The 72,089-nt window shown below is 36.6% G+C and overlaps 2 protein-coding genes across 3 annotated transcripts; one reads left to right on the forward strand and one right to left on the reverse strand.

Moving 5' to 3' along the window:
* Positions 1-27,459: 27,459 nt before the first annotated feature.
* LOC122593399 lies at positions 27,460-33,446 on the reverse strand. Of its 2 annotated transcripts, none has more exons than XM_043765804.1 (3): positions 33,322-33,446; positions 31,909-32,426; positions 27,460-28,652 (listed from the first exon to the last, which is right to left on the reverse strand). In XM_043765804.1, the coding sequence occupies exons 1-3, from the start codon at positions 33,398-33,400 to the stop codon at positions 27,834-27,836; spliced, it is 1,416 nt and encodes a 471-aa protein (XP_043621739.1). In that variant the 5' UTR covers positions 33,401-33,446; the 3' UTR covers positions 27,460-27,833. The 2 variants fall into 2 exon arrangements, with proteins under 2 accessions (XP_043621739.1, XP_043621738.1); XM_043765803.1 differs by having other exon boundaries at positions 31,909-32,429.
* A 7,455-nt stretch (positions 33,447-40,901) lies between these two features.
* Positions 40,902-42,029, forward strand: LOC122591490. The gene has a single exon (XM_043763755.1). The coding sequence runs from the start codon at positions 40,902-40,904 to the stop codon at positions 42,027-42,029; it is 1,128 nt and encodes a 375-aa protein (XP_043619690.1).
* Positions 42,030-72,089: the final 30,060 nt, after the last annotated feature.

Raw genomic sequence — 72,089 nt, forward strand, 5'->3', positions numbered from 1 at the left:
GTATGTAAAAAATGGATCAAAGGCTTATGATTTTTAAGGAGTTGAGGGTATTTATAGTCTAGATCTACAATTAAACTAATTGACACTCCTAGTCCCCCAACCTTAGAAATCATTTCACCATGTCTTAACAACAACAATGTCCACTAACTTAAATTACAATTTATCACTATTTTTGGATTTCTAACATAAAGTCCTTGGATATATTTGTATATAGTCATAAGTCAATATTAAGTAAATCCTTGTATGTATATTATATGCCCATATCAATTTAATGTTATATATATCTAATTAAATTAGTTTATATATATATATCCAATATAATTTCAATATTATAAAATTTTGAGATTTGATTTTTAATTATTGATCAATTAATTAAAATATATTTTTTATTCATTTAAAACTTTAATTTTCACTAAACTACCAAAATAATATTCAAACCCTAATCCTTATCAATAAGTCATCGTTGACCAAGTTTGACCGAACAAAAAAAAAACTAGATCTAACACCAAAATACAACCCAAATCCAATTTTTGAACCAAAAGCATTTTCCGGCCGGTTTGACCGACGTTGACCGGCAGTTTGACTGGAGGTTGACCGAATCAAAATCACTAACAAACCTAGATCTAACCAAAAACAACCAAAACAATTCGAAATTATCTATCATCCATGGATTAAAAAATATATATATATTCCGGTTTGTTATTCATAAGCACAAGAACCGAAAAATCAATTTACAACCTCGAATCCAACCAAGAACAAAGATTTCGGACCAACATCTCCGATTTATGAGTTTTTCGGACTATGTTTTCGGATCCATGGTTACACATAAACATAAATACCCGAAAAGTATATACACAATGTGAAAAGATTCCGGATTTCAAGAGATTTTGGCATTTACATCTCGGATCTAGTTTTCGGGTCTTATACATCTCGGATTAAATGATTTCGGATCACAACAAGCTTATATACTCAAACCGAAATATATATATATGCATTTTCAGATTTATATCTATATATAAATACAAGATTTTCGGGTATGTTTATACAACCGAATATATATATATATAAAGTATAAAATAAAAGAAAAGTTTCCGGATCCATATCTATATTTTCTTATAGAATGTTGATTAGAAGATAATCAAAGATAAAATTCTCGGATATATATATATATAGCCGACATGTATATAGATGTGTAAACGAAAAATCTTAATTTTTTTGAAGAAGAACAACCGAATCAAGCATTGATTTATGCCATTCTTACCACAATCTAAACAAAAATGCAGAAGAACATGAAGATTGATGATGGTTTGTGGTGGTATGATTTTGGCCGATCGGTTTTTGAGAGGAAAAGGGGGAGGGGGGCGGCTGTGAGAGGAAAGAAAGAGAGAGAGAAGAGTGTGTGAGTGAAAGGGAGAAAATGAGGGGAGGGGAGTTAGGGTTAGGGTTTTGTTTAGTCTATTTCCCTAGTTTGACCGAAATTTGACCCTCTTTGACTCCACTAAAGCTCGTTTGACTCGACCATTCTAGAAGACTCGTGACCCGTTAATTCATATCATCGACATAGTTAGATGTAACTTTTCAATAGCTTTCTAAAGGATATAAGCATGTCTATTTTTACTTATTAAATCTTTAATTGATTTAATTTTAAGTATTTTACTTAATTTGGCATTTCCACAAGACAACTAGTATTCCTCTGATTCTCGAGTCCACGTACAATTTTTCTAAAGTCTAAGTGCTCACAAAGTCCGAAATAAACACAAATCCATTTATTTCATGATAAAATCTTAAAGTCTAACGACGTACATAACGAAACAAACTAAAAAAAATGACTAGAAAAGTATTTCGGAAAGTACGGTCAGATGACGGTTGTCACAGACATACGCAATTATCTACAAGTATTACTTAACAAGATCTTATGAGAATGAAAAGGGCATGAGTATTATTTAACAAGATCTTATGAGTATTATTTTATTTCTTAATAAAGGCACACCCAACAACCTTCTTTTTTAGATCGATCTCAATTTTTCTACATTCTCAAATCTCATATATTTCATCTAGTTTGTCAATTAATTTTAAAAAAAGATACATCCAACAAACTTATTTTATAAATCGGTTAATATACAATCATCTACAGTTAAACTTATATAAAATTCATCAACGAGGGTTCCTTCGGTACATGAATGGGTCTAGATATGGGTTTCTTGTGTTTAGTTCAATATGTTTGTCGGTACATTTATCTCGTGAAAATGATAACAAGGGTGGGCATGAGCCGACTCATTTGGCCGGAATTAGGTAGCCGGAGAAGATGATAGTTGTTGCCGGAATTACAGTGGGTGTAAGTATATGTTTTATCTTTTGATGGTGGGCAACAAGTTTGTTGCCAGACTGGATTAATATAAATGTGTGTTTTGCTTAATGTATGATATATATTGAATGAGTTTTATGAAAAGATAGATATGAGTATTTGTAAAATGGCAATATGTATAAACAAAAACAAATATGTCAGAAGCACTAATTACAACTTATGTCCAACAAAAACAAATAACAGTGTGTAAAAAAAAACAATATAGAAATTGGACCACCCTAGTTTTAAATAAAGGTGGTGTACATAAAGCATGAGCCAAATTTGTACCATCTCTTTCTATCAAGTAGTTGATATTGTTTCTATCTATATGCATATTCTTGGTAGCTTTTGTGGACTTGTGGGTACACACTAATACACTATACCATATACATGTGTATTGTGGACTGTATAAAGCATGATCTTTTATCTATCAAGTAGTTGATCTTGTTTCTATCTATATGTATATTCTTGGTATCTTTCAAGGACAAAACTGTATATTTTACTTCTTATTTATCCAAAGAAAAACACCCACAAATAATAAACAAGACAAATGAAAAATGGAAAGTTTCATGAACCCACCATCTTAGTGGTCTAGTGTGGACCACCATTTATGGAGAACAATTACAAACTAGTAAAATCATGAAACATTGATATAGATGATGGTTAACCCTTTTTGTCAGACTTTAACCAACCTCAACTCAACTCTCTCTCTCACACACACACACATAGTGTGTTTTCACATTATTAATTATGGTACCAGAATTAATACATCTTCATCACTCTATTGTTTACCAATTTATGTGGGGTTTTTGGTGCTTTTTGTTTGGCCAATGTCTTGTCTCCATCATACAAACTATAAAACAAATCAATTAGCTTTTCCATCTATGTTTCTTTCTTTATTTAAAATCTTTCATATTCACATAGCTTCCCAATTCTACTTTTCTTGATAGATCTTTAGTAATATTAGAATGGATTCAATGATTAAGAAAATTAAAGGGGTTACTTTTGATTCTTATGAAGTTGTGGGATATGAGGATAGGAGGACAAGATTTAAGCATCAACCACTTCTTCAAGGTTACTTTGAGTTGGAAAAGGTAATGATCCTAATAAAGTTTTTGTAGATGTAGATTCGTTGTGACAATCGCAACATAGATTTGATTATTGTTTATGTTTTAGGAACCATTTTTGTAATCATTTAAATAAGAACTTGTGTTGATATTTAATGATTACGTTTGAACTTCAATATTATATCTGTTTGTGTTTTGTATTGTGTTTGTGTGTTATATATTGTTTTGCAGGTACAAGAACATAGAATCAAGGTTTATATGTGTCGTAGAATACTTGAACAATGATTGGATGTTATGTACGAGCCAAACGAAGCCAAACAAAGAGTCAAAGGCACGTCCCTCGTCCTGACGTCATCAGCATGAAGGATTACCCTCGTGCTGCCGTCAGCACGAGGTGGATTGGCTAATTGTTATTTCGGGCCTAATTACACGATTAAGGCCGAAGCCCACACAACCCAATATCAACTAGTATAAATACAAGACCTAATCTACGGAATTAGGTTAATCTTGGTTAATCATTTTAAAGATATTCACGAAATTACGCATCAAGGTTATATGTTCCTTCGTGTGATCTCCTACACGAACCACAAGCCTTGTGCATCTCCTTGGGTTGGTTAATTGCTTATTAATCAACAAAAGGCAATAGCAATCTAGTTATCTCAAGAAGATTCCGTACTCTTGACATAACGAATCACATCTTATTACGATCCACGCAACAATAGGGCACCTTACAAGTGGTATCAGAGCCCTAAGGTTGATTACCAGAAGGTTTAAGATCATTTGATTCGCTATTGATTGCAAAATCAATTCAAAATTCGTGTTTTTAGTCAAGTTCGTGCTCTTCTTCGCGTGACTTTTTGCTTACGTCATCATGAGGTAGTGTATGCTAAGTGCTTACGTCATCTGTCTTCGTGTCACGTGCTACTCGTGTGACTTCGTTTCTTACTTCGTGTCACATGCTACTCGTGTGACTTCGTGTCTATCTTCGTGTCACGTGCACTTCGTGGCCTTGCCTAAAGATAGTGTACATTTGTTCAAAAAGTACACTACTTCAAAGGATTTATGGGACGCTCTTGAAAGATATTGTGAGGGCGATGTAACCTTGAATAAGAATTGTATCAAACTCCTGAAGCACCCATATGAAGACTTTAATGGACTGAAAGGAGAATCTCTTGTCGTACTTTGAGGTTGTTTATCCTCAAACTGAGCTAGTTGATAAGTTTTTGGACTCCTTGCCTAAGACATGGACTGATTATGTTCATCAACTTCAAGATGATCAGGAATACAGTACATGGGACTTTAAAAAGGTAGTTTCCAAGCTAAAGAACAGAGACATGAAGAGAAGAATTAAAGATACTCACTCGGATTTCACACAAGATCCATCTCTGTATCATGCTAAATCTGTTCATTTAGCAAGTTCTAGCTCGGGAAACAATGCATTTCTAAGTGGTGCAGAAGCTACACCAATAGTAGATGCTGAAGGTATTGCTGGATATGTTGCTTATGACAATACACATTCGAATGTCAAGAGCAGTGTACAATCTATTCATTCTATGCCAATGAGTATGAGTTCTGCAGAAGGAAGAATGAGTGTTTACTCAGCCTTTTGTAATGCTCATGAAGCATTTATCGGAGGAAAGATTACTAATCTTGCAGTAATTGATGAGGATTACAATCAAATAGATCCTGATGATTTGGAAGAAACGGATCTACAATGGCAGCTAGCTATGCTCACTATTAAGGTCAGAAGATTCACTCAGAGAACTGGGAGACCTATAAGTAATGGCACTAAAGGCTTTGACAAATGCAAGGTGAAATGTTATAACTGCGATGGATTTGGTCATTTTGCAAGAGAGTGTCAACGACCTAAGAGGATTGATAATACCGTTGCTGGTCGTCAAAATTACAATCAAGGAGGTATTACTCCGAATAATCATAAGACGCAAGCAATGATTACATATCCGGCTACTCCACAACAGCCAGTTTCGTCACCATTTTCGGAGTCAAAGACTGTTGTTGTTCAGAATCTAGATGGTACTTATCAATGGGATACACAATCTAATGATACCTCGAATCATGCCTACATGGTAGAATTATTTGATGAGGTAGCTGCAACAATTGATTATGTTGTATACTCAAGTGAAGAAAGTGTATCTGAGATAGTTCAGAAGAATGTATGTAATGCTGAGACCGTAAGATCTGAGAGTGAACAAATGACAGCAGTGAAAGCATTTGAATTAGGTCAGATTTATGCTATATACTCTTGTTCTTTATCTTCTATAATTGACCTTTGTAAAATGGTGTCAGATTTAAAACTTGAAATATTGAAATTGAAAGAAAATTTAACTAGTTTAACTGCTGAAAATGTTATTCTTAAGAATGAAAGTAACATGACTAAAGATTTTGATTTGCTTCTACAAAAAGATCACCAACAAACTGAATTAGGTTTTAATCCAGATGAAGTAGTATACTATACATTGAAGGACTGTGATACAGTTTTCTATGATAAAGAAGTATCTATAAATAGGATTGAACCTAAATCAAAAATTGATAAAGTTTGGTGTGTGGAAAATAAAGAAGAATGGTTAGCTGAACAAATTCCATATAATGATAGACATTATGCTCCTTTTAAATCAGTAAAAACTATGGAAGAAGCAATACAGACGTTTGATACCATAAATGAAATGAAGGAGTATGGTCAAGAATCCTAAGATATAGCTATTGTCGTGAGAAAGGCCATATAGACGTTTGATACCATAAATGAAATGAAGGAGTAAAAACTATGGAAGAAGCAATACAGACGTTTGATACCAATCCCTGAAATAGAAAATGGTCAATCTAGAAAACAAGTAAAGAAGTGTTATACTTGTCGTGAGAAAGGCCATATAGCTATTGAATGCCCAAATAGGAAGGTCAAGAATCCTAAGAATGACAGTCAAGTCAAGTCAAAGGATATTAGTGATATTCTTAATACTAAGGGGAAGGGTAAACTAGTTGAACAAGTAGCTTCATCAAAATTGATGAATGCATATAAAAGGGATTATTATGAGGAGTATGCAAAAAGACATCCTGATAATAAAATGCACAGAATTATGTTAAGTTACTTAGAAATGTGTCATATGGAGAGTCTACTATTACAGATCAAAGGATTAATGTCAATAGACCTAAGACTCCAAAACGACAGGGACCTTTACAGAATACTACTTCTAATAGTGTAAGTCCAAGTCGTTCTCGTACACCTCAAAGGAGTAATTCACCTAGGAAGATGGCTCAACAAAATCAATCTCCTCCTTCTAGAATTAATAGTTCGTCTAAATTCTATGATCGATTAGGGAGTCAACCTAGATTTGGTACTCACTCACCAAGGAATTCACCTCCCAAGACTCGTTTCACTTCACCTAAGAAACAGTCTGTGACACCATCTTCATCCAAGGCTCCATTACAGAGCGATGGATATTGGACCGAATTGATCATTAGAGATGAATTCGGAAAACCTAAACCTCAAAAGGTTTAGGTTCCCTTCAGAAACTAACCATCTTATTGTCTGATGTGCAGGGAGAACCAAAGAAGCCTATCAGTCTTTGGTATGTTGACAGTGGATGCCCTCGGCACATGACAGGGGACAAGAATGTTTTGTCCAATTATGAAAATGTAAATGGTTCATATGTTAGTTTCGCATCAAACATTTAACAATAACTTGTTTGATTTGGTGGATTCGACAAAAGAAATGTTGGGTTTTAATCTTAATATCATGAACAAAATCACAGGTAATATGTGAATATACTTTCTATTAGATCGTAACTTGCAATATTTGTTTATACGAAATTACATACGTTTGACCCTTATATATATAAACCGAACAGACGCTATGAAGAGTTATGTTGTTTCACTAAAACGATGCATAGACTTGGTAACCGACGGAAACTGCCGATAACCGACACCCCTTGATGAATCAGTGTGTCCCTTTATTTATTTACATACTACATACTAAATATTCTAATCTTGACATATTTAAACCAAAGTTTTGGTTTAACAACCAACACTCCCCCTTAAACTAAACTTTGGTTTAAGTTAGGTCTTCAACTTGCTTGCATCTTGCTTTTCAGAGCAGGGTAGGATCTTCATCGGAGCAATAAACGAGATGTGACACTTTATTCTTATCTTTCTCCTTCCATTTGGTACATTCGTATGCAAGGTGACCGAATTCACCACAATCATAACATCTCGTTTTATTCTTGCCTTGTTCTCCTTGCTTCGTATCTCTTCCTTGTCCCTTTCCTATTTTGTTAAAGTTTCTCCCTCTTCCTTGATTGCTTGAACTTGCCATCAAAAGTTTGTCTTAATAATTTTCTTCATGTTCATCTTGACTTTTGAGTCGTTCTTCAAAAGCAATTAGTCTTCCAACGACTTCTTCAAACAACATTTTGTCTAAGTCTTGACATTGTTCAATAGACGCCACGATAGGTAGAAACTTCTTCGGAACAGAGTTAAGTAGTTTCCTGACGAGCACCTTATCTTTCAAAGTTTCACCAAGGCCTTTAAACTTGGCTTTTATACTACTTAACTTTCCTCCAGAGTCTCTTACTTTTTCATTCGCCTTCATCCTTAGCGTCTCTAGTTCGCTCCTCAAGGTTTGCAGTCGTGCCTTTTGAACTAGATCCGCACCAAGATATTTGACTTTGATCGAATCCCATACTTCCTTTGCACTTTCGTATTGCGCAACTTGCATTAAGACATCTTGTGGCAATGTTTGAAAGACCATTGCCTTTGTTATATTTTCTTTCTTCTCGTCCGCATTATCTTTGGTATCGATTATTTCAAACAAACCATGAGCCTTTAAGATTGTTTCCATCATGATTGCCCATGTTGTGTAGTTTGTTTCAGTCAGTTTCGGGCATTGAAGTGCTATGTTCTGCTCTTGGTCAGTTTCGGGCATTGAAGTGCTATGTTCTGCTCTCGAGTTAGTGTGGATGATTCGCCCGTTGTCATGCTTGTTGCTTTCTTACTTGTTTTCTTTCTTACGTGTGATTGTACGATCGGTTCTTACTTGCTTTGAAACTCGAAAGTTTCTCTTACTTTGATCAAAGTTCGTCTTTCTTACTTACTGTGAAACACTAAAGTGTCTCTTTGACCAAAAATGATCTTTCTTACTTACTTTGCAACACTAGCGTTTTTCTAACGTACTTTGAAATTGCTAGAGTTTGCACTTACTTACTTATTTTGAAACACTAACGTTTCTCTTACTTACTTACTTAGGAAACACTAGAGTTTTCTTACTTACTTTGAAACGCGAAGGTTTCGTTACATAATAGGTTCCTAAAAAATGATAGGTTTCTTCTTACTGTGAACCACAAGGATTCGGTCTTACTTCTTACTTTGTGAACCACGAGGGTTCGGTCTTACTTCTAGTTTTGTATATTCCTAATTTAAAGGAGTGTTTTCTTAGCTTAAATAAAAATTATGCAATAACTTTAATTTTATGTTCTTACTTTGTAACTCCAATCAATTGGAAATTTACTAATCCTAAAATTAAATAACTTAATTCAAGATTTCGTTTTAAATCTTTCAACTTTATAAATTTCTAATCTAATAATGAAATATATAAAGTGAAAGAGAAAAGGACTTATTCAGATTTGATTGTGTCTTCTGTTGGTAAAGAGATAAATGGTGTCCCACTTGTTGACTTTTGCTTACAATCACATACAATTGGTAAAGCCAAAATCGATCATTCCTTATCTTCTTTCTTTCCGATATTTTTCTTTAAAAGAGCAATACCACCAAGTCTCCTGTTTCTTGCTTCCAATCGGTCAAAAACACAATAACGGTTAAGCCCCTTTCTTCGGATTGCAATAGAGTTGAAGATGATTCAATCACTGTCAATTTTCTTTCTATTCTTCCATAGGAGAGAGAAGGGTTTGCCTGAACTACTCCACCTGGCTCAGGCTGAACTCCTGGCTAAAATGAGTCTTGGTTCTACCCACCGGCAAGAATTTTTCGAAACAGTTTAAAGGAACGGGTGAAGTCGCGGGATCCGCAAAGCCGAGGACCTAGGTGGGAGGAACTGACTTGACTGGTTAAATTTCTGGTACTTAGTCATTCGACTGACAAAGAGAGGAGACCAACGGAGAGAAGAGGTTTAGCCCTTTCCCCTTTATACCCTTTTGATTATAGGCTTAAAGCACCACAAAAAACGGTTGTCCTTTCTGGAAAACACCAAATCGATTTAGGGTATTTCGATCCCCTCTTTTCTGAGATCGGCGGTTGTTTCTTTCCGGTGGTGTCTGTTTGAAATATACGGCGGTAGTGGTTTTATAAGAATGAATCACACCCCTCTTTCTTTCATCTTGTGGTTGTTTCTTCCCTTGAATCGAGCCTGATGCTCTCATACCAATTGTTGGGTTTTAATCTTACTATGATGAACAAAATCACAGGTTATATATGAATATACTTTCTATTAGATCGTAACTTGCAATATTTGTTCATACGAAATTACATACGTTCGACCCCTATATATATAAACTGAACAGACACTATGAAGAGTTGTGTTGTTTCACTAAAACGATGCCTAGACTTGGTAACCGATAGAAACTGCCGATAACTGACACCCCTTGATGAATCAGTGTGTCTCTTCCTTTTTAGATGTGTCTCTTGCTTGTGTCTATTGCCAGGAGTTACACCCTTTATTTCTTTACATACTACATATTAAATATTCTAATCTTGACATATTTAAACCAAAGTTTTGGTTTAACAATCAACAAGAAACCACTGTTAAAAACCGGGTGCTTACATTTGATCTGAACTTGATATCAGTAAGCTTTCAAAGATTTTGTTACACTCAGATAAATGACTTGATGCTTAATCATTACGATAGAAAGTGCCAAAATGATCAGGTCGGGTGGGTTGAGTAACAGATTAACACGTTTTGGCTAACAGGTTAATTATCTTCAAGAATCTTTGAATAAATCGCAACACTTTATGACCTGATAATCTAAGTTCTTTGAAGAAATTATGTCAATATCAGTTAATTCCTAATTCAACCTTATGAAAAAAACGATTTTCTGCTTTAAAAATACTTTGGGTGACCGATTTGACCCACTCACATTTAAACCATCTTGTTGATTCTCTTCATTAGAGATAAACCGTATATAACCTGAATCGCCTCATTCATTATGGAATAGGTTGAAATTTGATGCCTCAAGTCTTGATAATTCCCCCCCCCCCCCTTGTGATAGAGAGAGGTAGAAGAAGAGTTACAAACGAGCTACGAGCCAACAAATTTGGTTAAAAGTGTCATGGATGAAAAACTCAACGAATTGAAGTTGTCAATGTTTAGGAATATCCTCGGAGATGCATCAAAGGGTCAAGCAAGGAAAAGGAAGATCCCATTGTATTACGAGTATGAAGGTTTAGGTCAATCTGGATGATGTGTATGATATAAGAAACAATGAAATATTAAATAAACAGATGGAAATGTGGATGTAAATTATGGACACCCATACACGCAAACATAGATCTTGAGGGATCAAAAGCATGAACAAATCGCATAACTAAATTAGAAATATTCAGTTTTTTTATAGTCATAACATTAATAAAATGTTACATATCAAATATAGTTTAGCCGTGATTGAATAAATGTAATAGTTAGAGGACTAGAATGGTACATTCCAATAGTCACTTAGAGTTAGTTACCGGTCGTTACTATCACTTAGTATATATGTAACTCTGATGAATGAAAATAGGCGGATATTGATTGATGATATATTCATTTCTTCTCTTAATTATATTTCTTCTCTAACAAGTGGTATCAAAGCCACCGTTCTCTTGCGCGCTTCCGATTCCGATTATCTTCTCCGGTCAAACTCTGTTTTCCGTGCGACTGAATTTCGTGAAATTCCAATCAAGTTCTTGCAGCAGTGAGCAGTCATTGATTTTTTCTTCTCTTAAAATATACAAATCGATGGCCGCGACCAGGAATCAACAAATGGATTGGTGCCCAAGATTTAACGGCGATGATATTGAAGGTTGGAAATACAAATGTGAGCAATTCTTTTTGATTGATGAAACACCTGAAAATCGTAAGGTGAGGTATGCTGTTCTAAAATTTGATGGAAAGGCATTACATTGGTATCATCTTTACCAGCAGAACAATGGGAAGGAATTGATTGATATGACATGGGATGACTTTTCAAGATCAACATTATTGTATTTTGGATGTAGGTTAAAGATGACAGGTACAACCTAAGAAGCTGAACTTTCGTTCTTGAATAATGATGTTTAAAATGTAGTGGGTTGTGTTGATAAAACTGTAATGGAATATGGAAATGTTGTTAATGCACATACGGTGTTTGATGAAATGCCTGAAAGAGGTAGTAATGGAATTCAGGTTCAAATAAGTAACAAATTTGGAATTGGGAATGCTATAAATGCAATACATGAAAGATATGGGTATGTTTCGACATGAAGATGGGTTTGAAAAAGAAAACGTGAAAGTAATAAAGGATATCATTGATGATGATGATGATGATGATAAGAATTCTAAGAATGGAATAGTTATAACAAACAGAGACGATGTAACTACATTAAAAGATATTACAAAAGATAAGGAACTTGTTGTGATTAACACTAGGGAAAAATGGTTCTTAAGTTTTCTATCGATAGTCTTTAGTTCTTTTGATTGGAGGGTTGATTTTGTGAGGAATAGTAATGAAGTACAAGCGAATTTTGTATCGAGTTTCGTTGTGATGAGTTTGTCTACGAAGTGTCTAATAGATGAATTTGTTGAGATTGTTAAGAATGAGGTTAATGATGTTAAAGAGGATGTATGTCTCATGAATGAATCTGTTATTAAACTAAAATTGGGGGTTGTTCATGAAATTAAAATAAATTATGAGTATAAAAATGTTCAAGCTTCTAGTAAAGTTTTGCACCATGATCTAAGGAATGGGTTGAAAGAAATTGAACAGGTTGATATGAGAACATATGTGATTGAGGTAGGTGTTAGTAGGCTTAAACTTGATGGCCTGCAAGAATTAGGAACAGCTACGAGTTGGATAATTAAGCTGATGAAAACTGCTTTAGTTCCTATATATGCATTGTTTATTAATGTTTTAATATATGGATGTAATACAAAGATAGCAGATTTAACTAGTTCGACCGTAGAAGGAGCTATTGATGGTCATTTTACACGACGGGTTAAAAGTATTAGATTGTTGAAATATGTTGATAAGAGTAATAATGAGTTGGCAACTTCCTTCACATTAAATATGTTATTTGATTTAGCTAGATGTTGGATTTTAGTAAAAATCAATTGGTTGGTCTCACGAACTTTAAGGAAAAAAAAAAGCAAAGTTGAGGCAACAAGGCATGAATTGCCAGCAGGGTGGTCGTACTTGTGTATCTGAAGAGATCTCACATACATTTACTGGCACAGATGTGTCAGCAAGACGATGTTCACAACAGAAGCAATATAAGTTGGAAACCGACTGTGACTTAGAATTTAATATGTCAAAAAACAGAGTTTATGCATTTCATGCTGATCCATGTACTAGGCGAAAGCATAAAAATGCTTCATATCAGCAATATGTAGTCTACAGTGGAAAGTTGAGGAAAGGTTTAAGGAAGTGTAAGGTGGTCACTGCATTAGATGCCAGTTTTGTCAAGGTCAACTTGAAGTTTGACAACTGTCATTTACTTCTTGGAAAGCTAGAAGAGGTCCTTTACTATTATAACAGGTGCTTGAAGTTTGATAGGAGAGTTGCTATTGAAGCTGTCGATGGCCTGCAAAAGTCAAAAGTCATTGTGGGTCAAAGTATGTTGCTTAATATAAAGGGAATGGTCCTTATTGTTTTAGGAAAGCATAAAGTGGTGGTTCTAAGATGTGAGGAAACTTTGAAGTTGGTTGGAAAGCATGTGACAACAGGATATGGGACTTGCTGTATACATCTCGTCTTTATTTGGATAGGCTTGACATAGCTTTGGAATTAATTCAGAAACATGAGCAACTGAGAGCTAGTGCAGAGAAATTTGTTCATTTGGCTGTTACTTTACATGCCTTGTTACTCTCTAAGAATGCAAGAAATGAAGCCCTTTTGATGTTGAGAAAAAGTTTGAAAGGAAAGTCTTGGAAAAGTGGAATGGGGATGGAAAATGCTATAATTTTGGGATTCCTTGTCATATTGCCACAGTGTACCAAACCTCGTCAGAAGAATTCAGAGTACTACAAGTACAAGCTCATGTTGGCAAAACAAGGAGAAAGTGGGATTGCTCTTCTAGCTGAAGATGACAAATGGCTTCATCTCACTGATGATGAGACTGATGAACTTGCAGCAAATGTGTGCTTCATGACGAAGATCAAGAAGTCAAAGGAACTCAATGATGAAGCTGCAGATTCTACTGAAGAGGATGATGAGGTAATCACAATTCCCAAGAAACTCTTAGGTTTTTACATGGATAAAAGTGAAGCAGCTATTCAAGAAGGTAAAAAGAAAAGCAAAGAGATTTCAAAAATAAACGACTTGAAAGAAAAAGACCAAATTCTACTCAATTTTCAAGTTAAGTTTGATCTTCTTCAAAAAGAATTTGACAATTAGAAATCTGAAAAAGCTGCAGTCACTTTTACTCCAAATTCCAAGCTTCATCTTGAGAAACAAGAACTTGAAACCAAAGTTCTTGAATTAAACAAGATCATGAAACAATTGGAAGTTGAGAAGACAAATGAGATGCTTCGGGCAAATGCTTTGGTTGAGGACATAGATTCATTAAATGTTAAATTGAATGAGTCTACCCCTGGGTTGAAAGAAATGGAAGATCAAATTTCTAACCTAAAATATGATTGTTGTATAAAAGATTCTCTTTATCAACAACTTGAAAAAAAAAAATGAGGAACTCAAAACTGAAATAGATTTTTATCAAGAAAAGTTGTACAAGATAAATCGAACTTATCAACAAATCTATTTGAATAGGCCAAGAAATTCAAAAACTCATTTCAACTCAAGGTTAGGTTATGTCAATCCAGAACATTTGCTCAAAGCATAAAAAGAGGTTCCTTCACTTTATAAAGAACCTCATATGAAAAATGGGATGACTGGTCAGTTTGTGAGACCAAGTCATGGTAATGTTGAGGCAGATGATTTTATAAAGAAAGGAGCAAATGTTTACTTCAATTATGAATTAATTGATGAGTCATTTGATTTTTTAACTCGACCTGTGTGTCAAAGCAATAAAGAAAATCATGAGGTAGAGGTTCCTGAAATACTTGAGTGTTTTAGGGAAAAACCTTTGGATGATTCAACTTCATTTCCAAAACCTGAAATTGTCAGACCTTATATACCACAAAGTGTTTTGGAAAAAGAAATTGATGATTTAAAAACGTCTCTTGATGAAAAACATGCACTCATAGAAAATCTGAAGGCTCAAACTCATTGTGGTAACAAAAGAAACCCATCCAAGACAAATACCTTAATTTGTGACCAACCAGGGTGCTTTGTATGTGAAATCATGAATGAACCTGAGCAAACCAATTTTGAAAACAGTAAAACTTCAAACCAGTCTACTTGTTCAATCTGTGAAATTTTGAATGCATCTGTACAAACTGATCTTGAAGTTGTGCATGTTTTTGTTCAAACTGATTTTGCTCAAGATGAATATGATGATGTTTCTATTGATCCAACTGATATGTATTTTGATACATCAATTCTTAAGTTTTTAGAAGACACTCAAACTTACTTTAATGAATTTAATGATGCAATCAAAATGTTTGAAAAGAAAAAGGATCAACGAATAAAAGTGGTTAAGGAACTAAATAAAGTCAAAGTGGAACTAAATTTGACAAAATTGAAACTTCGATCATTTTTGGACAAAGAAAAAGCATCACAATCATTTAAGCAAAGTTCATGTCTGACAAATGTGTCTGAATCGAGTGTGAAATTGGAAACATAATCTCAGCTATTCAATGATTTTATGAATGGAAATCATAAATTTAATCCTGACTTTGAAAAAATCTTTGAGAAAAAGGAAAACAAACCTGAATTTATTGCGATAAAGAATCCAAAATCATACTCTTCAGCACATACCCAACAAGGTAAGAAGACAAGACCAAAAGCCACAAAAGCTTTTCATAAAGTGAAGACCACTGGTGACTCAAAACCTACTAAAATTAAAACTGAAACTAACTCACCAAAAGAAGTGAAATCTCGCAAGAGTTCCTAGGAAGTCTCAGACGACCTCTAAGTCTACTTTGAAGGTAGTTAGAGACACAACCTCAGGGATTACTAAATATAAAGATCAGTAAGGTTGGTTGTCACCTAATGATATTAAGAAAGGTCAAATGAGTAATGAAACCATCAAGAAGAAACCTGGGAAGAACTTAAAGACAAATTTGTTTTCTAATTTAAAGAATGTTCATGTTTCAGGTGACATGTGCTTAACTAGTAGCAGTAAATGGATTCCTAAAGATAGATTTTTACATGCTTCTAGAAAAATCAAGCTTGATGGCATTTCAACTCAAATCAAACAAGTGTGGATTGTTCATAGATCAAAATCAATAGATAGTGCTAATACATCTAGAACTACTCCCACTTGTATCAAAACTTGTGTTTAATCTGTTTGTGTTTGTAATTCGTATGTCAACTTTAAACAATTATGTGTGTTTACTTGTTATCTTTGAATAAATTCATGTTTGAGTGCTCACCCGCAAGGACCCATTATATGTGGGGACCTTAACATAATAACTTGTTTTTGCAGGAATATCTGATTTGTGTATGGTATGTTGACTCGGAATGTTCTCGTCACATGACTGGAAACAAGTCATTACTCACTAATTTTGTTGAGAAATTTATGGGAATGGTCAGATTTGGAAATGATCATATTGCCCCTATTCTTGGTTATGGGGACATTGTCAAAAATGGAATTACTATCAAGAGAGTTTCCTATGTTGAAGGATTAGGTCACAATCTTTTTAGTGTTGGACAATTCTGTGACAATGATCTTCAAGTACTTTTCAAAAGATACGAATGCAAAGTTCAAACCGCAGACAGGGTAGATATTCTCAATGGAACAAGGGACAATAATTTGTTCATCATTGATCTGAATAATGTTTCAAATCTAGATTCTGACATTTACCTTCTCTCAAAAGCCTTTGCACAAAATTCTTGGTTATGGCATCGTCGTTTGTCTCATCTTAACTTTCAAACTATCAATGCTTTAGTGGACTAATAGCTTGTTGAAGGTCTTCCTAATTACAAGTATGAATTTGAACATGTTTGTCCGGCTTGTGCTATTGGTAAGATGAAGAAGGCATCTCACAAACCAATGAAACATCTGAGTACCGAAGGTCCTATGCATCTTTTGCATATGGATTTGTATGGACCAATGAAAGTTAAAAGCATTCATGGAAAGAGATATATTCTTGTGATTGTTGATGATTTTTCTCGTTACACTTGGGTTTTCTTTCTTCATGCCAAAAGTGATGCTCCAAAAGAAATCATTGATTTCATCAAACAAACCCAAGTCAATCTTCAATCCTCAGTTCGAATTGTTCGTTCCGATAATGGCACAGAATTCAAGAATTCAACAATTGATTCTTTATTTAAATCATTAGGCATTACTCATCAATTCTCTGCCACAAGAACACCTCAACAAAATGGAGTAGTTGAATGTCAAAATCGAACTCTTGTTGAAGCAGCTAGAACAATGCTTGCCTATTCAAAGCTGCCTCCAAATCTTTGGGCTGAAGCTGTAGCTACTGCTTGTTTTACTCAGAACAGGTCCATTATCAACAAGAGATTTGACAAAACTCCATATGAGGTGATCAACAAAAGAAAACCCAATGTGAACTTCTTACACATTTTTGGATGTGTTTGTTATGTTCCCAATGATTGAGACAATTTGGGTAAATTTGAACCAAAAGGTGATGAGGCATACTTTATTGGTTACTCAAGAGAATCGATTGCATATCGTGTCTACAATCGTCGGACAAAGAATATAGTTGAGAGTATGAATGTTAGATTTGATGAACTCTCTGGTATGGTTCTTGAACAAAACAGTTCAAGATCCGAACTTAATCGACCACAAGCTTCCGCAACAATAACCGCTTCAAATGTCAAATCTCAATTCAGTACTCCGACCACAGAGGATTTGGATACTTTGTTTGAAGCATTTTACCATGATCATCCAAGAATGTATGAACCCGGTTTAGATACAAATACAGTTTCCAGTACCATGAACACTTCTTCAGCACCAAATGGAGACGATGAGTCATCACCATCACTCAATTCAAATATATCTTCTCCATCATTTGATTCTCCTCTTCATACTGCCACTTCTGAGTTGCAAGGTCCACATACTCATATTTCTCAAGTGACAAATCCTGCTACTAATCCTGAAGTTTATAACACTGAAGACTTTGTTGAACCTCTGGCAACTTCATTTGAGCAAGTAACTGCACAACATATGCCGACGTTCATTGATACTGAAGAATTAAATGATCGACAAGACCCTTTTGAGTATAGTTGAGCCAAAAACAGTGAATGAAGCACTCGGTAGTCCAGATTGGGTGAAAGCTATGCAGGAAGAACTCAATCAATTTGAGAGGCTTCAAGTGTGGAGATTGGTTCCGAATCCTAACAAGAACAAACAACCAATCAAAGCAAAGTGGATCTTCAAGAACAAAAAGGATGAAAACGGAGTTGTTGTACGAAATAAAGCACGTTTGGTTGCAAAGGGATATTGTCAACAAGATGGCATAGATTATGATGAGACGTTTGCACCAGTTGCGCGAATTGAAGCAATACGTATGTTTCTTGCCTATGCTGCCTACAAGAACTTTACTGTATATCAAATGGATGTCAAAAAAGCATTTTTGAACGGAGTTCTCAAGGAAGAAGTTTATGTTGAACAACCGGAAGGTTTTGTGTACTCTGCACATCCGGATTATGACTACAGGTTAAATAAGGCATTGTATGGTCTGAAACAAGCTCCTCGTGCATGGTATGACGCTCTCACTGCTTTTCTCTTGAAATCTGGATTCAACAAAGGTTCAATTGATACTACTGTGTTCATTAAAAGACAAGGTAGTGTCATTATTTTAATCCAGATTTATGTTGATGATATAATTTTTGGGTCGACTAACCCTAATTACTGCAAGAATTTTTCTGCATTGATGATTAGCAAATTTGAAATGAGTATGATGGGTGAATTAAACTTTTTCCTTAGTCTTCAAGTCAAACAGTTGTCCAATGGTACATTTATTTGTCAAAATAAGTATATACTTGACATGTTGAAAAAGTTTGATATGATAAATTGTCAACCAATTGGAACACCCATGGAGATTCGAACAAAAATTCATGCAGATTTAAATGGTAAATCTTTTGATCAAAAGAAATATCGCAGTATGATAGGGTTACTCATGTATTTGACTGTCAGTCGCCCGTATATTATGTTTTCCACATGTATGTGTTCAAGGTACCAGGCCAATCCCAAAGAAAGTCATTTTCAGGCCGTCAAACGTATTTTCCGTTACCTTAAAGGCACAATGAACCTTGGTTTGTGGTATCCAAAGGATACTGGCTTTCAATTAGTTGCATACTCGGATGCTGACCATGCAGGTTGTAAGTTGGATAGAAAGAGCACTTCGGGAAGTGTAAAGTTTTTAGGGGATAGGTTGGTAAGTTGGTCTTCAAAGAAGCAGAATTGTGTATTGACATCGACTGCAGAAGCTGAATATGTTGCTGCAGCTAGCTGTTGCTCACAAGTTCTTTGGATGAAGACACAATTAACTGACTATGGATTTCAGTTTGAGAGAATTCCTATCTACTGTGACTCAAAGAGTGCCATTGCTATATCCTGTAATCCAGTACAGCATACTAAAACCAAACACATAGATGTTCGGTACCATTTTATTAAAGATCATGTTGAGAAAGGTAACATCGAACTCTATTTTGTCCCCACTGACTACCAGTTGGCAGACCTTTTTACTAAACCACTAGATGAACAAAGGTTCAATTTTCTAAAAACCAAACTTGGAATGCTTGATTTACAAACTTAATTGCTTTCTTGCTGTGTATTCTATGTTCATTTTCAGTTTCAAACATTGATGTGTTTTACTTGTTGTTACATGCAATGTTTGGGGGGGGGGGGGGGGGGGGAAGGTAGAATGCATGATTTTAGGGGGAATTTGTAAATTACTTTTTCACTTATATGCTTAATTCTAGGGGGAGTATGCAAATACATGCAAATATTTTTGTTATTTGTTATGTTGTGTTTATATTTTACTTCTATTTGTGTGTTTGTTCTAAAATTGGAAAACCAAATACAATAATAGAAAAGATAAAAAGACAAAGATTTTTTTTGTTATGTTTTCATTTTATTTTATGTTATTTATTTTATTTTATTTTTATATATAAAAGTTTTTTTAAGCCCAATTTTTTTGTTGTTGTTTAATACCTAAAAAGATCTTAAGCCCAAATTATTTTGCCAAGCCCACAAGTTTTTGAAAGCCCATCAGGCACAATCTGGGTAGACACGCGGGTCAACCCACGCCCATGACCCGAACTTGACGATTAAAAGGAAAAAGAAATGGGTGGGGCTCATTTATTTCCTTTCAAATTTAAATCATTTTGTTTTGTTTGTCTCTCTCAAAAAGCCGATCACTTCATCAAAAGATCATATTTTTGTATATTTGTTTTGGATTATATCTTAAGTGGATTGTGATCTCAGTGTGTTTCTAAGTGCATTTCATCTCTTTTCATCATCAGATCATCGTGTGATAGAGGTAGAAATTCTTTTTTCTTATTTGAATACCAACTGTTTGATTAAATGCCAATATGAACGGATCATGTTTGTTATGATTTTTGTGATGTTTTGTTGTATTGTTTGATGAACTTAGACGCATGTTTAGGCTTTGTAAGTGTTGTTTATCCTTTTAACATGTCCTCTTTCTCATTAGATTAAAATTTCTGGGTTGGATTTGAAGGTTTGGGTAAATTCTGGAAATTAGTTTGAATTTGTTCTAAGTGCCGAAGTTTTAGCTCGGCATCCTTAACAAGTGTCAACGATCATCTTCATACCTTCATAATTTCTGGGCTTGTAAATATCCATCTTTTATAAAGGACGTTGAGATGTTTGCTCGGCAAACAAGTGTTTTCATAAATCTCTTACGAGTGTTTTCAACTATATGCAGAGCTCTTTACTCGGCATACTTTAAAAGTGTTTCACCTGACCCTCAAACATTCACAAGGGATAAATAACATGATCATGATTGCCATTTGCTGAGGTGTTTGCCCGACAAACCATTGATTTCTCAGAACACATTCAAAGGATTTCAAATGTGTGCAGAGCTTTGAACTCGACTACTTCCAGTTTTTCATGAAAATTTTTCCAAAATACCAAAGTTCTCATTTGCAGAGCATTTTGCTCAGAACATCAATATAATCTTTTTCAAAATACCTTATTTGCAGAACTTTATACTTGAATTTCTTCATGTAATTTCCTTGAAATAATTTTCTCATGTTTTTCTTGAATAAAGCAGTTTGCAGAGCTCTAAGCTCGGCAAACAATACATTTTACATGAAATATTTCTTAAGTCCTTTGAACCATTTGCAGAGCAATGAGCTCGGCAAACCACAATTTCCTTGAAAAATTTTCTAAGTCATATTTTTCAAATTATACTATTTGCAGAGCATTTTGCTTGGCAAACAGTTAAAGTCTCTCAAAATAGACTTGCAATCAATTTTTCCTTGAAATGATCCTTTATCAATTGGCAACATTCTTGTTGTTTAATCAAAGGATTTTTCATAGATTCAAAATGAAGTCTAATCTATTTGTTCTATATGTTGAGGTATTGGCTCGGCATATCATAGACTTCATTTACATTCACACTGGAATGCATATCTTCTGCCTGCCGAAGTTTTTGCTCGGCAAATCTTACAAGTTGCCCAAAATCTGTTCCAAAACCATTTTCCATACTTGTAATGTTACTGGGAAAAATTTTTCTTATGCTATCTGCGCAGGAAGCTCGACAAACACATAAATTTGTCAATTTTTATTTCTTGTCTAAAAGTTCTTGTCTTTGTCAACTTTATTATGTCTTGATAAATGTGAATGTGTTATATGTGGGTCCATTTATAGTTTTCATGAGTATTAGGGTAAGAAGCAAGGTATTGAACGCCTTTGTGTACTACCTTTGTTATCTTATCTTTAAATACTTATGTGATTCTATAAATTGTAATGTTTTCTTATATATATTAGGGTGAGAAGCAAGGTATTGAACGCCTTTGTGTACTACCGTTGTTTTCTCATACTTAATATATGTACGAAACATTGTGTTTGTGAAAATAATGTGTCTAAGTTGTTCTAATGTGTATATTTCTTTATGTGGTGTCTAAAGTTGTTTTTCTAGTCAAATGTTGGTCAATTTGTTTCTCTTTTCATGTTTTTCTTAAAAAAAAAATTATAAAAAGATGACTATGTTTGAAGAAGGTGCCTCAATGAAGATGCAAGCTAATCAAGCTTTACATATACCAATTGCATCCAAATTCCCAATCATCACTGAGATTCTTAATCATCATCCATTGAACATAGCTCTCACTAATGGTGCTATAGTTCCAGAGAAATATGTCTTCGATTTGTGGGAATCTATCGAGTACATAAAAGCTGATAAGAGAAAGAAATTAGAAGACTTCTTTCAATATACTCTGGAATCAGAAGGAAAATTCTACTTGTGCAAGTTCAACTTGGAACAATTCAGAGCTATATTGGGCTTCCCTGAATATGAAGAATATGAAGAACTGCCTTCAGTAGAAGAAATGTTAACTGCAGTTCAATCACTAGGATATGAAGGAGAGTTGTCTTCATTGAGAGACTTTAAAAGGATGAATGTGGCTACATTGTGGCACACAATGTACAATGTACTGAGTACTTGCTTGATGCCATCTCAGAAAGGAATTGATGCAATGACAAGACATTCTCTGTCACTTTACTATGCTGTCACTCATAATGTACAATGTGACTATGCAAAGATAATCTGGAAGAAACTGGCTCAAGTAGTGAAAGCTAAAGATGGGCAAGAAAGAAAGTACATTTCGTACATCAGATTCTTCACTCTAATAATTGAAGATGTTCTTAATTCCACCGATATCATTCCCAAATTAGATGACAGCTTCAAATGTGTCATTGTGATGTACAAGTCAAATCTAAGAGGCACAGGGAGTGATGTTGCTAAACCATTTCCTATTCCACCATTTTTGATAAATCTTGTTCCGGCTAACAGTCCCCATCTTAGGACGTATAGAGAGTGGTTAGACACAGTTACGGGGTCTGAAAGCCGACAGACTCCTACCCAAACTGTGCATAAGTCACCAAGTAAGGGTCCTAGGATCTTAAAAAGAAAAAGAGGGGATAGAGGAGAGAGGGGACTGTTAAGCCACAAAGGAGAAAAGTAAAAAGAGTATCATTTGAATCTCCCAATATCTCATCTTCTCAAACAACACCACCACCATCATAATTAACACCATCAATTTCAACAACACCTTCTACACCACGTCCTTGTTTTTCTTCCCCGATTCCACCAATTCTTTCTCCACCGCAATTATCCACAATACTTGAAACAACATCAAACATTCCTGCTCCCATTCCTGGGAGAAGATTAAAGATGCAAGCTAGAAGGATTAAATCCAAATCTGGTTTGTTAAAAATTACCAAGAAGAAGCACAAGAAGAAACATTCTGCTTCATCTTCTAGCTTGCAGGGAGCGGAGTCGGGTACAGTTGCTATTGATCAATCTTTTGGTACCTTGACGGATTTTGATGATGACCATATCACACAAACCATTGAAAGTGTGATATCGGATGTTATTTCTGAGGATCAGGGCACTGTAGATGAAGTTGTGCCGGAGGAACAAGGAAGGAATGATGGAGGAGTTGAAAATACTGGAGAGGTTGAGAGGTCTGGGCCAGGACAAAGGCGTAAAGAAAACGTTTGCCCTCCAATAGATGAAACAAATGAGTTTAGCCGGGATGACAACCCTAGGGTAGAAGTCGAGAGCTCCCCACTCTCCTAACCATTCTGACTCCTCACAACAGGAGTTAGTCTCACAAAGGCACGGGGAACAACCACGATCACCACACTCTCCTCATTTCGAGGATGAGAGTGTTGAAATCAGAGAGGACCAGCCTGACCTCTCGCCTTCAGTTCATGCACTTGAGTCTAGATCTCCTAGGGACACGGACCTGCAAGCTCAGTTTAGTACTGATGCCGGAACAAGAGGAGAGGGACCCACTTTGTGTGACCCTCTAGGACAACTTGGAGGTCCTGCCTTAGCTAACACTATGCCAGCTTTAGCCGCAGGCAACAGTTCTCAAACCGAGACTGAGAGACAGTATGAACGCCAAGGTGACACTGTTGTTTCTCAGGATCAACCTGAGACTGTATTAACGGGCATTCTCAGTAACCCTGGTGGTGTGAGTGGTGTTACCTAACAACAAGTCCCGGACATTAATTTATCACAGTCTAGGACACAACTTGATTCTGGTTGTGAAGCCAATGAATCTGAAACTGCTGGTGAGGGTTTACCCCAAGGATCTGTAGGAAATCCTGAAACAGCTTCAGCTGGTTTAGGTCACACCACAAATGTGCCAACAACCTCCGGGTTGGTTCCACCATCATTACAAACACCAACACCAAGTCAAACAACACAAACACCCCAACAAACTTCATCAACTTCTAACCAACAAGACAAAGACAACACATGAAATCATTTATTACAAATCTTGAGGTCTGAAGGTGATAGCATTAACATGATTGATAGGGGAGTGTTGAATACTTTGGAGTTGAGGGATAGAGAACTTGAGCATGCACGACAAGTCCATGCTTTGAAAGAGCAAGTACAAACTCAGAAGGCTAAATATGATGCAAAACTTGCTGCTTTCGAGCTAAGATTGATTGCTCTTGACTTTTGCTGACCGGCCTCGGTTTCTACAAGACGGGATGATCCTGATTCAGATGATCACCCCAAGGAGGAGAACCAAGGAGATGGTCAAGCCAATATTGCTAATACTTCGGCAAAAGTAGAAGGAACTAGTGGTGATGTATAGATGGGGGAAAGAAATGAAGGTGGGAATGAAGAAGGAATTGAAGATCAGGCTGAATTAGATATATCAGCCGAAATGTGGACAGAGCTTGGTTTGAATGTTGAAGAAGTTGAGAATTCTGAATATAGGGATGAAATAAGGAAAAGATTAGAAGATGTGTTTGGAATGGGAGAGATTGAAGGAGAAGAGGAAGAAGAGATTATTGATGAAGATATTGTTGATGAAGCTTTAATTGAATTTGCTGAAGGAGAGGCAGACGCAGAAGCAATCAAAGACAAATTGTGTTGAGTGTTCTGGAATTTGTTGAGACTGAAAGATCTACTGATGAACCAGTGTTTGAAGAATTCGATGATCTTGATTATTTTACAACTGGTCCTTCAGGTAGAAATGAAGCTGAAGAGTCAACAATTCCATCTGTGTCAACTCTGAAGCAATATTCTTTCAATGATTTTGAAGGGTTTGATGAGCTGAGAAAAACCCCTGAAGCCGTTTCTCAAGATTTCAAGAAGTCAACTTTTAAGCAAGTGTTAAGAGAAGCGATCATTTATGAAGAAGAACCACTTCCCGACTACTTCCCTACAGAACTAACCGAAGAACAATGGAACTTTGTAAATACGGGGTACTTCCTCAGAGATCAAGCTAGAATGGTTGCACTTGGCATTAAGCCAAAGCAAGCTGCAATCAAGTCAAGATTTTTGGAGGAAAGAGCATTTCCAATCTTCTGCGGAGCTACTAAGGTTGTCAAAGTAGGAAGACTGGAATTTGATGCTATGTAAAAGTTTAAGGATCCAAAACAAGTTGAAGAATACAGATCTCTCCTTAAACTTGCTGATAGCTACAATCCAAACATTCTTGAAGATCAGAGGAAGTTCAGGATCGTGGTGATGATCAGAGTGATCTTGATTAGAAAAACTCACATCTCTATACCTTGTTTTCATGTCAAGAGAGAAAATGGCTTGATATATAGATTCAATGAAGCTCACTTCAAACTTTTGCCGGTTGATGACATAATTTTCCTCTACAACCACTATGTGAATGCCATTCAAAGATATCGTGAAGATCTTATTGCCTTTGATGCAGTGAAGAGATACATGTCCAACGTTATTCAATATGCATCATTGAAAGATTTTCAGATTGGGTTTGAGTTGGTTAAGAGGAAGATTAATGTTCCATATCCAGATCAAAGTCTTTACACAGAAGATATAGAAAGGTTGAATATTGGTCATGTTCCCGAGAAACCAACACTTGGAGTAATTTTTCTTAATAGCAGAAAAAAGAAGATCTTTGTTAAAATGTGCGACCTTGCTTCTTACTCTGATGGAACCCTGGAATTCTGTAAGAATGTGCTGTTATGTTTATCTAAAGATGAAGAGTCTGATCAAAAGAAAGCTCTGCTTGATAAGGTAATCAGCAAGATTGATAAGAGACTGGGTTTCAGAGAGAGTATTAGAATGATAAGGTAGGCAAAGAATGTTAAGAAGTCTAAGTATGTTGAGAGAAGAAGGGGGGGGTGTAGATCAAGTATGAACCTAGTAATATGTTGGGACCACATAACATTCCTCCTAGAGACTATGAAGCAAACATGGTGGTCCCCGAAGATAAACCTGAAGGTGACAACTGGTTTTGGCATCCAAACGAAAACAGACCAAATACTCGAGCCTAAAGACTATTGACTCTCGGATACATTTTGACAAATCACTACTAAGGGGGAGATTGTTAGAAATATAATTTCTAGTAGTTGATTTGTATGTTATAATACTTTGTATTTGTTTGTATTTCTCATAAGTATGGAAGGGAGACTAGTGTAAATTGTATAGAAGTATATAAACCCCCTCCATAGCTTAGAAATTGTAACCTTAACAAATTTTCATGCAATCCAATCTTTCCACACACACACTTTTCTCTCTCGGCATTAACACACACTTACACACACACGAACTCCATTAACACACACTAAAACACATACATAAGCTCAATTACATACATTACAGTGAGTATTATAGATATGGCACGACGGTGTCATAGTCTATATGCAATAGACCTTTGTGCATTGCCCTCCTTCGTGTGTATAAATGTATGCAAGATTATTCACTAAGCTTTGCTTACTTTTAGTTGTTTACCCTTTTTATAGGTTGTCCCGGTTATGGAAACAAAGCCAAGTAATATAAAGATTGAAGTTGAATTGTAAAGCTAAGCATATCATATTCATGGTAAAATGGGATTGTGGCTAGAACCTTATAGTGGCTCTCTTGATCTTGGCTCGTGATATGTCATTTTGTTAAAGTTATTTTTATGTAAAGTGTTGAAGTCAAGAAGTTCTTAGTTATTTATAATGGGTCATTTTGTATAGTAATGTAGTAATTATGGTTAGATGTATTTTGAAAAATTATTATCGGTAACGGGTTTTGACGACGAATTTACGAACGGGTCATGCCGAAATTTATAATTTTTGTGCGTTGTCTTTTATAACGAGTTTTGCTAAATGTATTTGTCGATATTTATAATTGAGTACATTCTTTAAAAAAAAAAATTTTTTATAAAATGTTCGAGTCGAGACTGGTCTTTTCACTTATATCTTTTTCGTTGATGTACTCGATGCGTAGGATCTCAAAGCCATTATTCAAGAATTAAAAGAACCCTTTGCTATATTCAGCTAATTGCTCATCTATTTCAGTGATTTATTTATTTATTGATGGATTCTTTTCATCGTTTGATCGATTTTATAGACAGAAATTTAGGGTTTTTTTTAGGGTAAAAAAATTAGGGTAAAAAAACGATTACTTATTTTAGGGCATTTCACGAATCGTCTTCTAGGATTCTTCGCAGTCCATGAAGTGAAAATTTTCCTCTTTAATCCACAACTACAGTATATGTATCGAACACTTGGATTTAGAGAAGAAGAAGATGAAGTGGAAGTCATGGTGGTGGCGGGTGGAAATGTAGGAGGAAAATTTTGGGGGGAAAATTAGGGTTAATGCGTGACCATTTATTATGGAATTACTAGTAAAAAAAGGTGGAGTAACTAGTAAGCGTAACCTAGAAGCTGGTGGCTTACATGGTTTTGACAAATTTAACAAGTTTCTTACATACAATAGACAATTGTATAGTACACTACATAACATAGACAAAATGACATAGTTTCTTACACTTTGGTGCCATAATCCCTCAAAATATCCACCAGAGTCTAGAGTCAACTTAATCATGATAGTATACTAATTTCAAGGATTACCAAAACCTAAACCTGAATGGCGACAAGGAAAGGACATTGACACCATATAGGCACAAAATTCTGCTTCACAACATCTCCACTGTACAACGTGCTACCAACTGATCAGATATTCAGATATTTGCATCTTCAGCAACATTCTCCTTGTCATCCATAACGGTTTCAGCTTCCCCTGCAGTAACATTTTCCATCCCATACTGGACCGTTTCAACCACTTCTACAATCATCGGCTTGTTTACTCCTCTCTCAGACTTCTCATCAGTAACATCTTCTAAAACCACTGCATTTTCTGTTTCAGTTTCAGCTTTGGTTCTATCCTCAAACGCAACCATATTTTCAACCACTGCCTTTTTCATGTCCATCTCAGAGTTTTCTTCAGCGTTAGAGAACTTTTCACTTGCAGGAGCTTCAGAATTGACTTTACCATTTCGATAAACTTTAGCAAGATTTGTTAAATGCTTCTTACCTTTCTTATGGATGTTCATTATTTTCTCAGAGACGGCTCCTGCCTGACACATCTCACACCAAAACGGGTATTTATCTCTCTTGATTTCTCTTTTCTTCTTACTTTCACTCTTAGTATCATTAGGGGCACCCGTACCAAATGCTTTTTTCGTTACTGATTTCTTCACATTGGCAGTTGTTAAAGCAAGTTTCCAAGGATTTACTACACGTTTCTTGGGTGTAACTCCAAGACCGAAGTTAGCACCAGTTTTCTTAGCTATAAAATCTGCCTCTTTTACCTTGTGTTTTTTTCCTTGAAGATGATCATTTAAAGCATGCGCGCTTGTGGTACTGACCTGGCAAATTACACAGCTCCACATCTTCACTTTCTTCTTAGAACTATCTGCACGAGGGTTGCTTGAACATTCTGCAGTTGGTGATGTCAACTTTTGTTTTGTTCCAGACAGAATTTCACCATAGGGCTTGCCCTAAAGTTATGTATTAATTTGAGAAAACATAAAAAGATTCATGAAAATATGTCGTAACTTTCAAAATCCAGAAATTCTAACAATATGTACATCAGTAAATGGGCAACAAAGTTATAGCAAACATAAGGTCAACATATAGAAAGTTAGAAACCGGCGGGCAATAAGTTTAGCAGTTTTTGCTACCTCCTTAACTATAGGTCCTAATCAATTAGCTTCTTTTGGAATCTTTCTTTACAGTTTCATGAAACTTCTCTTTCCACCCTCTTAATGTTTTCATAGATAAAATCTCAAGTTCATTTATTCTTGTTGTCTACTTGTAATAACTGATAGGATATAAATAGACTGTCATATTCTAAATATCAGTACTTTGACAATATGCACATAATATTTTTTGGCCAGTTTATTTAAACTTATGAATTTCCAAACACTGGTTCTCTTACTATTGCGCAGTGGCATATCAAAACACCATTTTCTTAAGTCATGTATGGTTACAGCTGATTATCTAAGTTTGATTATTCAATATATTTCATTAGGCACATCCAAGCACCCCCTATACTTTCTCGATTTAAAGTATCCAAACTATTTGCATCACTACATGAATTGCCAACTGGCAGATCTAGAGCTTACAAAGGTTGCAATATGTATAAGTTCATTATGTCATGTATATTAGTAAAAATAAAATAAAATGGAGAGTCTTACATGTCAACAAGTAGCAACACATTAAGGGAACACATTTTGATGAATATGCATCCAAGATGGATGCACAAAACAAAAAACGTGATTTTTTCGACGGTGAGAACACTTAAAAACATCATTTTGATGCATTAGAAGTCCATAAAACTAACATAGTGCATAACTAATTATCATTATTTAAGTGTTTAACAACACATTGATCCGTCAAAATTGAAAAAATCATATTTTTTGTTGGATGCATCACTTTGATGAATATGTGTGTGTATATATATATATATATATCGATGCCATTCTTTTTGGGAATTTCCCATCACAAGTACACTATTTCTATCTTTGATAAAGATTCAATCCAAGATGACCACTATCACAAGTACGCATTACAAAATGCTATTAGCATCGGCTATGGTTCACAAGATTTTTGTGCCATAATTAATTAGGGTATTTCAGATGTATGACTGACATTTAACCATTTCCAGTAACTTATGTGTACTAAAAGATTTACTTTGGGGCTAGGAGAGTGTCATAGTTAGCTCAAGCATAGATCCAGCTACGTATTTTCATAGCTTACTAATGAAAAATGTAAGTGCAGGAAAGTGGCAAAATATTTGTTACCACCAATATTACTTGACAGGAAGAATACTCTTAGATTGGGATGATGTTCCCTTTATATTTGTGTACAAGAAATTGGTGCTCATTGTATTAAAGCTGCAACTAAACATTGATCATAAGAAAAATGACAGACCAAAAACATAGCTTACAATCTCAATCAAAATAAAGAATCAGCTGGACACAAAAAAAAAAAAAAAAAGGCGAGTGTAGTGTTAGCAAAATTGTGAAGAAAATTTGTGATATGCAAATCAGCTACTGTGATGTACAAATCACCTCAGTTTTCATAATGATTGAAATAATTTTATGTCCTACCTTAAAAATTGTAGTTTGCTAGCATTTGTACCTAATACTTATGTATATTCTATAAACAAATATAATAGTCATCAATAATCTTTTTAGCCAAGCATGAAAAGGGATCGTAGGCAAGATAAATAGAAAATATGCTAGACAAGAACCTGTGTGTATATTTGCATATTAAAAATACCCAATAAACACAAATTTGGTAAATAGATGTACAGTAGATCAATTTGGGATATTTCTTGTGATGGTAAACCTACTTGAAGTTGAAAGGGAATTTACAAGTAAGAGACAAAATCAGAACACATTGTCTTAGCAGATTAGGTAATGGAAGGAATACCTTTATGTGGCATGACAATCGGTGCCATAACAGCCCTTTGAGTAAGTATGTGACTAATAGGATGTTGAATAATGCTAAATTTGGCCAAAAGACCAAAGTGGCCGACATAACTGAAGATCTCAATTGGAATTGGCTTGATAGTCAGGGCATTACTGCGAAAGAACCTACAACTGTTGAAGTTCCTAGAGTAGAGGAACAGCCTGAAGATAAAGTAGTGTGGATTAATTGTAAAGGAGATGATGTTAAAATTTCTATAAGCAGGCTCTGGAAGGATACAAGGAATGTTGGAAACAGGGTGCATTGGTCTAAATTGGTTTGGTTTAGCCAATGCATACCCAGTCATGCATTTACACTATGGTTAGCATTAAAAGACTGACTGGCTACTCAAGATAGACTAGTGAAACGGTATCCTATTATAAAGCAATATAAGTATGTTTTTTTCAGCAATCAAAATGACTCTATACAGCATCTGTTTTTTGAATGTGCATACTCTGATTGGATCTGGAAGACGATAAAGAGGAAGGCAAATGGTGAAGTGATTCCAACAGGTTCGGATGCTATTAGTAGGTGATTTACTGATTCTAAATGTCCAACTCTGTTTGGAATATTGTACAAACAAGCTCTTTAGCAGCTAGTGTGTATTGGATTTGGAAGGAGAGGAATGGCAGAGTGTTTAACAAAGATAGGATTTCAATGGAGAAATTAAGGGATTAAAAGTTTGGAAACCATAAAGATAAGAGTAGTCAAAATGAGATTTAAAAACTGCAGGGCTTATGAAAAAAGACATGGGATTTGGTTTAGTTATGGACTGTGGTGGTGATACTTCATGTGCAGGATTGTCGTTTTGAGCTAGATTAAGGTGCAAGCTTGTTGTATTTTGAAGTGTTAAAGGATATGTATGTCATTCTATTATACAAGTGCTCGAGCTGTTGTTGTTTATTATTGAGTCATTTATGTATAGGTTGTCTGAATTGTGTATAAATAGTATGTCAGAGATGTATATGGTGTTTGAATGTTTGTATAGTATAGGTAGTAGGTTTATTTGGTTTATATAAATGATGGACATACCATAATACATACAAATTGGAGAATTGTAATTTGTTGTGTCGTGATCTATTAAAATAAATGAGTCACCGACCTCTTTGATTAAAATCAAACACTAACTACTTGCACCTCTACATACAAAATTATAAGCATTTCATAAATCATGCAATAATTCCCGGAAGTATATTAAGACAACTACTATGCGAGACAGATAACAAAATATGCAGTAATTATCCATGGATGCAAGTACACACTCAGAAGTCAGATACTAACCAGAACGATATTGTCCTTCTTGTTATCCTCAGGGGGTACAAATATCTCTTTAGTCTCAAGTGAATCATCATGTCGTTGAAATGGGACAACCGTAACTCCCGTAGGAGTTTCTTTAATTTTAAGTGAATCCCCACAGGGCTGAAATGGGGTAACTGACGAGCCCCGACTTTCACAGCCGAGCTTTTCGTCGATGGACAAGAAAATTCTCTCCTCCAAATGAATCGGTTGTGGATTCAAACTTCTCTGCTCAAACAGGTTAATGTGGCTTGGCGGCAGTGATAACCGCATCATTGCTGAAACTCTTCCTTCACTACTCCTCATAGCCATGTGTCGCTCCATAATCATCTCATTTCGCACCTCAATCTCCAAAATGCGTCTGCGCTCTATTTCCTCTGCAATAATCTCCCCTCTAATCCTTTCCTTCACGATCTCCCTCAGTATTGCCTCTCTCATTTCTAAACCTCCTTGATACATATCTACTCCTGCCCGACCTCCACCAATATTTTCGTTTGGATAGCCTGCTGCAACTCATAAAATTAAAAAAATCACACGTTCGTGCAAAAAATGAAACTTTCATTATGCAAAAAACTTTAACAAGAACAAACAAAAAAGTGCACACCTTTAACAAGTTTGTATATAATATGTGTATCAGTATATGTACTTGTACATGTATGTAAGGATGAATTACTGACATTTAAGCGATAGTGCAATACGAGTTTTGTGCATTGCATACAAAACTTAAGTCGCAAACATCTTTTTGTGATGCGCATTGCGAGGTCATAGGTTGTGATATGTTGTAGAATGTGATAGCCAAATGCCTTGGCCGGATGGGCTCCACCCTCGGATTTAAAAATTCGTCAAAAGTATATCGAATGACATCTCTAATGAAAAAGCATGAAATTTTAAGAACACCCATATAATTTTTATAATTTATCGATTTACAATTTTTCAGATAAAAAATTTTAAATGAATTAGAGAAATTTATAGAGCAGAAAAATGACTAGTTGAGATTTGAGTGTGAGAAAAAAAATGAGTAATTAAGATTTATTCTAAGGATATTATCAATAAGTGACAGCGGTATTTTGGGGTTTTTACTTGTGTAAAGTTGAAAAAATGGAGCAAAGAAATGCTTTATAATGTAGTAGACATAGAGATAGTATATAGATGATACAAAGGCCTAAAATCCGTAAGCCTCTACACATGCCTAATCAATTCAACTCAACTATCCACAAATGGATTCCACTATTTCTATTTTCTAATTTTCACATTAAATCTTAACATGTGTCTTAACTCCTTCAACCATAGCCATATGTATCACTTTTGTTATGTTATATATCTATATGTGTATATGTACATTTTTAAAGTGAAAAACCATAAACAAATAAATAAAAATGAAAGGAAAAAAACAACCACCTCGAATAATGGGGTGTAGTGTGAAGAAACTAGTATAGGAAGAATGATGATGATGATGGCGTTGTGTATCTCTATCCATTCTTATGCTTCAGCTTCAGTCAGTCACACTGTGAAGAGTGACGCATATACACACATATATATATAGAGAGATATATACATAGAGATTTGAGTTTGATGACTCGGATATAATGTTGTATATACTGTGGGGTAGGTTTGGATTGGTGCGACTGGCTACCACGCGTGTGTTTTCAGCGATTGTTAACTTACATTCGTGGGACCTTTGGTCAGATTCAATAAGGAAATTTAAAGACCAGTTTCGTCTGTTTCAATGTTCCGCAAGTTGAGAGGGTGTTTGTTATAAGTAAAATGATTAATCATTTTAATGAAATAGTTTAATAATTTTTTTAACAATTTAATGATCATATATCCGGAAAAGTGTAAGAAAGAGAATAAATGTATACCACATATTATTTTTATAATGTTTTAGTAATAATTTTAGGCTAATTTTTTAAAAAATTTATTATTTTTTTATTATAATGAAAAGGAGAGGATGGGAAATGTTCACAAGAGCCACTAATTAAGCTATTTCATTAAAGTGAATATTTTTAATGAATATTTTAAGATGATGACATGCCAAGAGTCAAGATTAAATGAATATTTTTGAATTTTGACATTTGATTTTCATTTAAAAGTCAAAATTATTTTAACATGATCAGTATCATGTTAGGATAACTTTAAGGAATCTCTTCCCTGTAATGAAATGGAAAGGCCAGGAAAAGAAAAAATAAAAGTAAAAGTAAAAGTTTTTTTTTTTTGGTGTCATGTAGGCGGTAAGTCGACCAGTATTTTAGTAATCCTACCTATCTGTAGGGTAACTTGAGAGAATCCCTCCCTATCTGTAGTGTTGACTATGACAGTCAACAGTGCCATTTTGTCTTTATTTGACTTTTAGCAACGACGTCGCTACTTACAGTCGAGTATGGACAAAGTACACTGTTGGCTGTCATAATCAACAGTGCCATTGTTTTTACTCGACTATTGGCAACGACGTCGCTGCTAATATTCGAGTAAGGACAAAACGATAGTGTACTTTTACGTTATATACAATTCGGCATTCTTTCATTTATAAATTCTACTTTCATTCTATCGCTCTCATTCCTCTCGCTTTCCTTCGCTTCTTCATACGATCATCAAGTATGTACATACTTTTAATATAGATATTTACGTATAGTAGGTATATATATGTTTATTAATATTATTGATATTTACATATATGTACATATGTTTCAGATGGATTATTTCGAGAAAATGTGGGGAGATTTTGGTGATAAAAATTGTGATTTTCAGTTAGAAGAGCCTGATGATGAATTTGAGACCCCAGAGGTTTCTCCTCAATTTGACTATGACGCTAACGATTTCTACACCGAGGAGGTACAATAAAATGATGCCATTAACGTTTAAATGGAAAATAAAGTTTAATAATGAATTTTCTTTGTTTCGGACACACTTTACTATTTCAGGTATTCGATTCACACCAAGAACTGTTCAACTGGGCCCATAAAATGGCACAAGAGCTTGGTTATGTCTTAATCAAATAACGATCAAATTCCAACTCAGCTAGTGAAGTCAGAAAATCTTTTTGGGAAAAGAGATAGTAGGTCAACTGGGGCCATTAAAAAGGTCACTAAAATTTGACCGCCCCTTTAATTTGGAAGGCCGTTTGACAAGGGATAATGGTTGGACGGTTAACATTATAGACGAGAGACATAATTCAATTTACGCGTATGCACGAAGGATGAGTGAAGCTGAATTTTTTTTTGTGGAAACGGTGGCTCACGGTACACAACCCCGTCATATTGTAACACAGTTGAAAACAGAATTTCCAGGAAACTTGACCCGCGCAGAAGACATTTACAATTATCTAAAAATGAGACAGAAGATGGTGGCCGAGAAACATGGGGACACTCCAATGCATCTTACATATATAAAATATACATATTTTTTATTTATTTATTTACTATGATAAGGTATTTGAAACAACCTATGTACGCCATTTTGTTCAATCGCCGCAGGTTATGTTTCATTTGCTACATGAATATAAATACTTGTATTATTTCACCACAAATAATGTATCTCGTCGGTACGACATCCTTTGATTTATGGCGTGCATTTCCATGGATTATCTAAATAGAAACCACGTACAAACCAACTTATACTACATGTCATTGGTCGAGATTGTCGGTGTGACTTCAACAAACTGCCAGCATAGCATACACATTTATCACAAATGAACAAGAGGCTAATTACAGATGAGTGTTAGAGTGTTTGAAGTCGACCCTAGGTGAAGGGTTTTTCGTACGTGTCGTACTCATCGACAAGGGATTCGACCCTCATGAAAGCATGCAAAACTGTTATGCTGGAAGTAAAGCATTTACTTTGTAGAATCCACATATGGAGGAACATCGATAAACATTGTGAGCCTAAATGTAGGCGTTTTCACGGATGGTGGAAAAAACTCATTGAATCATGCACACTAGCAGAGTACACCGAAATTGAAGAAATTTTAAAATTATAGATGGAAGAAGATTTAGAGAGTATGTGAAGTTTACATAAACCCTTTTATTCGACCGAACCACACATATCCACACATCCTAACCCACTGTTAATTTTGCAGAGGTTTATAAGTACCTATAAAAGGAGTGGCTTTCCCTGTACAAGGAACTGTTTGTGTCTTTTTGGGTCGATCAACATCTCAACTACCGTAACTACACTCAGACTTTAGGCTAAGCATCCACTCCTGAAGTCCGAGTTGTGGTGGAGATGTAGATTACACAAAATCATTGAATGTGTTAATTTTATCCTCATCGGTCAAGTTACTAAAATCAAAGGATAGTTGGAACAGAGCAGGATATATAGAGCTGGTAAACACAACAATTTATGTTTGAAGGACCTGCTTTGTGTCGTATATGTGACAACTCTGGATATTATGGTTGAAGAGTTTGATAGATTAAGAAAAATAAGATGGGTAAAGACTGAAGAAAGTGCGGGTGTAAGGTTCGGGTTAGTTATGGGCTACCATATGTTTGCCAAATAGATTCATACATGCATTACAGTAAGTATATCTAAATATAATTATTTGATAATTTTTTTAAATGCGAAAACTTATATATACTTTTAAAAAATGTAGACAGACGTGTTGAGGTGGATAAGATAGATAACTTTTGGAAAAAAAAAAGCTAGATTTAACACCGTCAACGTGCCTACCAGACAATGATCATCTAAAAGACTCCGACGATGACGATTATATCGATAATTTAGTAGAGAATATTTTATACTTACTTTTATCTATATTTTTTTGACTTATGTTTATAATTTTTTTTTTCGGAACTTGTTTTATATATTTATATCTGTTTTTATACTTTTTTATACTTATTTTGAAGTTTTATTAAAACTTATTTTTTATACTTATATACTCTACTTTTATACTTTTACACTTTTTCTTATATTTTTTTATGTTCTTTTTTTATACTTAATTTTGATACTCATTTATGAATTTTTTTTACATAATCTTTAATCTTTATATTTTTATTAAATTTATTCTTAAAATATTAAGGATGTTTGACAATACTAACAATTACTGTATATTTTTATAATATTTTTTTGCTTATTTTTATACTTAAAGTATTTTTATCTATATTTTCTTACACTTATCTTTTGTACATTTTTAATAATTTTTATTTATCAATTTTCTATATAATCTTTCATCTAACAATACAAATATTTAGGGATGAGCAAAAACTCCCATATCTTGATCCCGTCCCAGTACCGTCCCGATCCTGGTACTGAAAAGTGGTACCGAATCCCGAACGGGATCGGGACCGGTACCAACTTTTTAGAGTTTTAAAGATTGGTACTATTCGGTATCGGGACCTGGAAAATCCCCTGAATCCCACTTAGTCCCGATAAGTCCCGTATTGAAATTTCTACAAGATTGGCTAGGTATCCTTTTCTAATGTGTTGGGCCAATAAGCACTAGAATACTGGAAGTTAACCCATGAGTTTCATGTAGAAGTAAATTTATATCTTAACTCACTGAAATTAATATGCTCTACACATAACTTGATAGCAGTACCTTTATTCTCTAACCCTAATTCTTCTCGGTTCTTCACCTCACTATTATGTTAATGAAAAATGTTTAAGGGTAAAGTTACTCTTAAATTAAAAGGGGTTTAACCTTATAGGATAAAATGATAATGAATAATTATGTGGGTGAAAATTGATGATTTTATACTTGTTGGCGGTTCCTTAATGGTGTGAAGGATTAGCCTCATGCCACCAAGCGTTTTTATGTAAGTGTTTGTGTGTGTAAGAATGCATTAGGGTTTTGGTGTATCCCATGAGGAGGTATTTTTAGACCTCTCACGAAGGATCCAGAAGTTGGGCCTAACGGGAACGTTAGGAAGTAGCCGTTACCGTTAGGCAACTATTGTAACAAACTCTGACTTAGAGGTACAAGTACGGGTAATTCGTGCTGGTGCACGTTCTATTTCGTACTATTTGTCTGTGAGGTGTGCGTATGGTCCGGATCCTATCAGGGTACGCTCCAAATCTTGTCACTAGTACTAATAGTCCGGAGCGTTCACAGGATTAACAATGGTACATCATCAAGCCCCCCAGCCCAGCATTATGCTCTTTCATGATGGTGGGGTAAAGCCAGATGTATTTCAAAAAATTACAATCATTTTTTCTATGTTTAGATTAAGATGGGAATTACAATTCGGAGCCTCTTGTGTATTATTATACACTCATTCCCCCCAAAAATGAAAGAAAAAACAAAGAGGTTAAATGAAATTATGAAGTAAACTATAAGACACTAGGGTGAGATGAAAGGTTTTTGTTTTATGCTCATTATGGTTCTGTTAGTGGGTTCCATGTGTTTTATTCAAAATTGTCGTGATAAATGCCTCCTTTGAGAGCTAGTGGGATACACGTGGTGCTCTTCTGACATTGTGTCAGTTCCAATGTCCCATTATGAGATACTGTAGCGTCTCCCTTTTTCCTATAAATACCCCTTTCTTTCTATCATTTCTCACTTTTTTTCTTTTCGAAAATTTCTTCTACTCTCTCTTTATTTCAATCCGTAGCTTCCGTGTCCTCTATAGGTCTTCGTCTTCCTCTTTTTTTGTGAGCCTTCGCAGGTGGGTAATTTATGTGTAAACTTTTGCAATGTTACGAGAGATGACTTAGTACAATTTTTAGACCAATATAGATTTCCCGTAGGCTATCATTACACCCTTCCCCGCCTCTCTGATAATGTGAGGATGGTTCCGGTGGGTAAAGTGACATTGTACATGGCTATGTTTGAGATATCGAATGTTTGCTTGCCATTTACTACTTTTTTCCTTGAGGTTCTTAAACATTTTAAGTGTCATATCTCTCAATTGACCCCCTTCAGAGCCCTTAGAATAACTATGTTCGAAGCTGTATGTCGCGCACACAATACGGAGCCTACGGTGGGCGACTTTCATAAGTTCTACTGTTTAGGAGCTGATGGGGATTGGTCAGAAAAGACCCGGTTCCATGCTTACGGAGTGTATTTACAGCATAACCGCTTCCATTAAAAGCTGGAAGAAAAGGTTCTTTTATGCCGACGCCTCCATTGTACCCGCTGCATATCCATCTCTACTAAACATGAAGGGCCATGCTCGTGGCACCCTTGCGGACAATAAAACCGAGATTGAATTTAACCGAGAATTGATAGAGAAACTTTGTCGTTTGCCGGAGGCTGTCTTATATTTGGCGAAACTCAGCGAAGTATGTGATGGTGTACCCATCCTGTGACACAAAGAGCCTGCCTCTCGAAAGATTAACAGAATACCCTGCGGAGCAAAGGAACGCCAGATATCACATAACGCAATAAAGGAAGGAACTAATTATCCATAAATAAGGGGATTTGATTCCCTCCTCAAAAGCAGATAATTAAGGAAAAAGTTGAAGCCGATCGAAGACCTAGGAAACCCTAGAGAAAGTCTACTTTTGGCGCCAAACATTTCCCGCTCGAATTATCTGCTATAAATAGGAGCTCATAAGACCTTCAAGAGATAACACAACACGTTCACATACATTATTACAAATAATCTTGTTCAATTTGCATAAAGAGGCTAGAACCCTACCTTCGGGGAATCACCAATAAACAATCCAAGCACACCAATCACCCCATCTTCATCCTAACCCCGGTTCGGTGTACAAACATTAGGCGCCATCCGTGGGACCCGGCATTCAGATCCCTCAAACTCTCAATCCTGTTTTTTATGACGAACCGATATTTAGGAGAAATGGCCGACATTCCTAACTCCTAACAAAACACACAAGCCATTGGAAATGCCCCTGCCGGAAACACCCCGCTTGGACCAGATTCAACAACTGCAGCACCGCGTCATGATGATCAACAGGCCGATCGTCAGGGAGACCAGAACCCCGACCTGTCGACACAACCAGGGGGAGACCATGGGATGTTCTCGTTAGGATCCCCTCAAAGAAGCCTGCCTCTATTCAACCCGGATTATGTCCTCCGAAATTATGATCACATTCAAAGAACAATGAGGCATTTAAGGAGGATCGGGGCCCTAGGCAGCACCAGCAGAGTGCTAGATTTCGACGAAGCAACAGAGGAGGAGTACGACCCAGTGACGCCACTTAGGAGACTCCCCCAAGGTGGGGTCCGAAACCCTTATGGCTTCGAGATCAACAGTGAAGGCCTCCGGACACAAACTCTTTCGGATCGGAGGTCGCTCCAAATCAATGAAATTCCCAGGAACGAAACGCCTTTGTCCCCTAGGGATTCTCAGGGACGAACAAGTTCCGGAGCCCCTCGGGCTAATGATCTAAGGAGTGATGCCATTCGAGAACCCGAAAGGTATCCGAATAGTCGAAGCTTTTTGTATGAAGGAGACGCCCGTAGGTACGATGCTCATGCACACAGGCCTGAGCCCTCGGGCGACTATGCCAAGGAAGCTACATCCCAATGGCCACGGAGGACCCCCACAGCGTAGAAAGACGTGCCACCGACCCTGGGCCACATGATTTACCGAGACAAAGGGCGCAGGTCATCCAGAACCCGCTAGAGTTACAGACGGTGGGATGCAACATCGAAGACTCTCCGTTCGTAGCATGGATACAAAGCTATCCCCTCCCGAAGGACTTAAAGTATCCCTCTCACCTAGGGACATACGATGGGAAGAGCGACCCCGACGATTTCTTGGAGGCATTCGATGGGGTATCGGAAGTGAAGGTCTGGAACGCCCCAGTTGCGTGCCGAGCCTTCAAACACCTTTTCAAAGGAGACGCTAGGGAATGGCTGAAGAGTGTAGCGAAGGGATCCATCACCAGTTTCGATGACCTCAAAGAAAAATTCCGGGCGCGCTTCAGCCAACAAAAGAAGCACAAGAAGCTCCATGTGGCTGCCCACGGGATAATGCAGGGGGACACAGAAGGAAGCAGGACATTTTTAGATCAATTTAATCATGAAACTGAAGACATAATGGACTTACCTGAGTCCCAGAGGATCTCAGCACTGCTACATGGCCTTTGGAGCTCAGGAGATAATGGTCGAATTCTTATACAGAGATCTCCCAAATACCTATGAAGCGGTCCAAAAAAGGGCTTATGTGTACCTAGATGCCAGGGACACCGCCTCGAAAGGGAACGCCAACCCTTCACCGGACAAAGAATCCCCTGCGGGACGAAAAGGCAAATGGGGGAACGAGAAAGATTACAAGACCTCCCGGTATAACCCTTATTACAAAGAAGAAAAGGGGCAAGTCAAGATTAATCTTCCGGAAATGTATAAGAGTCCAAGGGAGATACTGCTTACTGAATCCGTCGCGAAGGCCTTCCCAACGCCACCCAGACTAAGTGGGAGAGATAGAAGGGAACCTGAGAAATATTGTGAGTTCCACAGGGACAATGGACACGACACTAACAACTGCTGGCAACTCCGAAGGGCCATCGAAGAAGCAATTAACGAAGGAAAGCTGTCACACTTGGTCAAAACCGTACGACAGCAGCAAAAGAAAGAAGAAGACCCGGAGGAAAAGAAAAAAGGACCCGAAAAAACTATTTATACGGTCGTCAAAAAGAAAACAAGGGAAGAACGTCCGTTCCCGAAGACATATAGGGGAAACACGACATACATCACATTTCCTTCTATCTGCAACACCCGGGCCTTTCGTGACCCACTTACCATCACAGCGATGCTCGAAATTTCAAAAGTGAAAGGAATATGTGTAGACACGGGAAGTGAATGTGATGTTGTTTACGAAAAAGCCTTTTGGAAGCTAAACCATGTGTCACGAATGAACTTTAAAAGGACTAATGCTCTGGTCCAGGGATATTCAGGAGGAACCGAGAAGCCCATCGAAAAGCTAACAGCGAAAGTGACCATCGGGAAAGGGCGTTGTGAACGCACAGAAAAAATATCGTTCCTCGTGGTACAGGGAGACTCACCCTTTGAAGCAATATTAGGAAGACCTGCAATTCAGAAATTTGAAATGATCCCCTCCGTAATGCACGGAATGATTAAATACCAGACGAACGGAGGAATTGGAACTTTGATGACAAAGGAAAGAAAAAGGACCGTAGAAGGACATGACGGGCCACACTGGCTATCATGGAGCGAAGGACCTTACCTTGGACGATTGAACGCGTAATATCTATCTCGCAAAAGTTACTTTATCTTTTTAATTTTTCATTTTGAAAATGCCTAAAGGCTACGGTATGTAACCTTCCCTTTATTTAATAAAGGCTTGCTTCCTTTTTTCCACAAAATAAAATGAGTGCCGAAAGCACCCTAAATGGGGACGCCCATATCACTTGAATATTCCGGAAATTTTTTTTTAAGAGGACAGGAATTCATAAGAATTCAGGATAGTCCCAAATATCTACACCACCACTGGGTATATATCCATAAACAAACATGCTAAATATTCGTAGATATTCATAACACAAAAAAGCTAAATAAATGGCAAACCTGCAAAGCCAAAAAAGGCTTTAAAGCACCTACAAGCAAAAAACAGGAAACAAGACAATAACAAAGCTACATATTGACGGCTATAAATATTTACATAGTCAGTTTGGAATCGTTTCCCAAACCTGCAAAATATCCACCTGCATCATATAGCAGAATATCCACAACCACACAAACAAAGAAAAGTAAATTGTCCAGACAGCACTACAAGCTGCGAAAAGTAATAAAGATGTTCAAATGGCACAGACGCCAATCCAAGGCACACAGGCCTGCAAATACTTCATTATGGGTCAGCCTCAGTATCTGGAACGATGGTGTCGGGAACAATCTTCAACAAGTCATCCACAGCAGCGGTTGGATCAGCGACAACCTTGGCCAGGTAAGGAAAGACGGCGTCCTTCCACTTCTGGTCCACAAGGTCCACTTAGTGAGTAGCATCAGCAACATAGCCCTGCACCTAACATCGCACTTCCCCTCCACCGCAAATTCATCCAACACGGTGGCTCTCTCCTCAGCCCTCCCTGCGGACGTCAACTCACCCAACAACTGCCTTACCTCGTCAGAATACAGCAATGATTTGCAAACATGGGGAATGACCTCTGTTACAAGCCTGGCCTTTTCCTCCTTTAGCATATTCAACTCATCACGAAGGGCCCTACAAGTGCTCTGTTCCACAACCAACTCCTGATTAACCTTCTCAACAGCTTCACCACGAACAAGATTCCCAACTTTCAGATCATTCATTTTCTGTTTCAAATCTTGCACAATATCAGAGGACTCCACAGACGTGACAAACCGAGCTTCCTTCGCCTTTATATCATCAATGGTAGCCAACATAGACTGCACCTCAAGACTCTTCTACCTGAGATCCAGGGACATCCTTGTAAAACTCTTGGCAGCAACAGAATCCAAGTATGAGCGCAATTGGCGATCCTTCTTGAAAACCTTCAGAAAAGTCTCATTATCCATGGAATCAATCTTCTTCACATCCTCGACATTCATATCCTCACCTTCCATCTAACCAAACATACCTTGGGAACCTACAAGAAAGGAAAGCACTCAGATAACAAAAAAAAAAGAAAAAAAAAAAAGAAAGAAGAAGCAAACAACAGAATACCTGTTTTTGAATAAGAAGGCTTTCGGAATTCAGCAGCCTTCACATCCTCTCCAACCTTCCTCCTCTTCACACGACTGGCAATAGTGTTGGGTATAGAGCTTTCGCCTTTCTTCTTCCTCTTATCTGTAGCAGAGACCTCTACAACCTCAAGGTCCAAAACATTGGCACTAGAGCCAGAAGGGTTCACAGAACTAGAAATCTCAGGAACATCGTTTTGGACACCAGTAGATTCAGCATTTTGGGATGGATTATCAGCAACATTACTTCTTTGTCCTCCAGAAGGTACCACAGTTACTTCCTTCACTCCCTTTTTCACAAACTTTCTGAACGTCATCTCTGCAAAACTAATAGACAACATAAAAACAAGCAAAACATATCTCCTCAGGAAACACAAGACAATGAGCCTTACCATCAATATCTACACCACCAGGAAGAAAATCAATCACTTTCGCTTTATATAAAACAACATCAAGATATGCAACAACCCTTATAGGATTAGAGCGGGTATATCGACAAAAATCATCAACAACAAACTCAGGAACAGGGTGCTCATATTTTTGATGAATATGTAGCAAATTCTTATCCACCACAGAATCAAAACTAGGGGGAAAAAAAGAAGACTTCATAAAAACAAAATCGCTTTTCCAATCACGAATGTCTAAACCTCCTCTCAAAAAACAACCATACTTGTTACGATTTCCAACAGTAACCCAGTCACCATATGGACAAGTCTGCACGAAATGCCTAAGAAGATCAAATGACGGCTCCCCACCGTAAGCCCTACACATAACCTCAAAAGCTACTATCCTCGACAAACCTAACGGGGTGTCAGTTGAGATATGCACCTCAAAATAGTCCAATATTTCCAAGAGAAAAGATGAAAAAGGATACCTAACATTCCCTTCAGACATCGACTTTATATAAAAACCAACATAACCCTCTGGTGAGGTTAAAACAGTCTCGCCGTCAGTCAGAATTCTAAAAGATGCTATCCTACCAGGAAAGTACTTTATCTACAAATTTCTCTAATCTCGACCGAATGACGGTCGATTCGTTGATCTCGATACCAGATTTTGCCATCGGAAAAACAAGAATGAAAACAAACTTAGAAGGGGGAAAGAAGAGCGTACCTAAGCAAAAGAAATCAGAGGATAATTGCGCCAGAAACCCTAAGAGAGAGAGAGAGATATTTTTGACGGTTGAAATAATGAAGAAAAAGGGGAAAATCAAATTTGTATATATACCCGAGAGCCGTTAAATTAGGGCACCTTGAGATACGAGCCAACCTACCAAGATTAATTAACCCTTCAAATCAATTTAAGATCAAAAATATAGGATAGGAATTTACAGAAAAACCCCCTGAAGGAATAAGAACGACAAGAAAAGCCCAAGACCACTAGTCTTTTGCAAAACTAATCCCTTTGGGCTGGGGGGTTTGATGGTGTACTCATCCTGTGACACAAAGAGCCTGCCTCTCGAAAGATTAACAGAATACCCTGCGGAGCGAAGGAACGCCAGATATCACATAACGCAATAAAGGAAGGAACTAATTATCCATAAATAAGGGGATTCGATTCCCTCCTCAAAAGCAGATAATTAAGGAAAAAGTTGAAGCCGATCGAAGACCTAGGAAACCCTAGAGAAAGTCTACTTTTGGCGCCAAACATTTCCCGCTCGAATTATCTCCTATAAATAGGAGCTCATAAGACCTTCAAGAGATAACACAACACGTTCACATACATACTTACAAAAATCTTGTTCAATTGGCGTAAAGAGGCTAGAACCCTACCTTCGGGGAATCGCCAATAAAAAATCCAAGCACACCTATCACCCCATCTTCATCCTAACCCCGGTTCAGTGTACAAACAATATGGTTATATCATCTAGCTGCTCCTAGGCTTGTTACTAATAAGGGGAAGGGTACGGGCCTTCCGACCCTTCCTATTAAGCTTTTGCATTACTTATGTTATTATCATGTATTACTTTATTTGTTTGTATTTATTGCCATCTTAGGTATTACTTTGATGGTTATACTCATTTACTTGTTATATATGCTTTTATTAAGTTATGGACTTCTTGGCGTACATGGGGAGTGATTTGGAGGATATTGATGTTGTCCCGAATCTTCTAGAGGGTAGATCTGTTCCAACAGTTGCGCAGGTGTCACATGACAAGGATGTCACAGTCTTGCAAGATACTCCGGAGATTATTGCTCGTCGCAAGGATATTGAGGAAGATTATGCTAGGCAATTTTTGGTGAACAAAAATACTGATAAGGAAGGAGTGGCGACCGGTGAAGCTTCTGGGAAAAAGATTGGTAAGAAGAGTGAATCTGAGAAGAAGGGTATCTCTAAACCTCGCAAGAAGACAAGACAAAACATTGACATGGCATTGGATGAAGATGGAGACTAGAATGTGGAGGAGGACTTTGTTGCGGCCCCTCTAAGGCACGGAGCAGGTAAAAGTCCGACGGTTGTTAGAAAAATGAGGGAGAGTATAGATGATGAAGTTTATGATGTACAAGATTCTGAGGAGGAAGCTTCCAGACAAGGGTCGGAACCCTCTAGAGGTGCCCGACCTAAGTCTTCGCATGATGCGGAGGGTCCTAGATCTAGAGCTCCTTTCAAAGTTGTTTTTCCCAGTATCCCAAGTAACAGCCGTTTAGAAGAAGATAAGGAAAAAGAGGATTATCTTGCTCGAATCATGGTTCCGGCCCGCCTTCAGGAGGTGGCTTTACTTTCCACCGGGGAGTTCTGAAGCTCACACAATGAAACGTCCATTCCCTTTCTGTCGGAGCAGGTTCACCTTTGTACTATTTTACTTCGAATTACTTATTATTTGTTATCTTGTACTAAAAGGAATTTTGTTTTATATTTGATTACTAGAATGACTTTTGGTGTCAGTACGATTTGATGGAGGCGGAGTATGAGGAGTTGAAGAAAAATAACACGGCGTTGTGTCGGAAAGTCCGGAAGTTTGAGCTTGAGGATCCGAAGCTTCAAACGCAGAGGGTGGCTGCTATGGAAGCAGATAATGTGATGTTGAAGCAGTAAGTGGAGATAGCGGAGCTGAAGGTGAACGCTCATCGAAAAAAGATCGAGGATCTTGTTCAAGAAAAAACCAAGTTGGCTGATGATTTGTTTGAAGAAAAGGCAAAAGTGTGGCAGTTGGAGTTGGAGATAGGTGAGTATAAGAATGTTGAGAAAGACTTGCGGGATAAGCTTCAAGAGATGGACGAACATTTGGAAAAATTAACTGCGGACAAGGAGGAGCTTATTATAGGTATTCCCTCTATTTTTGATAAGCTTCGATTTAGCGGAGAGTTCGCATAAGAGATGGGAGTCGTGCAGGGTTGTGCCATGACGATCGGTTTTAACAAGGCCCTTAGGAAAGTTAAGGCGCAGGTTCCGGAGCTAGATATTACTCAGATCCCAGGCTACCAGAGAGGGAGCGTTGCAGCTCTTAAAGAAGCAACGCAAAGACTTGCTGAGAAAAGGTTTGAATATCTGAACGTGTTTGCTTCCGATGCTGACCTAACCGCTTTGGAGATTCTTTCCGTCCCTGTCGTGGCCTCCAGAGCTTCCCCCTCCGTCGCTCCTTCCGGGTCCATTGTCCAAAATCCTTGAATATTTGAACAATTTGAAATTTGATTTGTAAGGCCTGTGTAGGCAGTGTACATTCTATTTCTTTATTTTATGCTCCGGTTTGTAAAGCCTTTGGTGGCTAGTACAATATTTTATCTGTCTCTTCTGTAGGCTACGCGTTTTAATGGTGAGACGCCGTAGCTAAAACAATATCTTTTTATGCATGTTCATTTGTTGATGTCTCATATATGTATGCCTGTTAAGGGGGGGGGGGTCTTGAGTTTTGCGAAGGTCCCCTTAGTGTGTTGCATGTGTATATATTAATTGGTGGCAAGACTATTGGGGTCCTGCGACGCAAGGTTGCGAGCCTATATGTCTGCATGAGTAGGCTAAGATTTAGCCGTAGCGTGTTTTAGATAGAATTTGGTATGATTGATTTGCGCAAGTTACTCATAAGCTTCCTGTTACGCAGGCTCCGATTAGCCGTAGCATATTTCATAAGCACTAGGTTGCGTAGGCTCCGGTTAGCTGTAGGAGCTTGCGATAAGTACTTAGAAAAATTTTCTAAGGTTTGTATTCACAATTTTGTAAGTATTACAAAGCGTAGGCTCCGGTTGGCCGTAGCTTGCTTTAATTTAATTAAGTACTTAGAAAAAATTCTAAGGTTTGTATGGTGGATCTCTTTGTAGGTGTTGAATTGCGTAGGCTTGTGGTAGGCCGTAGCATATTTATATTGATTCAATCTGGCCGCAGCCTGTTTACATAATGTGAGGGCGTAGCCTCATTTGGTGGAATAAAAGAAATTACAAATAGCATTTTTTTAACTGTGAACCATTCCATGTTCGTGGAAGGTCTTCTCCTTGCAATGTGGCAAGTTTGTAAGATCTATTGCCGTAGGCTTCCATCACTTGATATGGGCCTTCCCATTGAGGTCCCAACTTTCCCGCCTTTTCAGCCTTGCTCGCGTCGTTATTCCTTAAAACATATTCTCCTGGCATGAAGGTCTCCTTCTTGACCCTTTGGTCGTAATATTTCTTGATTTGCGCTTTATAGGCTGCTTCCCAGATGGAGGCTACTTATCTCCTTTCTTCAAGTAATTCCAAATTCTGCCTGAGATGCTCTTCATTTTCACTTTCGTCATTGAATCTCCGGATGGTTGGTACACAGGCTTCGGCTGGGATCATCATTTCGGAGCCATACATCTTCTCCATTGCTTGATTTTGGAGTTGTTCGCAAAACCCATAGTACCTGGTGTAATTCGTCCAACCATCCGCTCTGGCATCTACCTAATCTCGTTTTAATTCACTATCTGTTTATTCGTTGCTTCCACCTGTCCATTAGACTGCGGATGGGCTACAGATGTGAACCTTTGTTGAATTTCTAAGTTTTTACAAATGTTAGTGCATGATTCTCGGTGACATGAGCATTCTAGATATGTGTTGTATATTTGTGTATAATTTCAAGTCATGTAATTATCTTGGTAATTATCGTTCGTTTGTCTTAATATTACCCTGGCATATTTTGTGTAAGCCAATTGGGCTCCAAGTTATGTTTATATGATTGTTTATTATTTGTACTTTGCAGGTTTTAGACATTACATGTAAAGAGTCATTAAGTTAATATTGTTTCTACGTATTTACAGCAGTTGAGATATAAACTTTGTGTTGCTGCGTATTTACAGCAGTTTGAACATTAGTCTTATATACACACTTCCAATAGGTAATATTGTCGACAATGTTTCTGCGTATTCACAGCAGTTGAAGTGTGTCAAAGGCTAATGCTAGTTCTGCGTATCTTTACAGCAGTTAAAGCATTAGTTGAGTTAATGTCGGTTCTGCGTCTTAACAGCAGTAAAGACATTAACTCAGAGTACAATGTTGGTTCTGCGTCTTGACAGCAGTAAAATCATTTACTCACCATATCCTAAGTGTTATTTGAGGGTTCTTAGGAACAAGCATGTAATATAGCAGGAATCGTTCGTGTTCAGGTGCGGAAGTAAGGTGTATAACAATGGTGGATGTGTGTGTGTGTTAGTGTGTGTATTGAGAGAGACAGAGATATGTATTGAAAGCTTGGAAATACATTTTGCAATTTATGACTAAAAGGTTTTCAAAAGGTTAAGGCTTGAGGGGTATTTATACTCTAAGTAAATACATAAGCTCCCCCTCAACCTTATATTACATTTACATAATAACAAAAATAAGGAAATACAACTAAGCATTATTTTGAATTTCTACCATTCTCCCCCTTAGTGCTTGGTTGTCTTTAATCAGTTCCTCCTGTTCCTCCTCCTTCTTTTCTCAGCTCGTCTTTTCTTGTTCTTTCTTTTCTTGTAATCTTGAGCTGCTTTTGATGTAGATGGCTTATCTTTCATAGAATTCCAAAAAGTTCTTTTCTTGTAACTATTCCAAGAGTCATTCCAATACCTCTTAGGAATGAAATGGCAATTAGCACCTTCTGGACGTTCATCGGGCAATCTGATATTATCTTGAAAGTTAACTGGAGGAATATTATGAGGACCTCGTTCATGACTTAGATTTCAAAGAACCCATGAACCTGTCTCAGTATGAATGATTCCTTCTCTTGGTCTAATAGTTCTGACAGCAATAAGATCTCTAACCCTTTGACGTATGTCAATTGTCTCTTGGATCCTTCTTATGTGTCTTTCTCTTTGAATCTGGATGTTTTCATTTTCACTTAGATCAGGATTATCATGAATGGCTCTGAGGAAGAATAAACAATATTTCAGAGTGCCATCTGAATACTTGGGAAAATCAGATGCATGGACAAAGATTTTTCCTCTGAAGCTGTTTATGAAAACAAATCCATCCAATTCTTCTATTAGATCTCCAATCTGATAAGAATCCAACTCATAACCTCCTGCTCTCTGAATTGGTCTCGTGAGATTAATTCTTCTTGTTCTCCTTTCTAGACCAATCTGGAAATCATTGAACTCATAATATCTGATTAAAGCCTGAATGTGACTCTTCAGAGCTTCATAAGCAAGGAGTTGATCTGGAGTCTTTGTGATCAAATGAGCATACTGGTTGTAGAGAAAGAGGATGTCAGAGATTGGTAAGTATTGAAAAGATTCTTCATGAATAGCATAGATGTGACCATCCGCTCTTTGAACTCTAAATCAGACAAGTCTTTGATTCTGATACTCACTCTGGTGATTGGACTCTGGAACTGATTATACCACTCTTCACTTCTTACTGTGCTTTCAGCATTCATCATTTCTAAATATGCATCCCTTTGATTTTGATGTCTGAAAAGAAAGAATGCTCTCAACCTATTCAAGGTCATGTTGAGTCTTTCCTCGGATGAGCAGTAAATCGGGAAGGCTCTTTCTTCAATGTATCTAGCCCTGCATACTAACTCTTCAGGTCTGACATTCAGATTTAGCATTTGTGCATAATTCTCATGAAAATATCCTTCATTAATTTGCCAGATTTTGTCTCGAGTGATTCTTGGATGTCTAATGCCCATGCTAAGCTCTCTTGGAGTGTCAAGATTATTTGTATCTCTTAGATCATAGACAATCTCTTCAAAGATATCTTTCTCAAATTGTTCTTGAGACATAGCAGGTCTTGGTGGAACATCATTAGAATCATCCGAATCAGAATCACTGTCATCATCAGTCCTCTTCCCTGGTTGAAACGGATCAAGATCACTAGATTGATCAGAACTTGATGTAGTTGAGTAGTAGTGACAGATATATTTAACAAGTGGAGGCAGATCATCTGAATCAGAATTATGAACTTGATGAGCTTGAGATGATGAAGGAATATCCACACTTTGACTTTGATCTTGATTTCCTTCTGTTACTTCTTGAACACTTGCTTCTTGTGTTGTATTATGACCTTCTCCACTATCTTGAGCATTATTCTCCCCTCGGGTTGATCATCCGGATTTTGATCATCCCGACTCCTTAAGATAGTGGCCGGTCGACATTGTTGTTCAAGCTCAGTTAATCTCTTTCGAATTGCTTCAGTTTCAGCCTTATGAGCAGTATCAGTATCCAGGAAATGTTGATAAGAAAGAATTGATTGACAGATGGCTTGCTTTGGTGGATTCAGATTAGGCTCTTCAGATCTTAATCTACGAAGTACTGCCATTATGAGAGTATCAGTGGATATACCACTTTCATGAAGCCTATTAGCAGTATAATCATTCAAATAAGTATCACTAAGATCAGATTCCGATGAAGATGAAGAACTTGAAGAAGAATCAGGAGAATCAGGATCAGGAAATGATTGTTGAGTTGATGAAGTTGGAATTTCTGGGGGTGTTGGTGATGAAATTGGAGATGATTGAGTAATCGGTGGTGTTGATATGATTGGTTGAGATGACAAAGGAATAACAGTTGGAACAGTTGAAATATGAGTAGTAGGTGTAGAGATTGGAGTAACAACAGATGAGCCAATTCTAAGTGCACCACCAGTAAGCAATCTGCGTGGTGAAGAACTGGTTTGAGTCATTGGAAGTTTTCCGGTAATAGTATATCGGGAAGCACGTAAAACGCTTTCTTGTTCTTGTTCAATCCCTTCAACCAGATAAGTCACAAGAGTACGAACAATTGGAGATAATGTTACAACAGCTGGAGATTCAGAAATTGAAGTATCAGGAGTAATAGAAGCTGACACATCAGCAGTTCCAAGTGGTTCTACTGAGTGACCTAACGACATCATGACTGTCACAGGATTTCCTGTTGGTTCAAGAGTTTGAGCAACAGTTGATGATTCGGCTTCACAACCAGAATCCTTTGGAAAGTGGACAAACATAACACCGGTGTCACTTAGATCAACCGTTAAACCCAAAGCACGAATAGCTGCAGCAACTGCTCGAGCTCGAGAGGGTTCAAACTGTCGTTGAGCCAATTTAGCTATACGGGTGCCTTCGTTCAAAGCTGGCATAATGTTCCGGCAGCATCACCTAGATGTGCAGATGGTACAACAATTGGTGTAAGTGTCCTAGGGGTACTAGACAGATGTGCAGAAACGAAAGTCAAGAGAGGGGCAGATGTCTCTTTATCATCAACATCCACAGACTCTGAAGGAGACTGGGATGGAGTACGTGGATTTTGCCCATGCAGAAATGAGACGTCAGTCTGTAGAGAGACTTCCGAATGGCTAGTGGAGGTTTGACCGTGCAAGAGTTGGGTGCTCTCGTCTTCTATCCTAGATCGAACCCGGCGAGTATATGTTGTTTGGACTATTAGAAGGCCAACGTTTTCTTTATGCCTTATTCCTAGCCCGGACCTCTCATCCTCTCTAACATTTTCAACTCCTCCCTCATTACCACCTTGTTCCTCCGGGATGTCCATGACATCATCAGCAAATTGATTGGCTTCATTATCAGATGAATCAATATCAGAATCAGCCACATCTTCTTGTTCAACTCAGGAGAAACGATCATACTCAAAGCGAGATCTTTTGAATGTTTTCTTTTTGATATTAACAGGAATGGACTTGCCTCGGCCTTGAAAGTATGTCAGTGGAGGTGATAGGAAAACAGGTGTAGAAATTGTTGATGAAGGAATTGTAGTTGGAATTGGTTGTGATTGAGGCATTGTTGGGGGTTCTGGTGTTAGAATTTCTGGAAGTGGAGATGTTTGAATTGGTGAAGAATGTCTTTGTGGTGATGGTGTTTTTGGTGATGGTGATCTTCTGATATTTGACATTTTAGGAGGTGGTGATCGAATTGGTCTTGGATTCCCAGACTCAGAGATAGTATCCTCAGAAGATGTTGGAGAAGAAGGTTCAACTGGTGTTTTTCTTTTCAACTTCTTTTTCTTTGAACTTCCCTTCTTCTTTTGTTGATGTACTTTCTTACTCAACTTTAACACAAATATTTCACCTCTTTGTTTCTTACTCTTTGGCCTACCTGAACTGGATTCTCCCTCACTCTCTTTTCTTTTCCTCTTAGACCCCTCACTTGGCGACCTATGTACAACTTGGGTAGGAACCGGGAGGCTTTCCGGTCCCATTGTTGTTCTAATCCAGTCCAGATATTCCTTCTTGGCATCATCAGCATCAGGAACCATATCAAGTAAAAATGATGGAATCAAATAAGAATAGTTAGGGTACCAGAGTCTCTAACAAACTCGAATGGATGGGTAACAACTTTTCCTGTCTCAAGAAGTCTTGGAATGTGCTTCTTGTTCCTGATTATACTTCGGACAATTGCTGAGAGAAATCTTATGAAAGGAATATACTTCTTGGGAGCGGATATTTTTCCATTTACTGCTACTATCAGCTGATCCCAAAGAAGTTGAGCAATGTCGTAGTGCTGATCGAAAACAAACCCATATAATATGTACAGCATTGTTTGGGTCAAGTTATCCATTCCTCTTGTATATGGATGTAAACAGTTGCTGAGCACAGAAAATACATAGTACCAAATTCTTGGTAACTTCTTCAGCTTAAAATCAGTTGTTTTTGTCAAAGGACCATCATAACCAAGTGATATCAAGGCAGCAACCATCACATCATTTGATTCAAATTCATCATAATCATTTCTCCCATTTGAGTTTGCTTCTGGTAGCCTTAAATATCTTCTGAAATCATCTAAATTGAACTCGAAGTCATATGTATTCTCTCCAGACTGAAGTTCAATTTGAAAATAGCCTTGTCTACGAAGTTCTGGAGATTTGACTTTTGATTTAGTCCTTGATGAAGATGGATCATGTGGTTGCACAAAGATAATGGATCTCCACATGTCAAATAAATATGTTTCAGCAAGATCAACATCTACTGTGAGAGCATGAGTAAGAGGATGATTGTGGAAGATTGCTGAGATTATTGGAGAGTCGGGGGCATTGAAAGGATCATTCAGATATCGATTATTTCTCATATTGATAGAATTTCCAGCTGTAAGAATTTCTTCTATTGATTCATTAATAGCAATCTCTTCATCATGTCTAACCTCCTCTTGATGATCCATTATTTTTATAATTTTCTGTTTTAAGACATAAAAACTTTTAACACACACAGAAAAATAATATTTGAATAGCAAATAACAAGGTTCACACAGACAATTTATATAAGATACAAGGAGTTTCACAAAGGCGATCAACTCAGTGTATCCTTTATAAATCATTTGTTATGAGAAAATAAACACAGAATAGTTAAATACATATTTTCCATATATAAGTTTACAAAGAAGTTCACAAAGGCAATCAATTCTTTGTGCTCTTATATACTTTGATATGTATATAACTTTGAAAATAATATTTAATCATATAAGTATGATATATTTGAGAATAATGAGGAAGTACACAAAGGCGTTCGATTCCTCATATACCAAAATATATGACAATTATATGATCATACAAAATAGTTTGTCACACCACACAAGAATAAAAGTAAAAATAAGATGTTAAAATAAAGAAAAAAATTTCTAAGTATAAAGTTCTGAACGATCTAAATTTAGATCGTTCTGAGTAAATCTTAGTTAAAAAAAAAATGAAACGATCTCAATTTAGATCGTTTTGAAAGATTTAAAGAAAGAATAATGAAGAAGAAAAGAAAAGAAAAAAAACCGAAGTTAAAACGATCTGAAAGAGATCGTGTTAAACCTTTATTTGAGAAAAAGTTTTAAGTATGGAAAAAGAAAGTAAAACGATCTAAAAATAGATCGTTTTAAGTTTCTCATGTGAGAAAAAAAATGTTAAGTATGGGAAAGAAAAGGTAAAACGATCTAAAAGAGATCGTTTTAGGTTTTGTTAAAAACTTTTGAAGTGAAAGAAAAATGAAACGATCTAAATTAGATCGTTTTGGAAAAAATTTTGAGAAACACTTCACTTCTCTTTTCAAGATTTTCCAACACTTAAAAATATAAAGTGAAATCAAACTCATGATTTCTCTTTACATTAAAAAGTATCAGATTTGAGCAAACCGAATTCATAAGAATTCAGTTACCCATCAATCGAATCTCCAAACTTATTTTACTTCAAGTCGTTTAGAAATCAAAACGATCTAAATTTAGATCGTTTTAGAATCAACCAACTCTTAACATAAAATATTTTTGCCAAGCACTTTTCAGTTAGCCAAACATACTTCAATATTCTCATTCAATGAATCAAACTGCAATTTGAGCATGGCATAACATTCATCCCTAGCCAAACTAACAATATCATTACGCAACATATCTGATCAGAAACGCATCAATCCATTTAAACATACTCTGATCAACTTTATTTTCAAGAACAGGGGGGGAAGGGTTTTTGAATTTTCAAAAATATCAAACAAAGCATTTCAACATGTAATAATCATTTACACATATCCTGAACATGCTTCTAATTCACACAGTTAACACAGAAGAACTAACAGAATCGAGAAATTCAAGAAAAATTGTAAAAATGAAATCTACATTCAAACCAAGATAGTACCTGTGGATGTGATTGAAAATTGATGATGTTATAGAAAGAAATGATCACAAAACGATTTGGAACAAGACCCTTAACTTCTTTTGATGATCAGCAACAAAAAATTTTATGAAGATTTTTAGTGAGAGAGTTAGTGGTTTTACTGATATACGTGAACAGATAAGAAAAGAAAAAAAATGTTTTTCCCTCCTTAAGAAGAAAGAAAGAAAGAAAAAAATGGGTCGGGTCAGGCTGGGTCGGTTATGGACTTGATTGATATTGGGCTTGACTTGTTTTTGGGCTTTTTCATTTATCAGATTTCTAAAAACTAGAATAAACAAAACAAACAAAAATATTTTTGTGAATTTTCAAATTTTCTATTTTTATATTTTGTTTTTCTAAAATAACAATGAGTTCCTAATCAAATAGTGCAAATATACAAACTCCCCCTCGCTTCATGAATTATCCTTTCTCTCCCCCTCAAACATTGCATGATATAAAACATATTGCACGTAAGCATAACATCAATGTTTGACAGATAATGAATGAAATTAGAAAGATGGAGGATTTTTACACAACATGCAAAGGTAAGTTAGCATATTGATAATTAGTACTTATTTGAGATGATTTCTTTGATCAGAAACTCATTCCAGGATCATGTGTTAAATATCTTCCAAAGTGGAAATACGTAACACAGACCTTTATTACCTACAAAAACAATTATGTTGTTTTTTGGTACCCACTTTTGAATGGGTCCTTTTGGGTTAGAAAAAATTGATCATGTTATTGTTTGAAGATTTGGTATTCTGTTTCTTTGAAGTTTTGACAGTGAACCATCCATATTGATCCCTATAAATAGTTATACCCTTAGATGTTTCTTTTGTGAGAAAAACTTGACTAGTTTTTGACATCTTGGATATTGGACTATTTTTAGAGATAGTTTTGAGAGCAAAGGTTCTAGAAACAGATGAAACATGAACCTTAATGGTGTCTTTTCCTTTGACAGTTGGTGTAAACTGATATTTAGGTGAGTAAAATGAAGTTGGAGCAATCTTAGATTTAGATTCCTTCTTTGATTCAACTTTAGGTTTTTTATAAGAAAGTTGTTTAACTCCTTTTTTAATTTTTGATTGACTCTTTGGTTGAGGACCAGTTTTGGTAGTCATCTTTTCAATCAATGCTTTTCCTTTAGCCTTAAAATTTTCAGGAATCTCAATTTTATGCTCTAAAGTCACTTTACTTTTGTCATTAGGTGTGATCACAGGGGTTTCAAAAGAAAGTACCTTTTTGACAGAAGCAAGACGTTTGGTCTTTAATGCTTGAATTTTCTCTTCAATCTTGAAAAATGAAGATAACATTGTTTTGGACATATCTTGAATTTCTTGAGAAGAGATGCTATAATCCTGCAGTACTTTTGTAAAATTCTCACTCCCATTGGATGGAGTGGAGCAATCATCAGAATTATGATTAATCATCATTTGGGTAAGGGTGGTCTCACTTACCTTTAGGGAATAATATTGAGTTTTCAGATGTTTAATGACTGTTTGTTGAGACTCAACTTTTTGTTTTAGGTTTTCAATTTCTTTTTCCAATATGGTAGTTGGAATATAAGCTCTCTGAGAAATTGATTTTGAAGACTCTTGTTGAGACTCATTTTGTTTCACTGAAATGTTGTCTATTTCTTCTAACTCATAAATTGATCTGTTATGAGTTTGCTTGTAAGTATCATTAAGAGCAACATAATCAATGTTTATTTGAGTTGGTTTTGGTCTTTCAACATCATCTGACTCAAAATCATCCTCAGATGGTCTGATGAATTCTTAAATCATGCCAACGCGAAGAAATTTTTCATCATATAAAGCACCAAGATCTTCTTTTTGAATTTTCTCTAAATGTGCTGGATTCTCACAACCTAAACCAAAAAGAAGTTCTGATTTATCAATATTTGATTTGTTGTAATAAGCAGTGAAATCTAAGAAAGGATTTTGTTCTATTTTGTAAATTTTCTCTTGGTAGAACAAAATGTTTGCTTTCAAATCCTCAACTTGTTTTTGAAGAGTTTCAATTTCAACTCCTTTGAGAAAACAAGAACTGTTTAAGCCAGGAAATCTGTCTTTGATGTTTTTCACAATTTGGTCTCATATCTTTCATTTTGTTTGTGAGAAACTCAACATCTGCTTGTCTTGCATTTGCTCTTATCCATTCATTGGTTTTCTCAAGCTGTAAGGTCTCAATGGTTTGCTTGAGTGAATGGACAGTCTTTTCAAGGTCTTGACATTTATTGGTTAAATGTGCATTGGGTGAAACAACTTGAGAACTGTTACTTGACAAATGCATTTCTTTCAAAGAGTCATAGTTAACTTTGAGAGCATCATGAGCTATTGAGAGTTGAGAAAAAGCTTCGTTAATTTTATCAAACTCTTGTTTAGCTATAGTCAAATTTGTCTTCAAAGTATGATTTTGCATTGTCAAAGTATCAGCAGTTGTTTGAAGAGACAAGTAATCAGTTTGAGTAAAAACTTATACTTCTCTTGATGAAATGTCTGAATTGATGTTGATTGTTGTCATTTGAAATGATTGAATTACAAAAAAATTTGATTTAGAAAATGAAGCTAGAAATTTAGATCGTTTTAGATTTTTGGAAAAAAATTCTAAGTATTGGAAAAATGAAAATAGAACGATCTAAATTAGATCGTTTTAGAAAAGAAATTTTCTAAGTGATGAAGAAGACAGACGAAAGTAGAGAAAAAAAATGAAATGTTTTAAAAGAAATCGTTATAAGGAATTGTAAAGAAAACTTAGAACGATCTAAATTTAGATCGTTTTAACAATTAGGGTTAAAAATTTTCTAAGTATGAAAACTTTGAAAATTTGGGCAGAGTAACACAATGATTCGGAAATTTTTGAGCAAAACCAATCTCAAAGAGATCAGTTACCCAAGGAAGTGTGTGATTCCCAATCACAATAACTTCAGAATCATGATCCACACACCACGCAATTCACATAGAATTAAACAAGCTAGAACGATCTAAATTTAGATCGTTTTAACTTCAAAATGGTCCAAAAACTAGAACGATCTAAAAGAGATCGTTTTAGTTCCTTCAACAAAGATCGTTTTGTGATACCTGCACATATAAACAGAACAGATAAAGCAAACGGTTTTTGATACAAAATTGATCAATTCTCACTCAGTTTTGAGAATTATGATGTAATCTAAACATCAAAATGCTCAGAAAATGATCGCGCACAATCCTAAAAACAATTCCGTATCTCAAATCAACTTAATTGTGAAAATCAAATTTTCGAAAATTTTGATTTTTACTCAATTCTTTGAATTTGATTATGAAACTTAACAGAATGTTTTGAAATAGGATTTGGAAAGTATTAGTGAACAAAAACTTGAAAATTGAACAGAAATTGAATGTAAATTGTTGAAGAACAGAAATGGCGGTAAAAGGTTCTTTGAACACGTAGAAGAAGAATTTGAACAAAATGCAATGAATCTGTATTGAATCTGTTATGGATCGTCAACTGATTGTTGTTTTGCTCTGATACCAAATGTAATATAGCAGGAATCGTTCGTGTTCAGGTGCGGAAGTAAGGTGTATAATAATGGTGGATATGTGTGTGTGTTATTGTGTGTATTGAGAGAGACAGAGATATGTATTGAAAGCTTGGAAATATATTTTGCAATTTATGACTAAAAGGTTTTCAAAAGGTTAAAGCTTGAGGGGTATTTATACTCTAAGTAAATACATAAGCTCCCCCTCAACCTTATATTACATTTACATAATAACAAAAATAAGGAAATACAACTAAGCACTATTTTGAATTTCTAACAAAGCAAAAAGTCTTGCTTGGTCAAACTAAGAACACTCAAATATTCATTTGAGAGTTTCTAAGAAACAAGCAAAAATATGCTTGTTCTCAAGAACTCTCAAATGGTTTGAGAGTTTCTGTGGAAACAAGCAAAAGTATGATATGCCCATAGAAACACGCAAACATGCCAAAACCCTAATGGGCTTGGGCTCAGAAACACGCATGGGCCTGCGTGTTTAAGAACACGTAAAGTGCCATTTGCGTGTTGCTAAGTCCTTGCCTATAAATAGATAGTGTGTGTATGCGTGTTCTGACAAGAGTGTAGAGAGAGAAACGAGCAAATCCTAGAGAGAGAAAACTAAGAACACGCACAGTTGATCTCGTGGGTAATACTCGTCTCGTGCACGAACCGCAAACACACACCCTGCCCCCCAAACGGCTTGTAGATTGCAAGTTACCACGTGTTTGGTAAGGTGCGTTCGGAGAGCCGTTCCCGGAGTGTTTATCATCACGTAAAAGATATATATATAGTGATATATATATCATCTAAAGGTAGATATATAAACCGTGGGTTATCTCGAGGAATTTCCGCACCTCGACATATCCTTAAGTCAATCTCTGGTTTGATAGTAGTGCAAGATCAGAGGGACTTACAGCAAAATTAGGGGAAAACTCCTTTGCTAAATTGCTTTCCATTATCGCTAATGATTATTTGTGGGATTCCGAATCTCGTTATGACTTGCTCCCATACAAACTTCCCCATTTGCTTTCCTGATATGGTGGCCAGAGGCTTGGCTTCAATCCACTTTGTGAAATAATCTACGGCAACAACTACGAATTTGAGTTTTCCCGGAGCCTGGGGAAACGGTCCGACAATATCAATGCCCCATTTTGAGAAAGGCCAGGCTGATGTGACTAGGATAAGGTCACTTTTCGAAGCCTTCGGAACCATTGCATGGATTTGACATGAGTCACAGGTTTGAATTTCCTTCAAAGTATCACCGTACATGGATGGCCAATAATACCCGAGTTTGGTGATTTTGGCTACCACCATTCTTGGTCCAGCGTGGGCTCTGCAACATCCTTGGTGTACTTCTTGAATGACTGTCTTTGCTTGGTTTGGGCCAACACACCTTAATAACGGTCCTAAGTAGGATTTTTTGTAGAGGCCTTCGTCTCGGAGAGTGTATTGCAGAGCCTTGATTCGGATTTTTCTGGCTTCTTCTTTGTTTGCAGGCAACAATCCACTTGTTAAATATTCAATAATTGGAGTCATCCATTTTTGTCCTTCCTCTTCAACAGGTGCCACAACTATTTCTTCTTCAATGGAGCTTTTTTGAAATGTCTCTACAAGAACTTCTTTAGTCAGGTTTGCGAAAGAGGTGGAGGCTAATTTGCTTAGAGCATCTGCTATTTTGTTCCGACTTCGACTAACATTTTGTATTTTGAAATTTTTGAAACTTTGCCTGTTCTATCTGATTTTTTCCAAGTATTTCTTGATTGCTAGCTCCTTAGCTTCGTATGTTCCTGTAGTAACACGATTTTATCATTTGAATTCACATCAACAATGGCGTTTGGTTAGTGTGTGTGTTCTTGGTGTTTGTATGTGTGTTGAGAGAGAATTGGGATCAAGTATGTGTTATTCAGGTGTAATTTTTGTGTTATTGATATGTCAAGTGTTGTTGATTTCTAAGGGATTTGAGGGCTATTTATAGTCTAAACAAACTAACAATGCTAATTATCACAATTAGCCTCTCAACCTTAGAAATCATCAACTCATGACTTAACAACAAGTAAGTCCATAACTTAAATTACAATGTATCACTACTTTTTGGATTTCTAACATCAAGATTAACTGTGAAAAGATTGTCTTCACGATCTCCGCATAGGATATCAATTCCATCTAGAGTTTGGACTTTGCATAGTGATTGTCGAAAAAGAACTTGAAAGTTGTTGTCACAGAACTGTCCAACACTGAACAAGTTATGACTCAGACCTTCAACATAATGGACTTTCTTAATGACAATTCCGTTTCTTTCAATATTACCATAACCTAGAATTGGAGCGAAATTGTTGTTTCCGAAACGAACAGTTCCCATGAATCTTTCAACAAAATTCTTGAGCAATGATTTATTGCCAGTCATGTGTTTTGAACACCCTGAATCGAGTATCCACACACAGATGGTTATTTCCTGCAATCAAAAATTTAACCGACTTTAGGTACCCACTTAAAGACGGGTCCTTTGTGGTTAGTTAACACAGGCAGGGGGTATAACTTAGGATATGCATACAAACATGCTTTAGAATCAATATGAGCATTAACAAGCACACCATCAATAAGCACATTTGTATAAAAAGTACGCACATTCACATTTGAATTAAACGTAACATGTTTAACAGCATTCAAACAAGCACGACCATTATCATTGTTTACAACCCCACAAGGCATAGCCTTGGATTTATTAACATTGTTCACTAAAGATGAATTGTTTAAATCAACAGAAATTCTATCCTTTCTGTTACCAACACTCTTTCTCCTCCTCCTCTTCTTCTTTTTCTCAACAGACATTTGCTTAAAATTGATCTTAGGTTCTAATGACTTAGGAACCCATTTGGTCTTTCCACCTGTTGAATTGTCACTAAAAAGATTAGAACGAGGGGTTTTAAACTTATTCATCCTTTTTGTCTCTTTTGGGGTTGAGGAAACTTCTTGCTTCTTAGGTTTGGCAATTGAAAACCATCCATATCTATCCCTATATCTAGTTACACCATTTAAAGTATCCTTAGTTAGCAAAACGGAGCTAGACTTAGGTACTTTAGAAATTCAACTAGATTGAGAGTTAGACAAAGAAGCATTTGGATTGTCATTTGGAAGTTTCACTTTGTGATACCTTGGTTTTGGTGAGGTCTAAGCTTGTTTCTTTTTAACATGTTTGTCAGGTTTTGGAGGGTTAGGACTCTTTTGTTCAGTCTTGACAGAAGGGGTAGGACTCTTTTGTTCAGCCTTGACGAGTTTGGGTTTAACTCGTTCTTGAAAATAATATGATGTTGGAGCTTTGGTCACTGATTTTAGTTTTTGAGATTCTCCTTTTATTTCTTTTCTAAATTTTTTGATTTTGATAGATTCAATCTTTTTCTTAGTTTCTGAGTCGAAAACATATTCTCCCTCCATGAATTTATCAAAATCATCTTTGGTAAATTCATTCGAAAATGTAGAAATATCAGGAATCTTTTTGTCCACCATCATACCACGGGTAGTCTCAGGAATAAGGTCGACTTGGATTGAAACATCCTTGGTTTCACAAGAAAATTGAGTAGAAGTATTAACACCTATACTAACACAAAGCTTAGGGTGAACAACTAGCTCATCAAGATGCAGAACATGCAGAACAGTCAGTCATAGTCTAGGTGGATGAATTTGTAGATGAATCACAAGTAGTCTGAGTGAAATGGTCTACTAAGAGACTGAAATCATTTTGGGTAGAAACATTCACACAAACTTTCTTGATATCAACAACAATTGATTCATTCTTTGAATTCAGACTTTGAGACTGTAGATTATTAATAAGTTTTTCCAAAAATGTGGATGGAACATACAATTTAGTTGGTTTAGGTGGGGAAACGACAGATTCTTGGTTTTGAAAATTAGACGCAATCTCTTCTAATTCAAAAATTGACATCTTTTTCGTTTCGTAAGAAGTATTGATGGCATCATAATTAATCAAAAATTTATTGTTTTGAATTTTCTCAACTTCATGAGTCTCAAATTCGTCATCCAATGGACGAATGAATTGTTGAATCATACCAAGTCTCAAAAACTTTTCATCATACAAGGGTTCGATCTTGTCTTTGGCTTTTTGCAATGGAGTGATATTCTCAAATCCCAACCCAAGAAGAAGTTCTGATTTATCAATCTTTGACTTATTGAAATAGGCAGTGAAATCCAAAAGAGGGTTTTGTTCAACTTTGTACAACTTTTCTTGATAGAAAAGTATATTCTTTTTATGTTCCTCAATTTGTCTTTCAAGATTTTCAATCTCAATGCCTTTTAAAAAACAGTTATGATTTAAATCAGAAACTTTTCTTTCGAGTTCAATTCTTTTTGGTGCAGCTTCTTGAAGCTTCTTATTCAGAATATCAACATCCATTTGTCTCGCATTCGCACGAAGCCATTCATTGGTCTTTTGAACTTCAAGATTTTGATTGGCTTTTTCAAGATCAAGAATGGTCTTTTCTAAATTATGATACTTTTCCAATAACTTAGAATCAGGAGACGCATTCATCTCATATTCTTTAACCAACATTTGTTCTTTATAATTTTGAAATTCTTGTTTAATAGCATCATACTCAAAAAGTAGTTTAGAATTTTCTTCAAGAAGTTTTGTGTACTCCCTTTTTGAAAATAAAATGCTATTTTTCAATTTCTTGTTTTTGTTTGGCTAAAGAAGTGTAATGATTCGTCAAGTTTGATAAGGCAATTCTACAAGACTCTTTATCCTTAATAGATGAAAAAGTAGAGTCGAGATTTACCTCATCATCGGGATATTCCTCGTTAATGCTGTCATCCTCCAATATTTTGTCTTTGCTCAACCTTGCCATGAAACATACATTTGTAGACAGATCTTCATCTTCATCATCAGTCAGCAAAAGCCACTTGTCATCTTCAGCAATCAATGCTTGACCGGCTTCAACTTGCTTTGCCAAGAGCATCTTCTGCTTGTAGTATTCATAATTCTTCTTGCGAGGCAGCTTGCAATCCACAGCAAAATGACCAGGAATTCCACAGTTGTAACACTTTTTGTCAGATGTTTTTCCTTTCTCCACGATTTGTTTCTCAGTTTCTGCTTTCTTATCTCCTTTCTTGGAACCAGTTTTTTCACCTTGTTCAAAACTCTTGTGATGATATTGTTCCTTCTTTGGAAATGCACTTGTTGATGAAGTTCGAAGATTGTTGTTAGTTGGCCTCGCTTTGAAATACTTTTTCTTGAAATGCTTAGTCACAACGGCAAGAGCTTGGTAGAATTCATCAGGAACACCATCTCTTGGAGCCAAGTAATCTTCTCCCTCCTCATCAGACGAAGAAACAACAGTCATTTGTCTTTTAAGAGCCTCAGAAACCTTTCGTTCAACAACCAATGCCAAAGGATCAGTAAATACAACTTCTGGCACTTTGTTGAATGAATATTTGCTTAGAACTTGATGCTCATTCAACTTGAAAGATTCATAAAGAGTATGAATGGTGAATTTGGTCAGATCTTGATGTTGCCTGATTTGAGTTCCATAATCTTCCCATTTGGGACCAAGTGCTTTGATAAATTTGATGTTCAGCTCAATCTCATCTTTCTTGACCTTGTTCTTTCTTAGTTCATTGATCACATTGCAAAATCTGTAGTACACGGACTCAAGAGATTCATTTGGTGATTTCTGAAAATTGTCAAACTCAGTTAAGACATTTGTCAGTCGAATTGTTGAGGTTACATCAGAACCTTCCATTTGTCTAGCAACTTCATCCCAAATCTCCTTTGCTGTGTCATAAGAATCAACTGAGCCATAGATCTCATCAGGAAGTGCTTGATATAAGCATGATCTAGCTCTGTTGTCAGCAGCAGTACGATCTCTTTGTTCGGCATTCAAAAGATCAGGAGTCAAAATAGCACCGGTAGTAGGATGACGATGCATAGCAAGTCCATTCATGATTGAATCCTTAAGCATGTGACCATTAGTCTGACGTTCCACATAATCCATGAACCTTTTCTTCCAAAGTCCATAATTACCACGATAAAGAACTGGAGGTCTTGTATCAGTACCCAGAGACAATGCTTCACGAGTAGTCATTTGAAATTGATTTGAATTGAGAATTGAATTGATTTTTGAAGAAAGTATGAAACTATGAAACGATCTAAATTGAAATGAAATGCAACGATCTAAATTGAAATCGTTTTTAAGAAAGTGAAATGAAACGATCTAAATTGAAACGATCTAAATTATTCTAGGAATGAAACGATTTAAAATTGAAACGATCTTGAGAATTTGAAGAAAAAATTCTAAGTATTCTGAAATGATTTGGGCAGAGTTTTGGTATGAATTGGAATGAAATGAATTGAGCAAAACCAATCACAAAGATCAGTTACCCAAGAATATTACGATTCCCAAACACAACTCTTCACAAATTACTCAAACCAGAGAATGTTCAAGTAAAACTTGAAACGATCTAAAAGAGATCGTTCTGGTTTCACAAAACTGAAACGATCTAAAAGAGATCGTTTTAGTTTCTTTATCAGGATTTCTCAACAACTAGATTATTTTCAAGAAATTGAATTGACCAAACCAATCCAAAGTATCAGTTAGCCACAATCAACTCTTCACACGGCAACCACACTTGTCAAAACGATCAATTTTGAATCGTTTTACAAGCCACAATACTGAAATATAAGTACCAAGGAAAGAAAAACTGAAACGATCTAAATGAGATCGTTTTGGCTTCACAAAGTCGTCTTCAACCTCTGAATATGAACAACTCCATTGACGATTTTTAAAACTTCAATATCTTTTGATTTTCTGAGAATTGGAGCATGAAACCACTTGCAAACAGTTTGTTTTCTCCTCAGCAACTATCCGATTAACACACTTCAGCTTCTAACACAACAGAATCAAATCCCAAATTTTAGCGCCAAAAAACTCAAAATCTGAACTTTTGATCCAGATCGAATTAGAACACAAACCTTGAGAGGATTATGTATTTAACTCAAATCCCAAATTTTAGTCTAAACAAACTAACAATGCTAATTATCACAATTAGCCCCTCAACCTTAGAAATCATCAACTCATGACTTAACAACAAGTAAGTCCATAACTTAAATTACAATGTATCACTACTTTTTGGATTTCTAACAGTTCCATCCACTTGGAAAGCTACTATCTGAGAGTCTATGTAAGCATTAATGTGCTCAACTTTCATCTACCTTGCGATTCGTAGACCTGCCAGTAGTGCTTCATACTTTGCGGCATTGTTCGAAGCCTTGAAATCAAAGCGGAGGGCGTAATTGAATTCTTGGCCATCTAGACTTGTCAAAATGAGCTCTGCTCCGGAACCATCTGCGCTGGAGGCTCTGTCCGTGAAGAGTTTCCATATTTCTTTACTTTCCGGCTCTTCTGTTTCTTCCTTTTTTACCATATCTTCTGCCTTTCTTTTGTTTCTTGTGTCCGTGACTGGAACCTCCGCAAGAAAATCAGCTAGGATTTGCCCTTGATTGATTTTCTTGGCTTGAACTCTATTTCATGTTCTCCAAGTTCAACTGCCCACTTTTCCAGCCTTTCTGAAACTTCCGGTGTTTCTCGCTTGATAGGTTTGTCTGTTAAAACTTGGATGAGGTGCGCTTGGAAATAGCGCCGGAGCCTACGGGCTATGTGAACTAAAGCAAGAGTTAATTTCTCGATTTCGAGATATCTTGTCTCTGGGGCCTGCAAGACTCTGCTCACATAGTATATTGGCTGTTGTGCTCCTTTTCTGTTTGCTATCAACACTGCACTTATAGTTTCACCGGAGGCTGCTAAATATACTTAGAGAGTTTCACTAGGTATCGGAGCCGTCATTGTTGGAAATTGACACAGGTAGTCCTTCAGCTCTGCGAAAGCTTTTTGTGCTTCTTTTGTCCATTTGAAGTTCTGTTTCTCCAACAACCTTTAAGTGTATGAAAGAATGGTAAGGATCTGTCTCTTGACTTTGATAAAAAACGATGAAGGGCTTCTAGTTTGCCATTGAGGCTTTGGACCTCCTTGAGAGCCTGAGGAGCCCTCATGTTCTGAATATCTTTGATCTTTTCTGGATCTGCCTTAAAACCTTCCTTTGTAATGATATGTCCTCGGAATTGGCCTTCTTTTACTCCAAAAGAACATTTTTTGGGGTTTAACTTAATATTGATGGAGCAGAGCGTCCGGAAGGTTTCTTCAATATCTAGGAGCATGTCTTTTTCATTTCTGCTTTTAATGACCATGTCGTCCACATAGGTTTCCAAGTTTCTTCCGATTTGTCTACCAAAAACTTTATCCACCAATCTTTGATATGTTGCTCCAGCATTCTTTAGGCCAAAAGGCATCTTCTTTATTATGTTGCAGAAGTGTATCAATATACCAAAGTAAATTGTACACAAATAATTGTAGAGGGGGTGAATACAACTTTTCCTTAATTCTTATTTAACTTTTAGAAAATAGTTTTAAAGACTCAGACTACGACTATAACCATTGAGTAATAAGAATCAATAAAATAGTAAAGCAATAGGTAATCATTCATGAACACAGATTGCGTTTTCAAATGTAATTCTTTATTAAGAAATAATCTATACAAAGAATTACAGGGCCGCTACGGAAACAAGATAACCTACAAATATCTAAAGAACCCTTGAAATGACAAACAACAATCAAGAAGTTCTTGCTCAAGAGAAGCAACCCAAGCTGACTTCTCGTGGACTAAGCTGTGTGTAAGAGTAGAGAAAACTTATACAAAGAATGATTCAAAGGAATTGCCACACATATGCATAAAAGGAATGTGGCTTTTATAGGTGAAAACCATTCTTCTCTTGGTATCCAATTAAGCCTTGTATTCTTCTTCTGTTGGACGATCAAAGGAATATTTGATCGTGCCTTCATCGTACTTGTGGTCCCCAAAACCTGCAGCACGATATTTTGATCTTCCAATAAGAGTATGGACACGCATATGTATATCTGTCACCAACCTAGATTCTAGGAACCTTCCTAGTCACGTCATTTGTTTTTATCAACAAAATCTAGGTTGTCATTCTTCACTTGATTGTCAGACACAGATTGCTTGTTTGTCAGGAGCAAATATGTCCAAGTGTTTTCAAGCAGACTGCTAATCCCAAGCTGATTTCCATTATCAGCTTGATATTCTATCTTTAATCCTCCTCTTCGACTTGGATTGAATGCTATGACCAGTTGATGCGGCTTGAACAACACTTGCTTCCATAAGATAAACAATTACAATACATGAAGCATGATCTGGGTCAGTTACAGATCGCAAGCTGTGTCAGCTTAGTCTGACCCAGATCAGATTACCAAAACCAAAAGATTACTAAGTGTTTAAACATCAGATTTGTCATCACCAAATTTATAAATAACATTGGGACTCAACAATCTCCCCCTATTTTATGATGACAAAATCAAACACACTTTTCTAACTATCAGCTTACAAAGAATCAAATAAAATATTACTAACAGCTTGTGACCCTTTGAATATTTTGGGTTCTTTTCAATCTGATAACAACTTTTAACATGAAAACTGATTTTATATACATGAAGCATTCCAAATCAAATCTATTGACCTCCTAAAATGTCAAAAGTTTCTTGTTTTACTTCAAATGAAGGAGCAACTGTAACATCAATCTTTCTATCTAGTCCTTCATCAATCAGAAACTGCTCATAATCATTACCTTGCTCACCAAAATTGACACAATATATATACAAGGTAAAGAGATGCATTGTAGGTACCTGCCTGATCTCTGCAGTTCCCTTGAAGACTAGTTGCCCTCTTGCATTTGCAAAATACATCCCATGCTCAGGCTCAGTAATGTGCAATCCAACCCTTGCATTTTGTAGACCAACTGGTAGAGACAGATTGTGATGGTTGAGAAGTTTGTCTAGAGCTTCAGGTGCTAACTGCTCAAGTAGTTCTGAAAGATTTAAGTTCTTTATGAAATCTGAGTGATCTCCTTCAGGACCATCAAGATTGACTTGTTTTCTTCTTCTTTTCTTGAGAGGCTCTTCAGACTCATTTTCTTCCATATCATAATACTTTGGTTTTGGAAGACTTGACACATTAATTTTGTTTTTCACAACAATAGCAAACTTCTTCTTAAGTGCTAAGACAGTCTCTCTATGAATGCCAGGTTGGTTGAAAATGATGTCATGTAATTCAACCCACTCAGTATAACCTAGATCAAACCGATTGTTTAGATCATAAGTTTCCCAAGCAGTTTCATAACCTTATCTTGTACATCTGATGCTGGGAATGGTTTGACTTTTTCTTCTTTTTAACTGAACCTGAAGGATGGTCTCTGGATATTTTCTGTAATATAATCTTTGTTGAACTTTCTTCACATCCAGAGCTTCCCATCCAGCATGAGCTTCAACACTTTTCTTGACATATCTCACTTTTTGTGAAGGAGTAGTGTGAACCTTCACTTTCTTCCTCTTCTTGCTTTCATTCTTCCTTGATCCCATAGCTGCCAACTCTTCATCTTCTTCAATTAGTTGTTCTTGTAGTGCCTTAGCCAACTCAGGATCAGATTCCAAAGAGGATAACTTCAATCTCTCCAATCTGTCTTCCATCATTAAATTATATGCATCTTTAACAGAAATGCCCATTTTTTTTGCATTCACTGCAGCAAGCTCCTAGTCCTTTTCTTCCTCAGTGAGAACCTTTACACCACTTGAGCCTTCACCAACATCCTTTTTTCTTGATCATATATTGGCCCAAAGTAGTTTGATCTTAACTTGAGGATAAATCAGCAACAACATCTTTTGGAGTTGGGTCACCTTGTGCAGGGACAGATTAGGAAGTTTTCCCTTTGTCTCCAACTTCTTCAACAATATCCTCCATCCTTATCTCTTCAACATCTTTTAACACATCACCACTCTCCCCCCCCCCCCCCCCCCCCGCAACAACATCATCCATTTTATCATCCTTTTCATTCTTGTCCCCACCTTTTCTGCCACCAGACTCAGACTCTGGCCTTTTTATCTCGGCTTCAACCATTCTTCTATCATTGGCCTCCCTTTCTTTTCTAGCCTTCTTATTTCTATCATCCAACTTCTTCAGATACTCAGCAACTTCTTTTTCTACAACAAATCTTTCTTTTTCAATTTCCGCTTCACTCCTTTCACTCCCTTTCTTCTCCCCCTTTTTGTCATCATCAGTTGGGAAGGAGCTTACAGGAGTAGCAAAGACTCCACTGAGTTTTGTACTTATCTGATCAATTCTGAAGTTGTTGACAGACCAGGCCCTGTGCAAATCTACATAATCATTGTGAAGATTGGCTAATTTTGTTTCCACACTTTTAGAGACATCCACTAACTCTTTCTTGAACTCAACTTGAGATTTGTTGGCATTTTTGAGTTCAATGGATACATCTCTAGTGAACTTGGTTGCACTTTTCTCAATCTGAACCAGAGTGCTCTTGTTTAATTCATTTTGCTCAATGATTGCCTTTGTGAGACCATCAAGAGACTCTGTCCACTTGCTTTTTCTCTTCTCTATCAAGTTAATTGCTCTTTTTAAGTTTTCTTTCATAGCAGTCTGACCTTGATTTCGTTTTTCCACCTTCAGATCCGTCAATTCTTGATCCTTTTGGATCTTTTCCAAGCTTTCAACCAGTTTTGAGTTCTCAACCTTATAGGTTGAAGTGAACTTAGTGAGCTGATTTACCACATCTGAAAATGAGATAGTGGCAGCTTGGGAAGAACTTGCAGTTAGCCTAGAGGCCATTGACTCTGGAAAGAGCAACCTGCAATCCTTAATATCAGGGTTTATTGGGTCATATAGAAGGGGGTGGAGTTGAAGGAAGTTGAGGCTCATTTTCTCATGAGGGTGAGTCTCATGAGCAGATTTAGCAGAGGAGATGATGTGCTGAACAATCTGAGGAGAATTAGCTTTTAATTCAGATTGTAGGCCAGTGGGCAAGCACATCAGCGAATGAAGAGTCACTTCCGGAGATAGTGACTATATTCTCATTGACATCGTGAGGACCATTAATGGTTCCCTTTGCTGCACAAGGGGCTAGCATGACCTCCTTAAAGAGAGCCATGTAACCTACAAGATCCCTCTGTCCAAGGACAGATGCAGACAAAGACCCTGCAGGTTTAAGTTAAGGGTAGATGATTGCCCTTCAACAATGGTGTGTTGTTGCACCAAAGTATCCCAGGGGAGAATATTTGAGGCATGTATCTCTCCTTGTGATCTAGGAGAGACATTGACAGCCTGTGTAGACTCAGAGTGTTAGAGAGAAGGAGTCTGACCAGTTTGGGGAATACAAGCAGTGTCACCTTGGCGTTCAATATTTGTATCCTTTGGATGATCATCCTCATAAATGATGTGCATAGACTCTGACTCTTATTGGATCTCGGCTGGATCCACTGTTGTCCTTTTAATGATATCATCAACCTTTTGGGAGACTGATGATGGTGAAATAGGTGGACTCACAGTATGACCTTGGGAGGAGGTATTTGTTTTAATACCTTCACCCTGTTTGGAGGGTTGGGTAGATGCAGTTGCTCCCTTTTTCTTGTCTACAATCTTTTCGGAGAGTGCAGATGGGTGTGGTGATTTCGGCTGATCAGCTTGGGTGATTGGGTCAGCTTCGGAATGTTCCTCAGCTTCCAATGCACCTTGGGGGACTTTAATTCTGATTATTGTTGATTTCTCAACCCTAGAAGCTGATCCGGATCTCTTTGAGCGAATCTTTTTAGCATTGTGAGGTACTAAGTCCTCAACAATGGGTCTTTTAGATTGGATTTTTGAAATGGTGGATGAAGGTGTGACTAGAGTGGCGGATGATGTGGCCAACTTTTCACCCTCTTTGGTAGAAGAAGAAGAAGTAGATTTGGAAGAGTTAAGGGATTTAGAAACTTGTGTACCTTGACTCTCCTAATTGGTAGATTGAGTGTTTGACTCAGATCGCGTCGAAGGAGAGGCAGCTTCCTTTAGAGCTTGTTGTTCCCTATCTCTTGTCCAGCAAAAATTAATGTAAATCTGCATTACTTGGGTCATACCCTGCGCAGTTACCTTGGGATTATTAAAGATATTAGTATTAATGGCCTTACTTTCCACAGTTTGGCCAGTTG

Source organism: Erigeron canadensis, chromosome 3 (genome assembly GCF_010389155.1).
Source record: "Erigeron canadensis isolate Cc75 chromosome 3, C_canadensis_v1, whole genome shotgun sequence".
Classification (NCBI taxonomy): Eukaryota; Viridiplantae; Streptophyta; class Magnoliopsida; order Asterales; family Asteraceae; genus Erigeron; species Erigeron canadensis.

Bases quoted from the DNA above. Each gene is read 5' to 3' on its own strand.
- LOC122593399 (XM_043765803.1), bottom strand. From the start codon at position 33,400: ATGGATAGAGATACACAACGCCATCATCATCATCATTCTTCCTATACT. The intron at 32,430-33,321 runs GTGGTTGTTTTT...TATGAGTTGCAG, and splicing joins ACTACACCCCATTATTCGAG to CAGGCTATCCAAACGAAAAT. The intron at 28,653-31,908 runs GTTAGTATCTGA...ACATAACTTTAG, and splicing joins AGAAGGACAATATCGTTCTG to GGCAAGCCCTATGGTGAAAT.
- LOC122591490 (XM_043763755.1), top strand. From the start codon at position 40,902: ATGGCCTTTGGAGCTCAGGAGATAATGGTCGAATTCTTATACAGAGAT.